At 34.9% G+C, this 53,539-nt stretch overlaps 4 protein-coding genes and 2 long non-coding RNA genes across 6 annotated transcripts; 1 reads left to right on the forward strand and 5 right to left on the reverse strand.

The window, feature by feature from the left end:
- Positions 1-13,398: 13,398 nt before the first annotated feature.
- LOC108225898 (uncharacterized) lies at positions 13,399-13,932 on the reverse strand. The gene has a single exon (XM_017400853.1). It carries the CDS (start codon positions 13,930-13,932, stop codon positions 13,399-13,401), a length of 534 nt encoding a protein of 177 aa, XP_017256342.1.
- A 45-nt stretch (positions 13,933-13,977) lies between these two features.
- On the reverse strand, positions 13,978-17,079 carry LOC108225899 (uncharacterized). The gene is made up of 7 exons (XM_017400854.2): positions 16,704-17,079; positions 16,542-16,623; positions 16,163-16,473; positions 15,785-16,037; positions 15,364-15,675; positions 14,730-15,294; positions 13,978-14,481 (listed from the first exon to the last, which is right to left on the reverse strand). The coding sequence occupies exons 1-7, from the start codon at positions 17,077-17,079 to the stop codon at positions 13,978-13,980; spliced, it is 2,403 nt and encodes an 800-aa protein (XP_017256343.1).
- A 4,814-nt stretch (positions 17,080-21,893) lies between these two features.
- Positions 21,894-22,628, reverse strand: LOC135147125 (uncharacterized; the record flags this gene model as incomplete). Its single annotated transcript, XM_064079851.1, has 1 exon — positions 21,894-22,628. A coding segment is annotated over exon 1 (735 nt), but the record flags the coding sequence as incomplete, so codon positions are not given.
- An 18,446-nt stretch (positions 22,629-41,074) lies between these two features.
- LOC108226890 (uncharacterized) lies at positions 41,075-42,279 on the reverse strand. The gene is made up of 2 exons (XR_001807752.2): positions 41,390-42,279; positions 41,075-41,310 (listed from the first exon to the last, which is right to left on the reverse strand). It is a non-coding gene; the product is annotated as an uncharacterized LOC108226890 (long non-coding RNA).
- Positions 42,280-44,329: 2,050 nt separating this feature from the next.
- LOC108225526 (uncharacterized) lies at positions 44,330-45,529 on the forward strand. The gene is made up of 3 exons (XR_010284044.1): positions 44,330-44,474; positions 44,692-44,775; positions 44,901-45,529. It is a non-coding gene; the product is annotated as an uncharacterized LOC108225526 (long non-coding RNA).
- Positions 45,530-45,738: 209 nt separating this feature from the next.
- On the reverse strand, positions 45,739-46,909 carry LOC108225525 (RING-H2 finger protein ATL3). The gene has a single exon (XM_017400413.2). The coding sequence runs from the start codon at positions 46,769-46,771 to the stop codon at positions 45,881-45,883; it is 891 nt and encodes a 296-aa protein (XP_017255902.1). The 5' UTR covers positions 46,772-46,909; the 3' UTR covers positions 45,739-45,880.
- Between the last annotated feature and the right edge of the window lie 6,630 nt (positions 46,910-53,539).

Genomic DNA, 53,539 nt, shown 5'->3' on the forward strand with positions numbered 1-53,539 from the left:
TTCATTCCCGCACCGTAAGGGGTATAGCTATCTTTATTCTAGGTAGTAGACCAAAATTATAATATCTATCTATATAAGATATTTAAACTATCCTTCAATATATAGACTATTTTCTGAATTATGTTTTCCTATTTTCGAATTATGTACTCCTATTTTCGAATTAAACGCAAAAGTTTTTTAATATAATTTTAGAATTAAAATAAAATAACCAAGACTCTGACTCAAATAACTCATGTTAGAATAATAATCATTATTTATAGTGCATATAAAAATTAAAAAAAAGGAGCGAGTATATGTATATTTAGAAAAATTTGCATTAGCTGTGCTAAATTTCATAAAAATATTGATTTAAAATACACAATGTTGTCATTTTTTTCTTATATAATATAAAGCTAATTGCAACACTTTGTAAATGGGACTATCTAATCTGTACTATATTCGAAGTTTTTTAAAATCACAACTTGCCACTAAATTTTTTGTTTCGAGTTTAAATATTTGAAAAGAATTTTTTGAATTTATATTTGTATTTTGACTAAACTCGAATTTTTTTTGCTTGTACTTGACTTATAGACCACAATATAAAAATTTTAAAAATGCTTTTAATATCTACTTGACATCCATAACAAAGTAAACCAAATAAGAACACGTTAACAAAGTAAAATCTATCAAACCAGTCTATTACAATTCCAACATTCAAATCAGGCCAATAGAAGAACACATTCCTACAAATGAGTAACCTTTGGTTCTGAGTAATCAAAACATGCAATACTTTTAAATATCCTTAAAGAAAATGTTGTTGAACTCTTTCAAAAAGACATAAATTTTGGAATTATATGCACGCTTTCATCATCTCTACCACTGGTCAAGTAACCTGCAAGCAAAAAATTTAAATTATAATTAACATTAAACTTGACAAATATGATTTTAATCATTTAGTGTCTTACTTACCTGAGTCGCACACGTCTCATTTCCTCATAATCTGGGTTAACATATATACATGTAGAACCTGTAGAGATTAATTCAAGTCTTCCTGTAGAATATTTGATTAGATTCAAAATCGTACATGGATGAAAGGAGTGAACGAAACGTTCCACAATTTTGATGTTACCTTAGATAAACATGGATCTCATAGAGGCTAATATCAGAATAGGCTCCACTGAAAAATTATTCTGAAACAAAGGTTCCATATCTTGTATCTTATCATCGAACACGATCACCTTAGCATAATTTCTAATTAAGGCCAAAACATCAGAATATTAATTTGATACCATAAGTATTAAGAATTACAATTATACCAACAAAAGTATTTCACACAATCTTCCATCATATAGTGCAAATCGCATGTGAAAATTGGAACCAAATCTTGATTCAGAGCATCTAACATATTCAACATCCATGGCTACTCCAATAACATCTGGATGTGTGTAAGAAAATGAGCATTTTATCGACTCTGTTTACATAGAAACTTAACAACATTGTCTGATAAGAGCAATTACCTATTGCATGGGATGGAATCACATCGAGAGGATAAGATCTAGTGAGGCTATACAACTGGCTCAGCTTGGTTATCTCAAACTTGTGCCTTGGAATGGTAGATACTTCATTCGGAGCAGGAAGTACAACTGTCTGGGACGTCAACACAATTGATATGTTTGATGACACATGCCCCAGCTTCCCAGAACAATCACAGCAAACGAAAGAATAAATATCATATATTTTGCCTTCAAACATCATATCTTGCAAGACATCCCAGGCTTCAGGTACAACAAATGCCTTAACATGACAATCCTGGGAATTACACAAAGAAATCATATACATAAATTCCATAAAACACTACTGTTATACTGTTTGTTGGCATTATATAATGTTTTTTTGATTGAACCTCACGGTCAAGAAGAATTAGATTCTTGCTGAATGGATTGTTTGTAGTTCCTTTTGTTGTCCACATCCTAGTTACACGCACATGAACTTTCCAGTCTGATCTGGTATGGTCGAGATCTCGAAGGAAGTTAAACATGGTTACTCTGTTGTTTCTTCTATATCCTCTGTTTTGTCTTAGACTCACGAGTGATTTTAACACTAAAAAGAACCTAATAAATAAAATGAAGAGATCACGATTGACAAATTATTCTGTGCAATTACCATAAAATCAGGAGTATGATAACATTTCCATATGCATTATGGAGGAAAAAACTGCAATGAAACCGAATCAGATGAGAATACCTGCAGTCATGGTTGCATAAAAATATAAAGTGCAAATTTATACTTAACCAAGAAATATCTTAAATGGAATCAAATTTTAGAAAAAAAATAATGGGAGACAGTAAGCTGAATATATATAAAATACAACTTTGTAAAGGTTAACCATCCATATAATACCGCATTGTCTTAAATTTCCTCAAAGCATACTATATATAATTGTAAGACAAACTTCCCTGAGAAATAAAAAAATAAATTGTAATAATATAATCAACTTTAATAAAAGGTATTTTTTACCATACTCCTCAAAATCTTGACAAATATGTGTATCTTCATTCATCATATAACCAAATTGCTACAGTTTAATTCATACATAAAATGAATTATAAAATATTCATACTCGATGTTTGTTGACTGCGACAAATGTCATCGGGTAAATATTATCATTTTAAAAAACACTTTTATTACAAATAATCTTACATTTATTTCAAGAGATACAATATATTATATATATTATAGTCACCACTCATACCAATGTTAGACATCAACACTCGAAAGAGTTAAAATTGAATTTCTCATAATCTGAATATAAAATATTCACATTTAATGTTTGCTGACTGTGACAAATATCACTGGGTAAATATTATCATTTTTTAATACTAACATCTATTACCATGAATCATACGTATGTATCATGATATATAATATGTTATATATATTATAATCAACACTCGTATCAATGTTAAACATCAACACTTGTCAATGTAATGAAAATAATTATTTTTTTCATGACAAAATTATTATTGGTTAAGCATCATAATTTGAAAATATTTACTTGTAAGACTCTACAGTTCACCTAGGTGCAAAATTTTCTATGTCCAAAAATCACATAGAAATAGATTTAAATTAGGCTAACATTAAACTGAAATAATCAACACATGGAGACACCGAAACAAATCCACAAAATTAATAATTTATTTGATATATAATTCAAGTACGAAGAAATAATAATAAATCACCTTTCTACTCTCGATTGTATGTCTTAATAAAAAGAACAGTGGTAAATATTATTATTCTTTAATATTGGAAAGTAATGAAGATTATTTTTTTAAGATATTTTATATTTCATATTGAAAATCTATGTAAATAAAAAAAATATAAAAATCATATTGAAAATATTTTAGAATTTATTTTTTAAAAAATAATTGAGGAGTCAAATATATTTATTTTAAAATAAAATGCAAACCAATGTTTTGGGAAATACAACCTTTAAAATTTGTTTTCTTTGATAAAAAGAATAAGAATTTACTGTGTTTATTAAATCTCGAAGAATATCACGGTAGCGTGCAATTTACAGGTATATGTATTTTGCTTCATTTGATGTTGTTAATTGGATTTTGTCTATAACATAAAAAAAAAAATTGAACTGAACATTTAAATAATATACATATGACAAACTAATTTTTTTAAAAACTTTGAAGTCGAATAAAGCACCGTAAAATTTATGATTAGACAAAACTAATTGCAAATTTTTTGGAGAATACTCATTATAAAATATTCACTTTTTGAGAATTATATGTATTTACATCCATGGGCCATTAGAAATTTGGTTTAATTAAGGTATGAAAACTAAATAATATGGTATCTCATCAAACATCAGTAATATAAAATAATTTACGTTAAACATTGCCAAGTATGAAAATTATAAACAAATTAACATATTACGTGACTGTAGATAACCAAACGTCTAAACTGGCAAATCTCCCACAATCCATTTAGTGGCGCATGAGACATGTGTAGTGGGAGATCGTGCGCCTTGGGCAGTACAAATCAGTGCTATATAACCTATGAGGAGTATGATTTCCTATATACATCATCTGACAAACTCTCTCACAATTGTCATTCACTGCAAGCATGGAACCCGGGAGTTTAAAGAGGAAGCACTATGAGGTGATGAAGAATGATCTCAACGTTGAGTTAACAAAACTTAGAGCAGACTCGTCAAAATTGAACAGCTGTGCAAAACCCTGACAGATAGGCAGGCCGATTTTTTGACTCGTGGCTTGTTTCTGGAGGAGCAACACAAGTATATGTATAAATTTCAATTATTTAGAGTAGAAGAAATATAAACTGGTTACAGTAATGAATACATGTAAAACTGCAATATTGAGTTCATTTTATAAATTTTTGTGTAGGAGAGTGATCGATGTCCTAGATGGGAGACAACATGATGATGGAGGAGAAGCCACAGGAGAGAATGAAATTCTACCAGTCTCGTATGGAGAAGACATGAAGAGATTTGTAAGGGACTCGGAAGATTCGCTGAGGAATCACAGGATCTTCAGGGAAGTTGAAATGCAGGAGATGGAAAGGTTTTTGCAAAATATGAAGGAATCCTGAAACTGAACATGGTGGAAATGAGAGAGAAAGCATAGCAGATTGAAAAACAGAGAAGGGAGCTGTTACCAAAGCTATTCCAGTTCACGCGATACGTGGTAGAAGATTCTGGAGCGGCATGATGGACTACATTGCATTCGCTGTGTTATAGATTCTCGCTTGCATCTTTGTTTTAGTGATGATCAGTTTGTGTTGGTGTATTCAGTGTCTCTTGCTATTCCTGTAGGTTTTATTTCTTTGAATTAAGAATCTATTAATTGTGTTATTACTATTCAATACTTTATGTCTGCGTTTATGCACATTGAATCTAACCAAAACAGTTATATACCAATCCTAAAAAACCAAATGAAGTACAAAAAAGGTTGATGCAATGGTAAAAAATAAAACAACAGTTCTATGCAATACAACACATTAGGTAAAGTAATTAGCTGCAATGCTTTTACTACCTTGCTGGAACTAAAACATAATATCCTTAAGTTTCTATGACTGTTACATACAAACATGCCATTCGATTCTTGACAATGCAACGAAATGCAAGGGTGTAAAAGTGCTATTATGATCAATGTCTAAGTCATCTTTTGGTCCTTATGACCTCAATTTTTGCTGGCACTATTACATGTTGTACAATTTGTATGTTTTATAAGCTATATGTGATGTTTCAGGCAAAAGAAATAGCAGTTAAGGTAGTATATGTACATCTACTTGCCCTATAATCTAATCATACTGCGGTTAGTGTATAGATGCGCTTTGCAATTGTAACAGGTTTTAGTCGACTTGATTGCATTTTACAATTGGTATATTTTAGACAACATTCATGTACAATTTATCATAATAGTGTTTCATCAGGGCAAACGTGTATTTTATATCACATTTATTGTATTCCAAGAACAATGATCAAAACTTTAAGTGGTTTTTTGTCAAATGATGATTTATATCTACCCATTTATGGAATAAAATCAACACAACTAAAATACTAACATAGTGTTATACTATTTTAAGTAAATCTTTGACTGAAACGTCTGAATATTAAACGAAAACAATTTGGAAACTATCAGCAAATTAGATTTTTTTAGGACCTAAACTTGACAGAAATGTGAGATTTAGATAAATTTTCTTTAACATTTCCCATATAAATGCACATGTATAATTGTTCTCGTGGAAGCGTTTTTCCTGTTAGAATCAGAAGATGTAGTACATAATTCCGGAGCGTGTGTTAACAGGACTGCTATTGCCTTCTGAATTCATTAAAACTTCTAAAAAAGTACGATGTAAGGAAATGCATAGCACAATATTATCAACCCACATAGCAAGAATCAAATAGTTTTTAACACACAATATCATCAGCACACAATATTATTAACAAAAGCAGAACATCCAAATAGTTTTTAACACACATAGCAAGAATCAAATCTTGACTGAAATCAAGTTCTAATGAGTCAGCTGACTAAGCTGCATAAGAATGGGCCAGTTCAATTCTACGAAACAGAAGAAAGCTTCTAACATTGAAAAAACCAATGAAACAACTGCCAATCTAATTCCATGAGACGATGTAGCAGTCTTCTTTATTAGAAGTTGAACAGCAAGCTGGAGAAAAGTCTTAAACCTGTGGAGGAAAATTCATGACTACATCTTAGTAAATACAACAAATCTGACAACAATAATAATAACAGTCATGAGAATACTAACCTTCTCCTTTTTGACATGTTTGACGGTGACAGATTCTTTCTCCTTCACACCTTCAGCAGCAAGATCATTGTCGTCAGACAGGTTTGCAATTAACACAATATCATCACCACTGAGTCGTTTCAGACGGTTAGTGTTGGTTGATTTCTCCGTGTCCGGTGTCTTAAAATCAGCGATGGATATCGAAGCAGAATCAGAATACTGTAAAAATCACGAAGGAGACAACATACATATCATAACAAAATAATGGTGGGTCAAAATTTATATTTCATTTACAAATAAAAACTTACTTGAACATTCATTGGACCTGTACTAAAAGCGTCTTCGTCTGCACCACTGTTGTCCATTATTTCATAACCTTTAGAAATATCAGCAACAAGATATGTGTTGGATGCCATATCCAGGTTGTCACCATTGAGTCGAATTGTAAAGGTATATTGATTCCCTTCAAACAACTTGAGAACAGATGAAAATCCGGACACTTGTTTCTCCTGTAAAACATAATTATATAAATTTAAAGTAGAGATTTAAAAACGATAAGTGGATACAAAAATTCCAAAACAGTAGTCGTTATTGCTCTACCTGAGACTGATCAATAAGAACATCGAACACTGACTTTCCAATCATGTTTTCAACCTCTGGATCGACGACCACAAAGGCAGCTGCTCCTGATAAATCTTCAGCAATTAAGCAAATTCTAAACCTATTTAAAACACAAAAGAATCAAGTTACCATAACATATAAATTTGGACAGCGTGTCAGTAAACAGCCGAAGACATTGATGGAACTTGAAGAGCATCTGAAATAATATTAACCTTTTTTCCGGAAATGGGATATTTCTTTTACATTCTTCGCACCTGTATTTCCCATTTACCACCTCAATTTCCTTACTGCAGCTGCTACAGGCTTCAAAGTACCAAAGTTTTGTTTCTTCAACACTCCTGACAGTAACTTGACAAATGACTAATTCGTGTGAAATGAGATAATTAATAGTTAAACATAATTTGTTGGAGCACACTAAAATGTCCATAACAAAGTACACGTGTCCCAAGCATACCATGTTGAATTTAGAATCGAGTTTACGAATTTGAGCAACGGTCATTATCTGGGTTTTAGGGGGTTCAGCACGAATTACTGGCATATAGGTGAAATCTGGCATACTTGCTCTATTGAAACAAAAAATCAACGATAATCAAAATTAATATACGGGTAGAGAATATAAACTATAAAATAGAATGCAGATGACTTATATCTTGCCGTTGCTTCATTTGAAGCACACTACGATGGTTGTGGTTGATGTAGAACCGAGTGGCAGCAACATTGGACACATAAGGCTCCTCTGAAACAAATAAGAAATGAGACAGACATAAAGTCCTGTAGTATGATACATTCACCCATTAAGTTGACTTATATAGTTATTAGATTTTCACACCTTTGTACTCATTATGCTTACAACTTGCAATGATAACAATCAATGGTGTCTCATTTTCGTTCTCTAAAGCAGCTAAAACCTTTTCAGCCATGTCATCCCAAAAGCAACATTTAATGCTTGTGCTGCATATATAAGAAGGAGACAACATATTGATTTCTAACATGTGTATGGTACTCGTATAAATAAAATAACAACCATGCATCAGAAGTTACCAAGGATCTCACCAACATCTTAATGTTCTCTAATTTAAACAATTACCTTCCATTTGTTATAGTGAACCTAAAAGAACACTGTTCAATTTCTCTCTGATTCTTGAACCTTCTAATCAAAATTCCTATGACATCTATAGGTAAAAATAGAAAATTATGTCAGCTGGTTAAAACAATAACGACAAAGAATGTGTTGAATTATTTCCGAATACAAACATACAAATGAGGAAGTTATTATCTTCCTGCTTGACTAATTCTCCAATATCAGCGATATCAAAGAAATCAAATTCAACAGGCTGTATCGCTCTTTCCATCTTCTGTTCGTCTTCCACTAGAAACACTTTGGTATAGTTTGAAAGCCATATATGTTTGTCATATCTAGTGCAACGCATGGACTCCTTGCGATAATTCTTGACTGAGAAATTTCTTATAAAGTATACGTTTCCCTCCACAAACTTGTTCTTGAAATCGTCCAGGTAATTTGGCCATATGAATACATGCATTCTTTGATGCTACAAATAAATTTAATAACCATGTAAGAGCATGGTAAATATACACTTTAAATTTATGCTGAACAATTGTATTGGGGACTTCAGATAACTCTACAATTCAGCTATACGTACCTCGTCATCAAGGAGAAGCATGTTACGACCCTAGAATTCTTTTTGACCCTTGTTGCTGTAGCTATCCCAAATACGTATAACTCTCACCCTAATCTTCCATTCATACTTGTTGTCATCTAGAGAGTCGAGCGAATCATATTTCCCTCGACCAGACATCTTCTGAATATGAGCAACAACTGAAAACAAAATATATCGTCAATAACAAAATATGAAACGGCCGGGAATCTGATATTGTAACAAAAGATCACTATCATGTAAGGACCTGCCTTTGTGGTATGTTCGTGGCTTTAGAAATAACCAAGGATGAAGAGTAGCACATATGCTGTGCCAATATGTAGCTGTCTGTCAAGATTTGTACGCGTCAATCAAGACACATCACAATGCACCCACGAAATCACAACTTAACAGCTGCAGTTAAGATAGACGTGGATACCTGTCTATCTACACATCTATTCCTTATTAACTGCTTATCACATATCATCAATTAGAGTGATTTGTGTGTGAATTTAAAATAAAACATTTATTTACAGTCCTAGGTACCAAAGGAAAGTAGATATATAAATAGTATGTGTGGGCAAGTCAATTATAATCAAATCTACTTTTATTTCAGGGAATGTCCGGGAATAGATGCTTGGTGAAACACATGTACTGGTTTAATCTTTCGTTTTTCGTCGTAATTAGGATTCATATATTTTTAATATATTATACGATGTTTAAAATAAACATATTAACCATGCATTTAAATATTGTAACACCATATCATAGCGGAAGCAAAGTATGCATACAGTCTCTCGCATAAAAATAATAACTGAGAAATATTAGATTTGAGAAAATGATAATTCGAAAAAACTATAATGTTTGAAGTTGACAAAAAAAATGTAACGTATTCTAGATTAGTTAATTGATCTCAACACGCATGTAGCAAAATTTCTGCACATATTAAACGACGAAATTACAAATTTTATACAGAAGATATAATATTTATTCAAATATTAAATTTTTTATTATTTGCCAAATAATATCCAACTAATTGCCAGAGTCTAATTTAGCTGAATATAAATGTGTAATATCATCTGATAACTAATTCGGAATAAATGCCGAGAATAAGTATTTACTAAGTGTTTATTGGTTTATTAGCTGCTAGATGTTTTTTGAAATTCAATTCATGCCATTTGTCTTGAAAAACTTACCACAATTTGCAATTACCTTTACTTCTCAACATTGTAAATCAAGTAAATATGAAATAGTGGACATGGAAAAATTTCAATTTTGCATTTATTCTGGACTTGATTATGATATTTACTTAAATTATTAAATATGTTAATTAATATAAATTTAACAAAAGGTGCTTAAACATTCTTCGTGCCATAATGTACGTATAAATACTTTATTTAAATAATTTAACAACCAATAAATTTTTATATTCTTTGTCAAATATGGCCTTTGAGACATATATAAGATCCATCTAACTGGTGCATAATTTTGTCCTCTATTTAAATTTTTTGTCCTCTATTTAAATTTTTGGAGTTGATAGTACTTAATATGAAAATAACTATTCTCCATTTTCCTTTTCCTGAAGACGCTTTTAAATAGAGTAGAACAAATGGAATGTTAATGTCATAGTAATATATATGTTTTTTAAGTTCTAATTTTTTAACGTATTGTATTTTATCCAAATGAATTTATTGGGTTATTAGCTGCTAGATGTCTTCTGAAATTCAATTCAAGACATTTGTCTTGAAAAAGTTATGATAATTTGTAATTACTTATACTTCTCACCATTTCAAATATTACAACTATGGAATAGTGGACATGGAAAAGTTTCAATTTTGCATTTATTCTGGACTTAATTATGATATTTACTTAAAATATTAAATGTGATAATTAATATAAATTTAACAAAAGGTGCTTAATTCAGTTTTACACCATAATGCAAGTATAAATACTTGTATCTTTGGTTCAGTACATTTTAATTGTACTTTTGGAACACTTTTGATATGATACATGGAGAAAATAATCTAACAACCAATAAAATTTTAATATTCTTTGTCCAATATGGTCTTTGAGACAAAATAGAAAATCCATCTAACTGGTCCCTAATTTTGTCCTTCTTTTAAATCTTGAGACTTGATAGTTAGTATGAAAATAATTGTTTTCCGATTTCATATTGTTGACGATGCTTTTAAATAAAGGAGAGCACTAAAACAATTTGATTTTTTCGGTTATTCAAATATATACCTTTTTTAAGTTATAATTTTTTAATGTACCGTATTTTAAATGAAAATAACTAAGACATGAATTTACAGCATAGATATTTAAAAAATAGCCACGCATAGAACTTTGATAACAAGTAGATAAAAAAAACTAATAATATGAAAAATTCAACTTTGTCCTTTAACAATACCAAGGCATAAAAAGGAGTTTGACCAAAATAAAACCACTTGCTTTCTAGAAATGTTTAAGATGAACCACATAAATATAGTCTTTAGATATGCAAACACCAGCAATTCTAAACATCGAGCATGTCCTCATATCCATCACGGTCCAACCTGCCATCCAGACAAATTTTAAAACACCATAAAATATGTATCTTAGTTTATGAACATGTAGACAGTATTAAAATTACAGCAATACCTCTCTCTCATGTTAAATACGGCTTGGACTCCAAGATGTGTATAGACACTCGTGGCAGGAATATTCATGAGTACAACATTCCCTGCAACCATACAAATTTTTTCATAGCTAATTGGCCAACAGAAATTTTGAGTAACGAAATACTTATGGACAAATTTCGACGGAGCATTCTCTAACCTGAGTGATTCCGAACAATAACACTTGACAGGATCAATATGACTGGTCGTTCCAACACATCGTGGTGTATAGGAAGCACATCATTTGTGATATCTCCCCAAAGATGAATACTTATTGATTGACTTGTAAACACATATAGTAGGTAATTTAAGTTGTTAGATCAAACTATGTCTGTAATAGTGCGAAGCATATGTTACAGCGTAAACATGAATAGGGTAAGAATACATACAACCCATCGCCAAGAATAATTCTAATCAAACGAACAGTCCCGCGGGGTGTGTTGACAATCTGCAGAGGTTGAATATTCTCGACAACTCCTATAACATCTGCAATTATATTGATCACAGTTTAGACATTATGTCACGACAAATGCAAATTTGTCGAGCTACAATAAGGTTACCAAGTGCAAACGTCTGTTCGCTATTGTACTCCTCGGCACGCTGGATTATCTCGTCCATCTGCGCAAATTCAAATTTGTACCTCGGTATATCACAATATGCCTCGCTAGAGCGGCTGACAGTAGTCTGCATACAGAAGACGACGGAGACTGCAGATCGACTTGGCCTGAATCTACCAAATGCAGTCCTAACATAAAAGGTTGAAACTTCATATATGTTTCCTACACTGATGTGATTAGGGAACTGGTATTATATCTCAGCCTTGACATATGCATGGACATCAGTACTCTGATGCACAAAACAAATAAGTATATTTAGTGTACTCTAATCTACGGCAGGTGCTCAGGAAATGGAAGAAATAAAAAAAATTATTGTACACGATTTAGAATACAACCTGGTTGTCGATCATGATTAGGTTATAACCTGTTACATTCCCTTCTGTTGATATCCTGGGCCAAATCCTTGCTACTCGGACTCGGATTCTCCAATCAGTTCTTATGGTGTTAAGGGTTGACAGCAAGTTGAACATTTCCATAAGATGCAAATGTATAACAATGTTTATGCTCAAAAGATTTGTGTCGAATGTATGTTCCAGAGGTCAGTCTTATATCATACACAGGATGAGGTTAATAAAGGAGAATATCTTAAATAATCAAGAAAAATTCAACATTTAAGCATCTGTATTGAATGTTGACGTCACAATGCTATCACATCGTTCCCATCTTTACCTAAAATGCACGATTTTCTCCTGAAGATTGATATCAATCTTAACAACTCTTCGAATATGATAACAATATATGAGGTGTGATATCTTACAAAATATATATCTTCCTCAATCAGTAACGTTATCACAAAAAAATGATAACATCTCCTTCACAGCTGTACGCACCTAAATCTAATTTATACACACATTTACTTAGCTTTCGAGTTTGAATCCTAAATTCCAAATTCTCGTGGTAAAAATACATTAATCCGATTAACATCAGAACAGTAGAAAAAAATAAACTCGGTAATATCAAACTGTTTCAAACAATGAACTGTATAATATGTTTGCAAGTAGACCAAACTACAACTATTTAATTACATGTCATTAAACATCTAGAACCAGGTCATAAAAAATCTCTTCATAAACAATATTACTTGTGAGACTGCCTGTTCCTCCTTCCGGCTTTTCAATGAAACAGATAAGCCCTTCAGGGGATGTAACACGACTCACCGCAACATACAGCTGACCGTGACAGAAGACGGGCTCTGGTAAATACAAACCAACACGATCTAAAGATTGGCCCTGAGCCTTGTTAATGGTCATGGCAAAACACACTTGGATTGAATACTGCAAACATACCAGGTTGAACGGCAGACTTCTATCAGAAGGATATCTCAATTCGGGGAATAAGATGTCTGTCTCCGGCATGACTACCACCAACTATATCACAAATTACTGTATGTTTTAAACATTTTCTTACAATCAGACGTGTACCATTGCAAAGGCCAACAGTTTGATTAAGGTTTCTCAATAACATCACAACAACACCTTCTTTGAGGATGAGCTTGTGCGGAGGCATACCGGGAAGCTTGAATGAATTAAGGTATTCAACAGGAAAGGCAGAAGTTAAATTCTCGTGACATCCAACTGGGCATTGAACTCAATCAGCACTATGATACATGTGTGATTCACCACCTATCTTATCAAGAATAAGATTGTTAAGATGGTCCACAACTTTATTCGTCGGAGTGAGAATGGCTCGTTCGCGCAAATAATCAACATTAGTAAAACGCTGCTGCAAATCAGGAAACACCATATCAATCAGGACATTGACATCAGATGACTCAGATTGAATACAGTACTCGGATGGAATCTGTACAGTCGCGGTCACATCTTCACTAAATCCTCCATCCAGGTGTGGAATTATGCCATCTCCTACATCAAGTACCCACTTGGTGAATTCCTTTATTCGACGTTGCTCAGCAGCATTCTTTCCTCTACGTAATCTCATGTTCTCCTGAAGAATAAATAAATGACAGTCGGACCATAGGTGCGATCGAAAAATAGACGCTGCTATTATCTCTGCTCTTGAGCCTTTGCGTATAACAGGCAAGATCTGGTGGAAGTCACCACCATGTAAGACAGTTACGCCACCAAAGAGTTTGTCATATCTATCAGGACTGACAGATTTCATTATATCACGCAGTGTACGATCTAAGCATTCAAAAGCAAGCTTGTTCTACATTGGAGCCTCATCCCAAATAATAAGACTTGTCTTCTTAATGAGTTCGGCAATATCAAAATTATGAGGAATCGAGCACGATGATTCCTCATCCAGTTTTAATGGTATCTTGAACCTTGAGTGAGCAGTGCGACCACCTGGCAACAATGTAGCTGCAATTCCAGAAGATGCAACGGGCAAAACAATTTTTCTTTCAGATCGAAGCTTGGTTATTATGGTTTTCCATAAAAATGTTTTCCCACATCCTCCACTACCATAAACAAAAAAGAAGCCTCCAGCATCTTTTTTTACACTATCAATCACATTATCATACACCTTTTTCTGTTCACTGTTTAGTTGACGGACATATTCTTCATTTTGTCTGATCATTTCATCTACAGGATAGCTTGTTTCTTCCAACACCAACTTGTTTTCAGACCTGTCCAAGTACTTCTCGGCTGGCATACAAATGGTTGGATAATTCCTCAATGACCTCCCAATAGAATTTAACAAAAATTCAATCTATGAGACGGTGGATAAATTATTACATTAAGTTATAAGAAGTTAACAACTATGAGTACTATAACTCTACATACACAATATGGAGATTCAGGAAAAATAGCATGGTACATACGAGCAAGTGTGTAATTTTCCAATTCATAATCAGTCAGTATAAGATTTTTTCTGCGAGTTATCTTTCAGCGCTTGGCAAAAATATCATCCGACATTGTTCTCCAGTGGCTGTTCCAAAGCCTCAACACATCACTAACCTGGCAATTGACAATAATATGGACAAACAGGGCTCGTAACTGATGTGGCATAGCACTATCAACATTTTCGAGTATTGCTTCATGCCACTCATTATCATTGGTGAGTAAACCCATGGCTCCACAAGCTTCTTGGAAAGTTCCATAAGTTCTACCTTCAAACGTTTTTAGTTCTTCAAACGACCTGGGACCAGCAACACCACATAGTAACATACGAAGATACCACAATTCTCCAGCAGTATAGAGAGATGAATTCAATCGTCCGACCTTTTGGCCCTTTTTCCTTAATCTCCAAACACTCTGACCTGAGTCCCACACAAAATGCTCTGGTATTTCTTGATAGCTGTACTGTCTAGCAAATGCATTTTCACGACATAGTTTAAAAAAGGCTTCAAGCTTGCTGTCTTTGTAAGACGCCCTTTTACAGGCATTTTCCAGATTATCATTGTTTTTAAAAGTCACATACTTCTCATTTGGAAAGTGAAACGACAGACGTTCAACAGATATGCTACGATGATGTATATCAAATCCAAATATACGGTGAGCCGCCTCTGCTCCACATACATACCTACAATCGGAATTTATTCGGAAACACAAAAAAAAATTCACTTGTACAGTTGCATTCACATATTCATACCTTCCATCTAGATACATCTTGATTTCATTCCTGGCCTTGTCAGATTGATCACAAACATTATTCTTCCCTTGTACCATAACCGTGGCACGATCAAGGCCTTTCAGACAGTACTTGAAAAGATATTTTATACAACGACCATGGTTGCAGATTTCAAGATTTATATGACATTGGTACTGAACAATCGAATCTCTGTTATAAGGGACAACCCAACGGTTATCAAGGTCGGCTTTTCTGACATGAACAGTATGCATTGTTTTACGATGTTTATAAATGGGAAAGCCAAACTCGTCAAACATTGTATTCGAACAGTACCTGGACAGATTACAAAAAGCACCAATTATAATGTCATCAGTCCTACTAAACTGTAAAACAATAAATCTATATACGAAATTACATATAATTAGTTATATGTAAAACTTACGCCTTGGGAAGTCCACGTGTACATTTGCCTTCCTTCATACACGGAGAATTTTCATTATCAGCGCCACAAGGTCCGTGCATCATATACTGTTTTACAGCAGCATAGCCATTATGATCATGTTCCCCATCTGGTATCTCAGCGGAAACAAAGGAATCAATGTTTTTGTTAAGATTTATCTTGGCATTGCTTTCGAGCCATATCAACATGTGAGCATGTGGCAAACCACGCTTCTGATATTCTACCACGTACATAACTAACAAAAAATTAAAAAAGACTGTGATATACAAAGATGAAGTGTAAATATATTTTCTAAAATCACTACAAACAATCAGTCTTCTATAACAATTAACTCAATAGTCTGTATTAGCAAGACTTTACCTGACAAGCACTTCCCGAAACGGTTTTTATTTTTGATGTCATCATATAGTTGATCAAGTTTTAGCTTGAAGACCCTAGAAATTATATCTGGGCAATCCTCTGATCTACAGGATGGTAAGAGAGACATCATTTGCATTATTTCATCCCAATAAGGATTACATGTCATAGTAAGAAATAAATCAGGATAACCAATCTTCCTGCACACAGCCAGTGAATCTTGAATATTTTGTTGCATGTATCTGGCGAATCCAACAAAGGAGGATGGTAGAATAAATCCTTGGCCAACATTAGATGCATCAGGAGCATCAGTGCTGTATACCACATCACATAGATTGCGGTACAATTCTGCCCTCAACTTTTTTGATTTTTCCTAATATACCATAACCTTGATTGTTCAACAGCGGAGAATGCATCTACAATGAACTGATGATACAATCTGCCACCAAGACGAAGTGTTTGACCTATCATTCATTGCAAAAACAAATCGTTAAGGAACATAAAACATATAGACAACCAAAATATTATATGATAATTATATTACCTTGTTCTAATCGGACCATGAGCGTATGAGAATAATACTCTCTCATCGTGACCTTTTCACATTTTTTTTTACGACTGTCTGGGGTCACAATATACTTCAGTTCTTTGTGAAAACCATCCTCGCCACGGGGAAATAACAATGGATATTGCAAAGCCATCATTAATGGGTGCAACGTGGTGATGCGTTTAAGGCCATCAGATTTACTCGACACAACAATGTCCCGATCCTCACATTTAGGATCATCATCGCCAACCATTATTACTGCAATCTCATTCGATGGCATCAAATGATTCTCACGGCCAGACGTTGCTCTTGACACTTTCATCACAATCTTTAAATCAACAATATTGTCATCCCTGAAACGATCATGTGCCATTCTGAACTTTTTAACCAGGTGGTTGTTTTCATCCAACATTTTTATCAATGCTTCGAGAATAGATGGATCTATCTTATCAGAATCCTATACGTTGATCGACCACAATCTATTCTTGATTTCATTTTCAGTATCGTAAATATACAACTGACAAAATTTTGGAACATCGCCATGCTTAGGTAGAAGACTACCCATTTTGTGATGATTGATCCCAGTCATCCTGAAGACCTTTCGACCTCTACCTCTGTTGATTGAGTTGTCTATCTTGCCACCAATTGAGGAAAAGTTAAGCATAGCATTATATGTTTTAATACAGCTCTTAAGTCTAGGCCCTTTAACTTTGTCTTCGTATAAATTCAGCAAACTTCTTGGTGTTGCTGATGTAGGAACAATCGGACCTTGGCCCTGCGTTTTATGATATTAATTAAAAGTTCGAACAGAATATTAACCTTAATCGCTACGGCGCAAGCGATTCAAATCCACGTCTTCTACTGTATTCCTTGATTCTCCTTGGACGAAGTGTGGCCTTCGATCTCCCAAGGTGTGCCTCTCCTTAAAGCTCCGAAAACCCAAAACCCTAGCTGTCTCCTTGAGAAAAACGTCTGCCTCTCTCTGACTCTAGGATTGATTCGTTTTGGTGTGTCTTTCAGCTTTAGGAGAACGAGAATATATATAGGCTACAACAGGGATCATGGATCATTAGGTCAGGCCTTCCAATGACATTCTGGGCCAGGCCCAATGTCATTAAATATTAATTCTATCCACTAAAGAACTAATATTTGCACTACCTTTCCTAATTCCGTAAATTAATTATTTAATTCGGCTCCCATATTAATTGCTTATAAATTCCCCATGTTTAAGATATCGCATGTCCATTAATTAAATTAATTTCTGACAATTAATTTAATTAATATCTTTTATCCTTGATTATCCACTCAACCTTATAATTATGCAAGAACAAATCTGCCTGCAGGACTAAAGCATAATTATCTTTATGAGCTTTCAAGAGGACATCATCACCCGAATATATTTTTCGGACACGGTTTCCTTTTATAGTCAATATCCCACTCTGTATATAATGTCATTGCCCAATACATAAATTCGTAATTTAAAATAAATTACTTAATTTATGAGTCAAGGCATGTGCATTAAATACAAGTGTCAATCACTATATCCGGATTAAGAACTTAAGCATTAATAACATCATAGAATCTTAGTTCTTTATTGTCAGAATTAAAGAAACAATTATTCTACTACTTTGATCCCGTTCAATATACACAAAGTATATAAGTATTATTCAATAGTCAAGATAAACTATTTCCAAATAATACTTCAGCCGTTCTAGTGGTTTGTCTAACACCACCTCGACTGTGAACCTTTATTATATTATATAAGGAGTCTGACAATCTAATCTTCTGCTATCCCATTTGATACTAGATTGTCTACAATATATAATATACAGACAATGTGAAAACATGCATTCAAAATTCTCAAATAATTGTTATATACTTCAAACGAATATTTTAGTATAACACTAACAATCTCCCACTTATACTCAAGATATTCTTTAAGTATATCAGTGTCTATTACAAGCAATCCACCACCAACTACAATAACTATGTGACCAAGTATCTGACTCCTATCGCTTCCACGTGCTCCTGAAAAGCCTTAGCTGGTAAGCTCTTTGTGAAAGGATCTGCCCGGTTATCCTTCGATGCTATGTCAGCCACAATGATATCTCCTCGCTTAACGAACTGTCGTATGAGGTGATACTTACGCTCTATGTGTTTCGCTGCCTTATGGGCCCGTGGTTCCTTGGTATTCGCCACAGCACCAGTGTTATCACAATAAATCGTGATTTGCTGTGGCAGATTAGGAACCACACCCAAATCCAGCAGGAAGTTTCGGAACCATATAGCCTCTTTGGCTGCCTCCGAGGCTGCCACATATTCGGCTTCCATGGTTGAGTCCGCGATGCATTTCTGCTTCACACTCCTCCATATTACGGCTCCACCTCCCAAAGTAAAAACACATCCCGAGGTGGACTTTCTCTTATCCTTATCTGTCTGGAAATCCGAATCAGTATATCCCAGAGGCAATAAATCAGAGGACTTGTAAACCAGCATATACTCCTTAGTCCTTCGCAGGTACTTGAGTATTGCTTTTATAACACTCCAATGTTCTTGTCCTGGGTTCGACTGGTATCTGCTAACCATGCCCACGGCAAAACAGATATCAGGCCTCGTACATAACATTGCATACATTAGGCTACCACATGCCGAAGCATAAGCAACTGCCTTCATGTTCTCTATCTCCTTAGGTGTCGAAGGACACTGCCTCTTTGATAGAGTAACTCCATGTCTGAAGGGTAAATTACCCTTCTTGGAGTCCTGCATGTTAAAACGAGCTAATACGTCATCTATGTAGGGCTCCTGAGATGAAGCCAACATCCTTTTCTTGCGATCCCTTATAAGTTTGATCCCAAGGATGTATGCTGCTTCACCTAAGTCCTTCATTTCAAATTGTTTGAACAACCATGCCTTTATTGAAGACAACATCTTAACATTGTTTCCAATGAGTAAAATGTCATCAACATAAAGCACTAGAAAAACCACTGCATTTCCCTCACATCTCTTATACACGCATGCTTCGCTTGGACAATGATCAAATCCATATGACTGGACTGCCTGATCAAAGTGAATGTTCCAATACCTAGAAGCTTTTTTAAGTCCATAAATAGACCTCTTCAGCTTACAAACAAGATGCTCTTGGCCTTCTTTAATGAATCCCTCTGGTTGCTGCATATAGATGGTTTCCTCAAGATTTCCTTTAAGGAAAGCTGTCTTGACATCCATTTGCCAAATCTCATAATCGAGATGAGCTGCTATAGATAAAAGAATACGGATTGACTTAAGCATGACTACTGGCGAAAAGGTTTCCTCATAATCGATACCTACTTTCTGAGTATACCCTTTCGCAACAAGTCTTGCTTTCCAGGCTTTCACCTTTTTGTCTGATCCCCTCTTTTTCTTGTAGACCCACTTACATCCAATAGGTTTTACACCTTTGGGTGGTTCCACGAGCTCCCAGACCTGATTAGAATACATTGATTCCATCTCAGAATCCATTGCCTTTTGCCAAAGACTTGCATCTTTGTCCTGTATTGCCTCTTCGTATGTCCGGGGATCATCATCATGTTCACTAGAGACCAAGTCCGAAGACTCTCCCAAAAACATGAATCTGTCGGGCTGTCGAACAACCCTCCCACTACGACGAGGAACTGGTGCGGTATTAGTGACCGGTTGCACAGTCTGCTGTGGTTGTTCTACTTGTACTACAGGTTCATTATTCGTCCCTCCCACTAGTTCCTCTAAAACGATACTACTCTTGGGTTTGTGATTCATTATATAGTCTTCCTCTAAGAATCTTGCCTTGGTGCTAACAGTGACATCCCGATCCTTAGGACTATAAAATAAATAACCTTTTGTTCCCATGGGGTAGCCTACAAACAGCTTTACTTCTGTACGAGGTTCTAGCTTAGTCGCGTTCTTGTTCAGCACATGTGCTGGACAACCCCATATCCGAATGTGTCTCAGACTCGGTTTTTCCCTGGTCCACAATTCTAAAGGGGTTTTAGGAACCGACTTAGAAGGTACTAAGTTCAGAAGATAAGCTGCTGTCTCTAAGGCATGTCCCCAAAAGGACTTGGGTAAATCCGAATAACTCATCATCGATCTAACACTCTCTAAAAGAGTCCGGTTCCTTCTCTCCGCTACACCGTTCTGCTGGGGTGTGCCTGGTGCAGTCAACTAGGATTCTATCCCATTCTCTGATAAATATTCCCTGAATTCCCCAAGCAAGTATTCGCCACCACGATCAGATCGTAGTGACTTGATACTTTTATTATGTCGCTTCTCCGTTTTAGCTTTGTACTCTTTGAATTTCTCAAAGCACTCAGACTTACGGCGCAACAAATAAATGTATCCATATCTAGAATAATCGTCAATAAAAGTGACGAAATACTCATAACCACCTCTTGCTTGGATATTCATAGGTCCACATAAATCAGAGTGAACCAATCCTAACACTTCTTTGGCTCTATTCCCCTTTGCCTTAAAAGGCCTATTGGTCATTTTACCTTCCAAGCAGGATTTACAAACTGGAAATGGCTCCACTGCCAATGAGCCTAAAGGCCCGTCTACTACCAGTCTTTGAATCCTCCTCAAGTTAATATGACTTAATCTCAAGTGCCAAAGATATGTTTGGTTCAAACTAGAAGGTTCCTTTCTTTTATTAGAGGTAGAAGATGTGTTATTCAATACCCTATGTTGTAGTTGCAGTGCGGGTTGACTAGGATTAATTATATACAAATTGTCTTGCAATGTACCAGAACATATAATCCGTTTATTCATCATAATAGAAACATTACGATCCAAACAAACATTATAACCATCCATAGCAAGTTTAGAAACCGAAATCAAATTCCTTCTAAAAGAAGGTACATAAAGACAATTGTTCAAAACCAAAATCCTATCAGAACCAAAAGATAAATTAATAACTCCTACTGCAACTACTGCTCCTCTCGTAGCATCTCCCATGAACACGTAAATCTCGCCATCTCTAAGCATTCTGGATTACTGGAACCCCTGCATAGAGTTACAAACATGATCAGTGGCTCCAGTATCTACACACCAAGTGCTCGTAGATATAGCCGCTATAAATGTTTCTGTAACTAGAGAAAGAGACATACCAGTATCGTTTGTCTTCTTAGGAAGAGGACAATCCTTTTTCCAGTGACCCGACTGCTTGCACCGGTAGCACTTCCCCTTAGGCTTTTTCACACCACCTTGAACTCCCACTGCCTTCACAGCTTTCTGTGTCTGAGCCTTTTTCTTCTTCTTATTGCCTTTCGGCTTAGAGGAAGAACCTTTCTCAGCCACATTCACTTGAACACTCTGGCGAAATAATCCTTCAGCTGCCTGAAGTTCTGTCAGCAGTTCCGCAAGACTATACTGCCTCTTGTTCATGTTGTAATTCAAGCGGAACTGCTCAAAACTCTTGGGCAAGCTCATAAGGATAATGTCAATCTGGGTTTCCCCGTCAAGCTCTGAACCAAGGATCTCTATCTCATTCAGATGTGACATCATCTTGAGAACATGATCCCTTACAGGTGTACCTTCAGCCATCTGAGTGTTCATTAAAGCCTTCATGGCTACTTGCCTAGCAGCCCTATTCTGATCTCCAAAAAGTTCTTTGAGATTAAAGAGCATATCCGAAGCAGTGGCCATAGCCTGATGCTGATGCTGCAAAACACCCGACATTGCTGCCAGAATGTAACATCGCGACATCTCATCAGCCTTTGTCCACCGCTTATAATACTCTTTCTCCTCATCAGGAGCATCAGCAGCGGGCTGCTCAGGCTTGGGTTCATAAGTGCAAAACTTGTACTCCTCAGCAGTCAACACAATGTCCAAATTACGTTTCCATTCAATATAGTTAGGTCCGGTAAGTTTGTTATCCTTAAGTATGGTGAACAGTGGGTTAAACCCCATTATATCCTGAGAATCATGCATGAAAAAATCACATTACACATAAAGAAGGGTGCATAAAAAATTAAGTCCTATTGGTTCCTCTAACAATTATTAAAATTAAATGCACTAACGTTTAAACACCATAAGTTTCTGGTACGTCACGATGGGTGACATGTATACCACCTAAATTTGTTTAAACGTTACTTCGGTCCTATTACTAAACAATAAGCCACGTTGGGGTGGTCTATATTATTTTTCATAGCTAAGTGTATACCATCATCAAATCTTAAATTACCCGAAACCTATGGAACTTGGTACGCCACGATGAGCGGCATGTATACCTTCCAATATTTCTCGAATAGAATACTTCAATTCAATATTCGTGTCTGGTTTGACTTCTAGGCAGTGGAGGAGTCACATCGGTCTCACTTAATACCCATAAGCGTTAGAAATCGCCCCAAATCAGAGATAAAGAAAATCCGTATCTATTCGTATTAATTTAAGAAGTTTGTTCCAGTAATATCTATAACATTCTAGACACCATAAATTACATGCCACGATGGGTGACGTATACATAATTTATATTCGCCTTTATGTTAAATTACATACAAACAACGATGGAGACCATGGGATTTAATACCATATTAACTCCCTCTCCCACTTAGAATTTACTTTGAGGATTTTAATCTAGATGCATCGCCCTATGTTATTTCTTCGAAGTCCACATGCATACTATCATGGTTATAGCAACATAAAGAACACATAACATGGCAGCATACTAGCATGATTAAAGCATTAATTAAAAACATCCCTATGTACATGTCATTCTAGCATGCGAAGGGTTAGTATCACATGGCATAACAACACAAACAAGAAACACATAATAACAATAATCAATAATCATAATAAAGCACATCCACTATTATGGCCCCGGAAAAATCAGCTTCGAATTCATCCTTCATCAGAATCCAGATCTGTCCAGAAAACTTCGAGAGCCCGTTTGGAGGCCTAAACGGCCTCAGAATGCCTCGAAAAACTCCGAAAAACACCTTCGAAATCACCTCAAACGGGGTTCCCCAGGTTGAGGCTAGCTCCGTCTCGTTCTGCCGTCTCCGAAAAGTGCTCATTCGCCCAAATCGGACATCGTATGCAAAAGTTACGCCCAAAACAGTGCAGCACCCCCGAAACCCTAATCGCAGCAGCGGAAGATCCTTGTTTCTTGCAGCCCCGTTGATCAAACAATTACATACTAATTGTACAGACGAACCAGCCTATTCTATTACATCCGATCATAATCTAAAACAATTACAAATTGAATTACAAGATTAAACTATCACGATCAACCCTCGTGATTTACAACAGCCACGATAAACCACGTGGAATCCAAACATAACAGAATAATTAAAACACGGCCATAATAGTGGACAACGACCTGCATCACAGAATCACTATATACATGCATATATAATCATGACATGGACTACATATCATAAATCGCAGAACCGCAACCTGGCTCTGATACCATTGTAGGAACAATCGGACCTTGGCCCTGCGTTTTATGATATTAATTAAAAGTTCGAACAGAATATTAACCTTAATTGCTACGGCGCAAGCGATTCAAATCCACGTCTTCTACTGTAATTAAAAAAACACACTATGAATACAAGCTACTATTTATTTCTTAGATTATAATGTAGAGCATAACCAAACTGTGATTGAGAAATCAAACTAAAATTTATTTCTTTGATGTCTTCAATTATAGTATAATGGTAGAGTATATGTCAACTTTACTCGCGAGATCAAACATCAAAAGAATGTGACCATCCGATTAAAAATTTCATAGTCATAAAAGTATCTTGATCATATGCTGGACAATTCATAATGGAACCAATGAACTAAGTTGGGTTGAGGTAAATTGACTCTTTCCCTATTTTGTTTTATTATCTTTGTAAACCTCGATGTATGTTTTTGCGATATCAGTTAAGTTATATGACAATCATTTATGGACTACTGTTTCATTTGTATTCTCCATCTTACTATTTATTTACAAATCGGATATGTGTGTATATGTGTATAGTGTGATCTTTAGTATGTGATGTTTATCTCAATGTTATTTAAACCTTTAAAGAGTCTTATGGCTTATTCAAAGGATCGGTATGGTAAATGCAGTATCGTGCTCATTGACCTAATAAATTAGAAATGTAGATCATATTCTATTAAAATGGTTATTCCATTCCATATTTAATTTTAGATTGGGTTTTATATCGAATCTGTCACTCGTTCTACTCAAAAATCTCACCTGTACCACCCATTAAAAAACCATATCATTTAAACCACTAAATTGAGTATATATCATTTTGTTTGATGACGTCATGGTAATTGACGGAGAACTTAAAGTTTTTAAATTTTCCCTCCCAATTCAAACTTGAGGGGTTAAATTTAAGACCTCACAAATTCTATTCATGTCAAATCTGTTTTCATACAGTCAGTACACAACCAAGTTTCCAATCCTGTGATATGTTTCAAAGACTATTGAGGTTACAGTCTACATTAAGTGCATTATACGTTTAAATGGTTACATCTTGTATTAATTAAGTTCCTAGATCGCTAATAAAATAGAATAGTCTAGCTCTGCAGTCTCTATACACTTGGAGGCATATAAAGATCCCTTCATGATGAGGTGTAACTAGGGCTTAATCAGGGCTTGAGTCTTTATATGCCGGTTTAAGTGGGGGTCATATGAAGGCTTATGGTTATATTAATTTTAACAATATATGTCTAGATGAGTTCCTAGAAGGTGCCCTAGATTTGGCGTAATTGTGCCTACCATTGCTTAATGGAAAGTCATGGGACTATTGTACATGTAATGATCAATTCGGTGCTTTTATGAAATTTGATCATGGGATATTTCGCAAGTCCATGGGATACTTAAGACGATCACTAATTCCATAGGTTGTGGCTAGCTCCGTCTCGTTCTGCCGTCTCCGAAAAGTGCTCATTCACCCAAATCGGACATCGTATGCAAAAGTTACGCCCAAAACAGTGCAGCACCCCCGAAACCCTAATCGCAGCAGCGGAAGATCCTTGTTTCTTGCAGCCCCGTTGATCAAACAATTACATACTAATTGTACAGACGAACCAGCCTATTCTATTACATCATATCATAATCTAAAACAATTACAAATTGAATTACAAGATTAAACTATCACGATCAACCCTCGTGATTTACAACAGCCACGATAAACCACGTGGAATCCAAACATAACAGAATAATTAAAACACGGCCATAATAGTGGACAACGACCTGCATCACAATATCACTATATACATGCATATATAATCATGACATGGACTACATATCATAAATCGCAGAACCGCAACCTGGCTCTGATACCATTGTAGGAACAATCGGACCTTGGCCCTGCGTTTTATGATATTAGTTAAAAGTTCGAACAGAATATTAACCTTAATCGCTACGGCGCAAGCGATTCAAATCCACGTCTTCTACTGTAATTAAAAAAACACACTATGAATACAAGCTACTATTTATTTCTTAGATTATAATGTAGAGCATAACCAAACTGTGATTGAGAAATCAAACTAAAATTTATTTCTTTGATGTCTTCAATTATAGTATAATGGTAGAGTATATGTCAACTTTACTCTCGAGATCAAACATCAAAAGAATGTGACCATCCGATTAAAAATTTCATAGTCATAAAAGTATCTTGATCATATGCTGGACAATTCATAATGGAACCAATGAACTAAGTTGGGTTGAGGTAAATTGACTCTTTCCCTATTTTGTTTTATTATCTTTGTAAACCTCGATGTATGTTTTTACGATATCAGTTAAGTTATATGACAATCATTTATGGACTACTGTTTCATTTGTATTCTCCATCTTACTATTTATTTACAAATCGGATATGTGTGTATATGTGTATAGTGATCTTTAGTATGTGATGCTTATCTCAATGTTATTTAAACCTTTAAAGAGTCTTATGGCTTATTCAAAGGATCGGTATGGTAAATGCAGTATCGTGCTCATTGACCTAATAAATTAGAAATGTAGATCATATTCTATTAAAATGGTTATTCCATTCCATATTTAATTTTAGATTGGGTTTTATATCGAATCTGTCACTCGTTCTACTCAAAAATCTCACCTGTACCACCCATTAAAAAACCATATCATTTAAACCACTAAATTGAGTATATATCATTTTGTTTGATGACGTCATGGTAATTGACGGAGAACTTAAAGTTTTTAAATTTTCCCTCCCAATTCAAACTTGAGGGGTTAAATTTAAGACCTCAAAAATTCTATTCATGTCAAATCTGTTTTCATACAGTCAGTACACAACCAAGTTTCCAATCCTGTGATATGTTTCAAAGACTATTGAGGTTACAGTCTACATTAAGTGCATTATACGTTTAAATGGTTACATCTTGTATTAATTAAGTTCCTAGATCGCTAATAAAATAGAATAGTCTAGCTCTGCAGTCTCTATACAGTTGGAGGCATATAAAGATCCCTTCATGATGAGGTGTAACTAGGGCTTAATCAGGGCTTGAGTCTTTATATGCCGGTTTAAGTGGGGGTCATATGAAGGCTTATGGTTATATTAATTTTAACAATATATGTCTAGATGAGTTCCTAGAAGGTGCCCTAGATTTGGCGTAATTGTGCCTACCATTGCTTAATGGAAAGTCAAGGGACTATTGTACATGTAATGATCAATTCGGTGCTTTTATGAAATTTGATCATGGGATATTTCGCAAGTCCATGGGATACTTAAGACGATCACTAATTCCATAGGTTGTGGCTAGCTCCGTCTCGTTCTGCCGTCTCCGAAAAGTGCTCATTCGCCCAAATCGGACATCGTATGCAAAAGTTACGCCCAAAACAGTGCAGCACCCCCGAAACCCTAATCGCAGCAGCGGAAGATCCTTGTTTCTTGCAGCCCCGTTGATCAAACAATTACATACTAATTGTACAGACGAACCAGCCTATTCTATTACATCAGATCATAATCTAAAACAATTACAAATTGAATTACAAGATTAAACTATCACGATCAACCCTCGTGATTTACAACAGCCACGATAAACCACGTGGAATCCAAACATAACAGAATAATTAAAACACGGCCATAATAGTGGACAACGACCTGCATCACAGAATCACTATATACATGCATATATAATCATGACATGGACTACATATCATAAATCGCAGAACCGCAACCTGGCTCTGATACCATTGTAGGAACAATCGGACCTTGGCCCTGCGTTTTATGATATTAATTAAAAGTTCGAACAGAATATTAACCTTAATCGCTACGGCGCAAGCGATTCAAATCCACGTCTTCTACTGTAATTAAAAAAACACACTATGAATACAAGCTACTATTTATTTCTTAGATTATAATGTAGAGCATAACCAAACTGTGATTGAGAAATCAAACTAAAATTTATTTCTTTGATGTCTTCAATTATAGTATAATGGTAGAGTATATGTCAACTTTACTCGCGAGATCAAACATCAAAAGAATGTGACCATCCGATTAAAAATTTCATAGTCATAAAAGTATCTTGATCATATGCTGGACAATTCATAATGGAACCAATGAACTAAGTTGGGTTGAGGTAAATTGACTCTTTCCCTATTTTGTTTTATTATCTTTGTAAACCTCGATGTATGTTTTTGCGATATCAGTTAAGTTATATGACAATCATTTATGGACTACTGTTTCATTTGTATTCTCCATCTTACTATTTATTTACAAATCGGATATGTGTGTATATGTGTATAGTGTGATCTTTAGTATGTGATGCTTATCTCAATGTTATTTAAACCTTTAAAGAGTCTTATGGCTTATTCAAAGGATCGGTATGGTAAATGCAGTATCGTGCTCATTGACCTAATAAATTAGAAATGTAGATCATATTCTATTAAAATGGTTATTCCATTCCATATTTAATTTTAGATTGGGTTTTATATCGAATCTGTCACTCGTTCTACTCAAAAATCTCACCTGTACCACCCATTAAAAAACCATATCATTTAAACCACTAAATTGAGTATATATCATTTTGTTTGATGACGTCATGGTAATTGACGGAGAACTTAAAGTTTTTAAATTTTCCCTCCCAATTCAAACTTGAGGGGTTAAATTTAAGACCTCACAAATTCTATTCATGTCAAATTTGTTTTCATACAGTCAGTACACAACCAAGTTTCCAATCCTGTGATATGTTTAAAAGACTATTGAGGTTACAGTCTACATTAAGTGCATTATACGTTTAAATGGTTACATCTTGTATTAATTAAGTTCCTAGATCGCTAATAAAATAGAATAGTCTAGCTCTGCAGTCTCTATATAGTTGGAGGCATATAAAGATCCCTTCATGATGAGGTGTAACTAGGGCTTAATCAGGGCTTGAGTCTTTATATGCCGGTTTAAGTGGGGGTCATATGAAGGCTTATGGTTATATTAATTTTAACAATATATGTCTAGATGAGTTCCTAGAAGGTGCCCTAGATTTGGCGTAATTGTGCCTACCATTGCTTAATGGAAAGTCAAGGGACTATTGTACATGTAATGATCAATTTGGTGCTTTTATGAAATTTGATCATGGGATATTTCGCAAGTCCATGGGATACTTAAGACGTTCACTAATTCCATAGGTTGTGGCTAGCTCCGTCTCGTTCTGCCGTCTCCGAAAAGTGCTCATTCGCCCAAATCGGACATCGTATGCAAAAGTTACGCCCAAAACAGTGCAGCACCCCCGAAACCCTAATCGCAGCAGCGGAAGATCCTTGTTTCTTGCAGCCCCGTTGATCAAACAATTACATACTAATTGTACAGACGAACCAGCCTATTCTATTACATCAGATCATAATCTAAAACAATTACAAATTGAATTACAAGATTAAACTATCACGATCAACCCTCGTGATTTACAACAGCCACGATAAACCACGTGGAATCCAAACATAACAGAATAATTAAAACACGGCCATAATAGTGGACAACGACCTGCATCACAGAATCACTATATACATGCATATATAATCATGACATGGACTACATATCATAAATCGCAGAACCGCAACCTGGCTCTGATACCATTGTAGGAACAATCGGACCTTGGCCCTGCGTTTTATGATATTAATTAAAAGTTCGAACAGAATATTAACCTTAATCGCTACGGCGCAAGCGATTCAAATCCACGTCTTCTACTGTATTCCTTGATTCTCCTTGGACGAAGTGTGGCCTTCGATCTCCCAAGGTGTGCCTCTCCTTAAAGCTCCGAAAACCCAAAACCCTAGCTGTCTCCTTGAGAAAAACGCCTGCCTCTCTCTGACTCTAGGATTGATTCGTTTTGGTGTGTATTTCAGCTTTAGGAGAACGAGAATATATATAGGCTACAGCAGGGATCATGGATCATTAGGTCAGGCCTTCCAATGACATTCCGGGCCAGGCCCAATGTCATTAAATATTAATTCTATCCACTAAAGAACTAATATTTGCACTACCTTTCCTAATTCCGTAAATTAATTATTTAATTCGGCTCCCATATTAATTGCTTATAAATTCCCCATGTTTAAGATATCGCATGTCCATTAATTAAATTAATTTCTGACAATTAATTTAATTAATATCTTTTATCCTTGATCATCCACTCAACCTTATAATTATGCAAGAACAAATCTGCCTGCAGGACTAAAGCATAATTATCTTTATGAGCTTTCAAGAGGACATCATCACCCGAATATATTTTTCGGACACGGTTTCCTTTTATAGTCAATATCCCACTCTGTATATAATGTCATTGCCCAATACATAAATTCGTAATTTAAAATAAATTACTTAATTTATGAGTCAAGGCATGTGCATTAAATACAAGTGTCAATCACTATATCCGGATTAAGAACTTAAGCATTAATAACATCATAGAATCTTATTTCTTTATTGTCAGAATTAAAGAAACAATTATTCTACTATTTTGATCCCGTTCAATATACACAAAGTATATAAGTATTATTCAATAGTCAAGATAAACTATTTCCAAATAATACTTCAGCCGTTCTAGTGGTTTGTCTAACACCACCTCGACTGTGAACCTTTATTATATTATATAAGGAGTCTGACAATCTAATCTTCTGCTATCCCATTTGATACTAGATTGTCTACAATATATAATATACAGACAATGTGAAAACATGCATTCAAAATTCTCAAATAATTGTTATATACTTCAAACGAATATTTTAGTATAACCCTAACAGCTGACACGGGTGGCAATGAAATCTGACCTCGAACATAGCATAAGGAAAACATAGGAGCTTTTTTCTTAGACCCCTTGTTCACACGATCCTGACTCCACATCTGAGCATTGCAGTAATTGCACCTCGAGGTTGGACCACCAAGACTTCTGTATTCAGCACACACGGGCAAATGTCTGTTTCCAACAAATACATTTGATCTACGGCTGCTGCTCTCTGGAATCTCATCCTGGTTTGTATCCTTATAATGCGCGGCACCGCGCGGAAATTCAGATTGAACTTCCTCATCAGACTGAGATTCACTCTCAGAACCGCATGAATAAAACGAACCAGCCTAACCATCACTACTGAAACCATCAAATTCAGAAGAGTATTGATCATCAGCGGGATCCGTTTCACCTGAAAATAGAATATATGTGCAATCATTACCACAATAACAGTGTTTGTTCTGAACATAATGAATTAATTATGGAATAACAAACCATCTGAGCCAATGCCTAACATGTCCATTTCCATTTCTGAAACTTGCGAAAGAATGTGATCTTTGTTAGGATTTGTACGTGTAAATTCAGAGATGTCGGAATCAGAGGAGGATTCAACATCGGAAGGTTTTTCAAGTATATAATGAAAATTGTCATCAAATTCACTATCAAGCATCAGATAATCCGGGATGAGTGCATCTATGAAATAAAATAACAAAGACGCGTGAGAGCTATCAAGATATGGTTTGCACACTTTGAAATATTCTGTACCATTAATAGATAGAACTTAACGATTAATGTACCATTATTTTCAAAATCAGCATCACTATAACAGTATGAAAGTGGGTCTGCGTCAAAGAACGATGCTCCAAGGTTTTTACAAAGACCATCAGATGGTTCAAATGGTTTTCGTCCTGATGAAATTATTACATTGGTTAATAAAACGAATCAAGCTTAATAAACCTGAAATTACCAAAATACAATACCAAATCATTCCAGGTGTTAGCTATTAACCTTTAAGTCCTGGCGCTGATGGTGTGCAATGAACTCCAACTTTTTCTTTCCCAAGATTGGGACTCCGCAACGGTGCACCTTGCATTAAGGAAGAATAAAACAATTCACAAAGTCATATGAGGCAAACAAAGTTATTTTGCAACTGGTGTATTGAGTTTAAGACACGTTTGATAACAGAGCCAATTAGATGCCTCACTGTTGTTAATGCTCTGTGCTGTTTGTATAATGTTCTCTTTGCCAAGATTAGACCGTCGCGACAATGACACTGTAGACATATACAGCAATATTAAAAATATACGTTATACAAACCAGGAGTACGTTATACAAACCAGGAGATGAATCTTTAATAGTAAGTAATACATTTCTTTTCTTTTTTTTTATAATGAGAATGAATCTCAACAAAAATGATCCGGCAATTCACCGTGATAATTCTTTCATTCAAGAAAGCTTATCATCTAACCATCGGACATGCAAGATGACCGGGGAAATTTAGATAATAAAACTTTAATGTCCGGAAAAAAAAACCCGTCTTCTTCCAAGCATTCTGAAAATATAAACAAAGGAAACAAGGAGAAATATAAGTCTCTATATATATAACTGATTATATATATTATTAAAAATAAAGGATAAAAATCCAATAACTAATAATAATTGACATCATGTGATTATCATTCAACTAGTAGAAAAGAAAATTAAATAAAGTCTCAACCAAAGATGGATCTTTGGTGAGACACTAACGAAAAAGATAATATACCGAAAATATAATATAACAATTATTAACAAGCCAACAAAGTGGCACATAATTGCAGCCAACAAAATGGCACATAATTACAGCCAACAAAGTGGCACATAAATGCCTCTTATAAGCCAAAAATATGCCATCAATCATGGCCACCCATAAATGGTACAAAATTAACCATCAATAGATGCACAATTAACGTACTAACTCATTAAATGACAATCAAGACAATTTCAAAAATATTCAAATAATTTCCATATATACAAAAGAATCAACCTTAAAGTGATAAAGGAAATTTTAATTAAGAAAATTAAATTTTTAATAAAGTCGTTAGAAAATTTAAGTAAAACTCAATCAATATCTAAATTTAAAAATATATATGAAAATAAGTCAATCATTATTTAAGGAAATATCGCATAATACAAATTCCGTCTATTACAACCAAAAACATTGAATCATTAAAAGCAGACAATTAAAAACCGAAAATTAAATACAATTCTACAAAACTGAAATCATAAATTATGCCATAATTTTAGTCAAAATTATTATGGCTCCAAACCACCATCACAAACCACCATTAGACCACCATCATCTCGAAAATTCAACATGTTAACACTAAATCAAAACCTATATCTGATTGTGGTTGCATAGAATTCAATCTTATGCGAGCAATATCAAATTGCGCAGGATCTATTTTATGAATAACGATATTAAGATTAGATGCACATATCTAAATTATCAACGGATCACATAAACAAGTAGGATTGTGAATTAGAAAAAATACACCTTAATTTTGTGGAGTATATTCACACAAAATGAGTCATTTTCAAATATGATCCGTCCTTTAAAATTGTCCTTTGAAGAGATTATCTGCCGGAGACAACGGAGGATGGAGAAGGAAGGCGAAGAATACAGATTCTCACTAGGAGGTCGATGATGAGGCGGCCATTGGAGCATCGACCGGTGGGCGTATGAAATGTAACATGGGGTACATGTACCTTTGACAACCCTGGCGGAAGGGATTTTTTAGATTTTAAACGGATTTTGGGTGGGATTTTTATAAGTAAGTAATACATTTCTGATTAGTCATAACGGACAACGGAGTCCTGGCAAACGGTGAAAATTCAGTTGCTGCATCCGAAACTTCCATATGACGCATATCTCTTCCTGGCATATTTCCTGGTATTTTGTCACGATGATCTACAGTATATAGAAATAAATATAAGACACGTACCACAAATGCAAACTGTTAGATAAAATAACTAATATAGAAAGACCAGCACAACACACAAAATAATCTTTTATTAATTAAAGGCTTATCATACAATTCAAATTAGTTATCTCGGAAAAAGGGGTCCTGGGATAGGTCGGACACTGCTCCTGTCGACCAGACAAACTTGAATGACACGTTTGTTCTTTAGATGATGATCTCGGTGGTCTACAAGTAGTACGCAATGTCATGTCACATAATTGAAAGAACACCAAAACATAATACCATACTCTGAGCAAGTCAATTTATACAAATCAATTAAAAAAATTGTCTCCATATATGAGTGTTTAAAAAGCACACCAATACTTAGTTCATTATGTCGTGGTCGACCTCTCTTCCGCAAATCCGTCAAGCCAACAACATCAGATCCAGAACCTAAACAAAAAACGGACAAAGACATCATGAATCATCAACAAAAAAGTCAGACTAATGCATACGCATAACCTCCTAAATTAGCTATTTGATTGTCTTTAATTTAAACATGAGAACAATTTAAAGTGGTAAGAAGGCTGACTATGGGACAGTGCATGGAGACTTGGTAATTAGTCAGAACAGACGCTGGCAAACACACAAACATAGATATCGCCGAAGAACATAATGCAATGAAAACTCTACAGTAAAATACAAAGTAATGCCACCTGAATTGTCAGGATTTCCCTTTGGACGGCCTCTTTTGCCCTTCATGTTTCCCATATCATGTGTTTGACCAGCATTGCTGTTGATCGACGCATGACACTTCAATGGCCTACCTCTTTTTCTCGCCGTAACATGCGGCATGTTTTCTAATACAAAAACGACCCAAATTAAGATAAAAATTGCGAAGACAGCACACGAACGAAAGCAGATTATGGATTATGGTATAAAATATTGGTTGAATTTCATGGAATACCATTGTTCTTCACTGTTTCCTGAGATTTTTCCGTAACTTTACGTGGTCGTCCTCGTGGTCTACCTCGTCGTGGCGGGACGACGTCTGAAACAGCAGACGTCTGTGTTCCAAATATGTCATCATTTTGATCCGTTTCATTCTGATTTGCATCGATCATCGCTCTCTCTACGATGTCGATGCGCTTGGAATTACTGTTGTCCATGTTAGAGTACTAACCCTAACCTAAAATCAGATAGAATAACATGTACCATAGATGATCAACACGATTTCGATACCATATTCGTAGATCGGTGGATGAGGCGTGATCAGCGGCTGATTGCAGAGATCGAATAAGATTTGAGGTTAATCATGATCAGTGAAGAGGATGTTTGAAATTTGAATTGGTAGTTGAGATGACTTGGAATATTGTGTGATTATGTGGTATTGACGTGGCATTGGTGACGTGGACACATTCAGGAATTATTATATACATAGATTGGTAAACTAAATAGATGATGACATTCATATTGTCATATCACTTATCGTATTTTTAAAAGAGATCGAATCTCATGGTCTTTCATAATATTAAATTGAATGAATTAAATAGGTGATGACACTTTATATTGTCATGTCACTTATCCCGCATAAAATAATCTTTTGTACCAAATTTTATATTCATAGTACTACTCATCATAAAAATCAATTAAAAAATTAATTACCGAAGTGCTTAGTCATTTTAATAGATTATAGTAGTTACCCAGAAAATAAAATTGAACGGCCACAACCATCAAATTAGTGACTAAATTGTTAATGTGATTTTTATTTGTGGATTTTTGTTTCAATTTTGTACGAATTTTGTTAGCATTTTTTAGTTTGACAATGTTTTCAGACTGAGTAAATATGATAATAAAAATCTATCAAATACACATTTAAACATGTAATTAAAAAAACACACTATGAATACAAGCTACTATTTATTTCTTAGATTATAATGTAGAGCATAACCAAACTGTGATTGAGAAATCAAACTAAAATTTATTTCTTTGATGTCTTCAATTATAGTATAATGGTAGAGTATATGTCAACTTTACTCGCGAGATCAAACATCAAAAGAATGTGACCATCCGATTAAAAATTTCATAGTCATAAAAGTATCTTGATCATATGCTGGACAATTCATAATGGAACCAATGAACTAAGTTGGGTTGAGGTAAATTGACTCTTTCCATATTTTGTTTTATTATCTTTGTAAACCTCGATGTATGTTTTTGCGATATCAGTTAAGTTATATGACAATCATTTATGGACTACTGTTTCATTTGTATTCTCCATCTTACTATTTATTTACAAATCGGATATGTGTGTATATGTGTATAGTGTGATCTTTAGTATGTGATGCTTATCTCAATGTTATTTAAACCTTTAAAGAGTCTTATGGCTTATTCAAAGGATCGGTATGGTAAATGCAGTATCGTGCTCATATACCTAATAAATTAGAAATGTAGATCATATTCTATTAAAATGGTTATTCCATTCCATATTTAATTTCAGATTGGGTTTTATATCGAATCTGTCACTCGTTCTACTCAAAAATCTCACCTGTACCACCCATTAAAAAACCATATCATTTAAACCACTAAATTGAGTATATATCATTTTGTTTGATGACGTCATGGTAATTGACGGAGAACTTAAAGTTTTTAAATTTTCCCTCCTAATTCAAACTTGAGGGGTTAAATTTAAGACCTCACAAATTCTATTCATGTCAAATCTGTTTTCATACAGTCAGTACACAACCAAGTTTCCAATCCTGTGATATGTTTAAAAGACTATTGAGGTTACAGTCTACATTAAGTGCATTATACGTTTAAATGGTTACATCTTGTATTAATTAAGTTCCTAGATCGCTAATAAAATAGAATAGTCTAGCTCTGCAGTCTCTATACAGTTGGAGGCATATAAAGATCCCTTCATGATGAGGTGTAACTAGGGCTTAATCAGGGCTTGAGTCTTTATATGCCGGTTTAAGTGGGGGTCATATGAAGGCTTATGGTTATATTAATTTTAACAATATATGTCTAGATGAGTTCCTAGAAGGTGCCCTAGATTTGGCGTAATTGTGCCTACCATTGCTTAATGGAAAGTCAAGGGACTATTGTACATGTAATGATCAATTCGGTGCTTTTATGAAATTTGATCATGGGATATTTCGCAAGTCCATGGGATACTTAAGACGATCACTAATTCCATAGGTTGTGGCTAGCTCCGTCTCGTTCTTCCGTCTCCGAAAAGTGCTCATTCGCCCAAATCGGACATCGTATGCAAAAGTTACGCCCAAAACAGTGCAGCACCCCCGAAACCCTAATCGCAGCAGCGGAAGATCCTTGTTTCTTGCAGCCCCGTTGATCAAACAATTACATACTAATTGTACAGACGAACCAGCCTATTCTATTACATCAGATCATAATCTAAAACAATTACAAATTGAATTACAAGATTAAACTATCACGATCAACCCTCGTGATTTACAACAGCCACGATAAACCACGTGGAATCCAAACATAACAGAATAATTAAAACACGGCCATAATAGTGGACAACGACCTGCATCACAGAATCACTATATACATGCATATATAATCATGATATGGACTACATATCATAAATCGCAGAACCGCAACCTGGCTCTGATACCATTGTAGGAACAATCGGACCTTGGCCCTGCGTTTTATGATATTAATTAAAAGTTCGAACAGAATATTAACCTTAATCGCTACGGCGCAAGCGATTCAAATCCACGTCTTCTACTGTATTCCTTGATTCTCCTTGGACGAAGTGTGGCCTTCGATCTCCCAAGGTGTGCCTCTCCTTAAAGCTCCGAAAACCCAAAACCCTAGCTGTCTCCTTGAGAAAAACGTCTGCCTCTCTCTGACTCTAGGATTGATTCGTTTTGGTGTGTCTTTCAGCTTTAGGAGAACGAGAATATATATAGGCTACAGCATGGATCATGGATCATTAGGTCAGGCCTTCCAATGACATTCCGGGCCAGGCCCAATGTCATTAAATATTAATTTTATCCACTAAAGAACTAATATTTGCACAATTGGTTTTGGAGGTATCGAGTAATCACACCTATCCCACTAGACAAGAGATCAAACAAAAAACCAATTGCACAATTTGCTTTGGATGTATCGAGTAATCACACAAACACATTGTCATGTGACCATAACTCAAAGCGATTGAGAATGGAGAGCACAAGTAAGGCTAATGGGTTTAAACCTCAGTATTCTTTTCATTATTTTGTTTTTGGTAGTAAAATACAGTACCTATTTTTTTGTGATATATTACAGGAAAAGAAAAATGATGGGAAGGCAAAAGAGGAAAGCCATAAGAGCTTGTTAAATATGACAAAAGCAATTCCATGAGTAAAAGGCGAATACAGAGCAGAAAATAGCAAAGGGGGGTCGGACCGAGTCAACATCGAATTAAAAGCGGAGGATATCTTATGTGGAGGACAAAAGGAGAAGGAACAAATAGAAATTACACAATAAAATTTATCTTAGAATAGGTCATATTCTACACCTCGTCAACCACTTCATAAGGGAGATGGAGCTTCTTTCTGGGTAAAGCCCCAACCAAACATAGTTAGGGTTTCAGTTGATGCTGCAGTTTTCGAAGACAAAGAAGATATTGGTTTTGGTGGTTGCAAGAGACTCAGATAGAGGCCTCATTGAAGCAAAAGGAGTAGCCCATATTCAACTGTCTAATCCTGTTGTAGCAGAAGCTGAAATGGTTGAGTGTCACGTTGGAGTTGTATTGCCCGGTAGTGGTTCAGGCAATCAGAAGTAATGCTCCGATGCGGTCTCGTTTTCGTATAATCATTTTGGAATGCCGAAATATTATACGTCGTCTAAATAATATGGAATTGTTATTTGTGAAGAGGTTTACAAATATAAATATGGTGGCCCATCAGCTTGCTAGGGAATCATATTTATTATGAGGTCGTAGGATGGATAGGTGGTCTGTGCCTATCAGCGTTAAAGAATGTATTGAGAAGGATTTATTGAATTAATAAAATCTCCAGCTTTCCGTGAAAAAAACGGTAAAATAAGGATGTGGATGTGTTTCAAAATCATATAAAATACTTTCTGATTTAAAGTTCTATTATTGTGTAAGTTGAACAATTTGAATTATGTGGAATAAAAAAGACCATTGTATGCATCTAAGACGATTTTTTGAAATTATGAAAGATTGTTTCATTTCTTCCTCTGTGGAATAGTGACTTCCTTATCTCTATCTAAAGAAGTCACTATTCCACAGAGAAAGAAATGAAACGCAACACATTAATGCATTTTATGCATCTAAGACAGTTATTTCAAAAGGGAAAGGTTCTGGTAAAAGATAAAAATAACAAAAATTAAGAGATTCCTAATTATTACACTAGTCAGTGCACAAAATGCGTAATGTTTGTACACGAAATGATAAAACAAAATCAAGGAAATTACAATAATAAAGGAAGTAGTATCTTCCCTAATTGACAAAGATGAATAAAATCACGCATGTTGAGCGAGGCAGATAAAAATATACTCAAAGTAAATTAAAAGGAGGTGACCTCTTGACAAATTAAAAAAAAAAAAGAAAAGGAAAAAAAAAGCAGATGACCTCTACTAAAAAAACTCATTTACATGAGAAATCTGTAAATGCTCTAGGAATTGAATATATTCATATGAGAATAAAATAAAATGTCTATTGTGAGCTAGAATGCGAGAGGTTTAAATAGGAAGGAAGCAATGAGACAAGCAAAGCTAGTGATTAAAGCACATAAGCCAGACCGAATTTTCCTAATGGAAACAAAATTAGCAGAATGTAAAGCTAATACAATGTGTCATAGACTTGGGATTGATCATGGTTTTGAAATCCCAAGGATTGGACTTGGTGGGGGGTTTAAAGATCAAGTGGAAGTCACCTGTTTAACATCACCGAATCACTTGAGCTCTTTTTTACAAATGGCTAATGAACAAATATCATGGCATTTTTGCGGATTTTATGGGGACCCTAGGGTAGCTAATAGACAATATGCATGGGACAATATGTATGGGACTTATTACAAAAACTCAAAAATGCAGCTACTGGATTACAAAGGTAACCATTTTACGTGGATTAGAAATCAATTAGTGAATTAGTTGGTGGTATTACAAGAGCATCTCCAACGTGGTTGGCTATAATGATTGGCTAAATTGGACCGGTATAAAATCATGTAAAATTTACTGAAGCTGTAAGACATTTTGCTTCGATGGTATTGACTATATTGATTGGCTATAATTTAAAAATAGTATATTATTAATATATTAAATTGTTATATATATAGAATCTATCATTTTGATATGGTAAAAAGTGATGTGTAATATTCTTACAAATTTCTTACAAAATTGTAGTGGATCGATAAGTATAATCATCAACAGGAGGTTGACTTTAATTATAGATAAAAGATGACTATGATTGGAGTGTTGTTTTTTGAAGGCGTTGGGTATATTTTTTATATTCGGTATGCCAATTAAGCTGAGTTAAGGCTTTCTCATGATTGGAGATGCTCTAACACACATTAAGGGTGAGTTATTGACTTATCGCTAAATCGAGATTTCAGCTTACAGGTCTATGATTTTCTTCGACTTCGGATGTTATCGTTAAAGTGAGGGAGGAAGTATCCTGGCTTGCATATATAGGGGAAAATGGAATTGGAGAAAGCATTCTTAAATGATTGACCCAGTCTGAGATGATGGGCTTTCTTTTAAAAGTGAGTAGAGTGTTAAATAGCCCTCCCAATTTTGTTAAAATTCTTGTTAAGCTTTCTCAAGGTAATCAAAGTCTATGATGATATACTTCTTCATTATTTGTAAGAAAGCCCGGCCCATTTAGCAAATTGCGTTAATATGGAGACCAGAATCTAGATCTTGATACAACTCTTGTCGAGTTGAAATTTTGTTGGTCCCAAACCACTATGACTCGCTATGTTCCCAATCAAAGTGTACTTAGTGGATTGTTTTTGCTTATTAATTTTGCCGTCATAAATCATGGCCTTCAGCCTTGTAAATAAGTATATGTTCTAAGAAATTTTTGGGATGAGCAGGATCGACAAATGATAAGCTATTGACCACCTGAGTTATCCAAACGTGCTCGCGCGTTCTTTTCGTAAGTTTAGTTATAGTGTATGATGATCATATCACTTTATCAAGATTTATTCCAGCTAATTTTTTGTGTGTATGATATTTGCCTTGGTCTCTTAATAGAAAAGAAAAAAGTCTAGGCTGGAAGAGGTTATTATATTTACCACATGTCAAAGCCTGAGCTGCATTACATAAAGTACTAAGAAGAATGAACTAAAAGACAAGAACAAAATCGAGTGCTTCATAACTAGCACTTACACAGTTACACTAAACAAAAGAAAAAAAATTAAATAATCACCCTGCATCTGAAGAACTATCTTTCTCGATCATTTGTTACTTGCTAGCTTGTGAAGTTTTATGGAGGCTTAGACCTGGCAAGCACAAGAGCATCATGATATGAGAGACCTGAAACCTGCCTATTTTCGAAAAAAGTTGGTTATAAGAAGTTACTTGTTCTGCGTAGGATTTGATCTGCTTGGTGGAATCCTTCTAAAGCTCGAATCCACTCTCTTGAATGGCTCATGAGAACCCTTGATCACGGCATTCTGTGAAGACAAAGGCAACGCCGACGCAGTAGCTGAGTGTGCTTTCGTCCCAAGGCCTCGTGCTGCCTCGGTTCCATTAGGCCAACCATGCAGAATGAGTAAGAAGGCTAACACAATAGCTTGTACTATTTTACACTGAGAATTCATAATTGATTTTTTCGAAACTGTGGTAGGCTACAATAGAGGCTTCTAAACTTGATCTGTTAGCTTGGATTATATAGACCCGGACAGCTAATAAGATGAGATTTATACTAAGTTTGAACCAAGATCTGCAGAGGATGTGATGCAAGTGGGATCATGTGATTCTGCTTTGACTGTTGCATCTTAATCAGCTCTTACTGATTAAAATTGTAATTTAGTATCAGGCTATCATGTGATGAGCCACGTGATTACATTAGTTTTATGGTGCAGCTCAACAAACTGATATGCTCAAACCTGTGTTTCTGAGGGGCGTTGGTCGATAAAAAACTAGTATAAAGCATAGTTTGAAAAATATGCTCTCTAGCAATCCGTTTCTGAATTATAAAATGGATGTATGAACAGAAGAGCACAAGCCTTTTCAAATACTGCTTGTTTTGCATGTTTGTTTTTTCGCTCCACTTTTGCGTTGGCACCCAAGGATCAGCGTGTCAGATGGAGAAGAGAGTCATACAGAGCTGGTGGAGATGCACAGACGACGCGGTATCTTTGAATGCCTTTCGGTTTTTAAAAAAATAATGGCAACTAGTTAGGTGGTTGTAGAAAATTTGTATTCCTTTCCAGAATCAGAACTCAAATACGCTACACCTAACTTTCGCGGCACATTCAAGAATCATTGTTATCTATGTTATATGTTTTGTGTTCCATGTTCACATGTCTGTGCATTGCTTTTGCTTAAATGTGCTTAATTGTATATGGTCACAGCCTCACAGGGCACATAAAAGGAAGAACAAAAGACTTGTTATTACAGTACTTATTACTACCAAAGAAAATATATGCAGTTGACAACACAGCCCTGCCCTTGTACATTTGGCCTTAGTTTCAGATGCGTAGAGTCCCCCGTGCCTTCTTAGATCAGCACAGTATACCTGCATAAAGTGAAAAGTTTAACCACTTTTTGGCCCTGATCGCAGTAAGAGCAAGTGCACTCTCGTGTAATTTCACTAAAACCAAGTCTTTATTTCTTAACGCCCATTAAAACGATCAAAAAACAATATAAAGCGACGAACATGTATGATGTAATAATTATTTGCCAGAAATTCGTGATGGCCGGTATAATCATAGGCTCTCAAACACTGCTTACAACCAACATTCTCGCAAGCCTACAGCTTCTTTAGAGATCTCCAATAAGAGATTGCCAAAATAATTGCAACCTTGCCAAATCATCATATATAATATTTAAATTTCACTATATTTTTTATCAACTTGGCAACATCCAACTCCAATAATTAGTAACCTTTGAAAGTTGCCTATATGGTCTGCATAATTAAATTGTAAATGACTCATGAACTAAAAAAAATATTAGTAATATACACTTTTGCACTTGTACATGTATATTAACTAATTTAGGAAGTTGCCAAGTTCTGGAAACCTCTTGACAATCATACAACTTCAATAGGTTGGCAAACAAGATTGTGCCACATAAGATTTGATAACTCCGTGATAACTGTTATGTTACTCTTAGGGACATGCCTCCGATGGTCCGAACGACTAAAGGCCTCTCTCAAATGACCGAAGGCTTTACATAACATGTGACAAAGCAGCTTGTAAGCTTTCTTCTAGCCACCCTCAAGCAGCTGGACACGTGGCAGCTTTCCCGCACCAAGTCATACCCGAAAATCGGGATTAGACTCCACCTATCTAAAGTAGACTAGCCATCTCAGCACGGGAGTCCCCTTCCTTGCAAGTATAAATAGAAAAGAGGAAACATAAAAGGTTTTTTTAAGCATGATACACATACACCACAAAATTAATCATATGCCGGCTACGGACCTCTCTTGAAATCCCTACGGCCATCAATCTAGACCTGCAACATGAACAATAATGTTTTAAGGTTGCCATTGGTCAGTTAAGTCGTGGAGATTCTAAAACTAAACAAATTACAGAAACATATATGCCGTTAGTTTTTTTTTTTTTTTTCCTTTTTGCTAAGTATATGCCGTTAGTTGAAAGTATTGGAAATGTTGGTCAGGGTCATTTGGCTCGGTTTAAAACTAAGTAATTGTCATTCCCTCCTTCTATACATATGAATTGCATGGAGGCCAAGTATAAAATAATATAAATAATGAAAAATTTTATGAAAATGGGTTCAACGATGGAATCTATCAATTAAAATAGATTTGAAAAAGTACAGCATATGAATGTAGTGGATGATATTTATTTTAATATTATAATAATTTATAATTTTTAAAAGGTTCTAACATATATAGAATTGAGTGTACATCCAAAAAAGAATTATATAAAACACCGTTTCACTTTTAAAGCATAATTTAAAGATCATACAGGTATATGATGTTAGAATTTATATTAATTTTTTGTCTCATTTTATGATATATAAAACTAATAAATTTATAATTTTAACTTAATACCAAATGTCCAACACAGCTGGAGAAGAAATCAGCTTAATGCTGCCTATATGATACGACTTAACCTGATTAACGGGGATGCGATTCCCATAAAAAAACATCGCAATGATGAACGAAAAACACAGCAAATTATTAGCTTGGTGGTTGGGGCATGATCATGGTCTCTCTCGAGTAGTTATAATTCATTCACACCACGCATGCTACACGACTATTTGTCATCCACCATGGGCACCTAGTTTTGAAAAGCTCCTTAAAATCGGACCCTCCGCAACATGCGGAGTAAACTACGCCATCAATTTTCTTAACTCTTCTAATTATACTCTCCAATTCCAAGCACAAAACCCTCGTTTACTAGTCCCAACTTTCTCCAGTACGGCACCGGATATTATGGTCTTGACTTAGCTGCAAATTTTACAGTGCATTCAGGTAAGTCACAGTCTTAAATTAATCTTTACGTTAATCTTGCTTTAGTGTATTAAGTAAGATCATTTCTACTTTCTAGAGATACTTTTACTACTCAATCAACTGTCCAACCACCAAATGTTGCTATAAACTCTCAAACACCAGGACAATGCTTCATGTGATGCACTTATATTAAACACCTACATTTCATAGCTCATTGCGTGGTCTCTGTCTCGTCCAGGCATCGATGAGGAACACTCCGTTGTATCCGAAATACGGGACGGAGGACAGTCATGACTTCGATCCTCAACTGGATTTCGCTGTGGTAGGTATTCTGTACCTGTCAACTTATGTCTATTAGTGAACAATTTTATCGCGATATTGTTTTTTTTTTTTTTTTGAATTTAACTGATTAATGTGAATTTGAATTTTCGGTTGGTCATGGATCAGTTCCTGATGGAAGCCAGAAATTACGAGTTCAAAGTGAACAACATTATGGTAGACCAACTGTCGGCTTTAGGGAATGCTGGGCAGTCGGATGAAGGACTGAAACACAAGAAGTCTTGGAGGAATTCATTTTTGTTTTCGTGGCTCAAAGCTGAGAAGAAGGGCAACAAATGTAGTCGCATGGAGACAGAGCCGTCCGAAAAGTCTTGCTCTGTTCCCACATTGCGTCGTGGACATTCTGGTCCGATGTTTGGGAAGAGAGGTAGGACGGGTAGTAACACGCTTTGGCGACAGAACTCTGGGCCGCTAACCTCGCTATTTAAAAGGACCGAGGAGCAGATGCCGTATATATGTCTTGACAAGCTCAACAGCAATTTTCATGCTGCTGAATCTTATGGACCTGTTTACTTGGTAACATAGTAGTTCTTACACTTGACACTTGAGTTCAGATCAATGTAACCTTTCAGAATTACTATCTTGGTTATAAACAAATGCAACCAAGATTTTCGTTTGTTATTTGTATTGTAATAAGATAAGCAAATTGAAGGTCTGAGTCCTGGATGTATGAACACAACAGAATTTTCAAGTCCTGAATATAAATAGACGTATGGGAAAAGAGTTTCTGAAGATCACCGTAGATGACTCTCTTTACACGCCTAAGGTTGTCGTGGAGAACTAACTCTATGTGCATGTTATCATAATCTAATTAACTTCTATTGCATATACAATTTATTTCAGAACACTCCTCTGCAAGAGGGAGGACAATTAGCTAAGCTCTCTCAAACAGAGACGACTGTCTCAAGCTAAACGGTTTAAAAGAAATTTGCCTCCATGCCACCGCACAAAAACAAATCACTTATTGGGAAAGTATACAAAACGCAGATAATGTTATCAGACTCTTGATGGTCCTAAAATCAAAGAAATTGAACAAAGAAAAGTATGGAGATTGAGGAATAAGATATCCTTGATGGAAAATCTGATGACTATGTATGACTTGTTCTGGCAGCTTGTTCTACATCAATAGTACTGCTGGGACTGGAAGGGTTAACCTTTCTATCTCTGTTCAAAAGCTTCTTAAGTGACCTCAACCGTGTTTGCAGAGGCGACTTCTGATCTTCCTCTTCATTTATCTGCCTCGGTATCTCAATTACCAAATGTGCATCATTAGTATCATCACCGCCATTCCTGAACGCAAGGGATGACGAAGAAACGTGTTGAGAAGAAGTAACACCGCCATCATCTTCCAAACAAGAAGCCAGAGTTCGGACCTGAGCCTCATTTCCCCAGTACAATACATTTGTTGGGAAGCTCAGGGCTTCTGTAGAAACCCTACCAGCATCAGATGGAAACTCTACTTCTGGTGTATTATGCATAATCCCCTGTGGTAATTCAGGACTCGTGGGATTAGAATTGAGAACTGAATTTCTGCAAATCGGACAAGTAGAATGAGATTGAAACCACATGTCAATGCACTCTACATGAAAACCATGATTACATTTAGGCAAAAGCCTGGTACGCTCCCCTTCCAACACCTCCGACAGACAAACAGAACATTCCAGTCCGTCTTTAAAGTCTCGCGGAGAGAACAGAACAACTGGAATTGTTTTCAGGAATGAAGGGTCCAGACCATTGCGCAGGTCAGTGGAAGAAGCCACTTCATTGTGGCCTGCAGCGAAATCCATTCGTCTTCGACGAGTGATGTTAGTACCATCTTGTGTTACACGGCGCCAATACCATTTGGCATAGAGGTGAAGAATGACTACAAAAGCGGAGACTAGAAAGAGAACTATAATTGCGACCACCATGATCCTGCCTGTTAGGTCCATAGCGCCTGATTCTTCCAGCTTCTGAGCCGTCGTGTTGGAACTACTCATTTTCTGATTGAAAATTTAAGATTCTGAACAAAAAACTTCAGAAAGCTTTTTTTGTATGATAAGTTTTGGGAGGTTGAACGAGAACCGATTGAATGAGAATCGAGAAGAGGCTCGTGAGATTGAATAAACTTGTAGGAGAGGAAGAACGGATGAAGTTGGGAGGGAACTGAAAATCAAACTTGAGGAACAGGGGTTTTATAAAAAGAAATGGACAAGAGATGAACGTGAGAGTTGAAATAAGCATGAAAATTAAGAGTCAACAAGTAGGAGAATCTTCTCAAAACAAGGGCTGTTCACGAACCGAGCCGAGCCGAGTTTTGACCGAACCGAGCCGAGCTTTAATTTTTTTTCTGACGAGTCGAGCCGAGCCGAGCTTTTTTATCGAACAAAATTTGTGTTCAAGCTCGGCTCGTTAGTTAACGAGCCGAACACGAGCTTGTTCGCGAACAAATACAAGCCGAGCCGAGTCGAGTCGAGTCGAGCCGAGCCAGAAAAAAAAATAAAGACAAACCGCTAGTTGACTCTTAAAATAGCTAACCAAATAATTTTAATTTTTTTGAAACTTTGTTTATATCACTAAAATGTATATATGTTAACATCCATACGGTTGGATCGGTAAGAAATATTTTTTTAAATATTAAAACACTAAATTAGGATTAAACAGTAGTTAGCGGTACTAGTTAATCTTCTACTTGACTGTTAAAATAACAAACCATAAAAAATTATTATTTTCCGAAATTTTGATTACATCACTAAAATATATATATATATTAATTATATGTTGAATTTTGAGTTCAATAACATATATAAATTATAAAAAAAACCCCAAAAATATTACATTTTTTCGAGTTTTAACGAGCCGAGCTCGAGCCGAGCGAGCTCGAGTCGAGCTCGAGCCGAGCTCGAGCCGAACATACTAAAAGCTCGGCTCAAGCTCGTTTACTTAACGAACAATTTTTTGTGTTCGAGCTCGAGCTCGTTAACTTAACGAGCCGAGCCGAACGAGCTCTTAACGAGCCGAGCTCGAGCTTGTTCGCGAACAGCTCGGTTCGTTAAACAGCCCTACAAAACATGACCAGGGCTCCAGGAGTCCGCAGACTATTCTAAAATCTAAACAAAAGACGACACAAAAACGATTCTACTTGGGCGTATAATTACAAGTCATATAATTCATTTTTTATTCTGATTTTAAATTGATCATATTTGATCATTTTATTGGATTTAAAAGTACGGATGAAAGTACCATCAAAATAAGTAAATTTATAAATTTTAATATAACTTAATAACTTGTATCATCATTCATTCGTTCTCGAGAAAACTTAGAAGAAACTTCAGAGTTGTGTTCAAAATTTACACCGATTTTCAAAAAATTTGTCAGAATCTCATCAGAATTTTGGCCCTGTTTTTTAAAAGTGTGGCTTCCTTTACATCAATTTTCAGAAAATGGGAGTCACACTTTTAAAAAGCGTGGCCAAAATTTGACCCCCATTCTGAGAATTTGGAACTCGTTTTTATCTTTTGTTCGTTACTCCCGTTAATGACATTTAACTGAAGCTGCACTTTTAAAAAGCGGAGCCAAGATTTGGCCACCTTTCTGAGAATTTGGAACTCTAACCAAATTTTTCAAAATCAGTATAAACTTTGGCCACGATTTTGAAGTTTACTCTGAAAATATTTATACTGATATAAATTATAACTACATTTTATATAATTTGGATATACATTTAAGAATGTCGACCGAGAGAAAGTTCAAAGGATACGGTTCAGCTGGTGGTCTCTTTCTTGTGAGAGAGACTGCCGAACAAACAATGATCTTCTTCTTTGTTTGTTTCATGAAAGGGTTGCAATGAGAGCAAGGGCAAGAGCATGATAGTCCAGTCAATTTACCACCTAATTTGAAATTATTAATCAAAGTTCTAAATGCCAACTACCGTCCTTTGGAGAAAGAAAAAGAATTAGAATGCTCATTGATGTGATTTATTCCTCAGCCGTATTGATATTGACTCGTGTGTGTTAATTGGAGTCAAACTTATGATTAAGCTCAACTCACCTTTCTATTATTGCAACAACCTTAATTATTGTTCCACCTGGTTCTAGTGGTGCTCTATTTTGTTGCAGAGATGTTTTTTCCTCAGGTATTTGCTGCAGCTTAATGAAACCTTAAAGAGATTGAAGAGGTGTTGTCCTAATTGTTTTTTTTTTCCTCTAAATGATTACACACGCACACGTGGGGAGTTCGTAGAACTCCCGACCTCCCGCAAGGGGTACAAAAGCTCTACCACCACACCAACACCTTGTTGGTTATTGTCCTAATTGTTTACATATCAATTAGTTTAGAGAGAGAAAAATGCAAATCACTTGAAATTATTGTTGCAAAATTACAGAACTAAAGCAGGGAGATAATTATGTTGCGTTTGGTTGGGGTGAATGATTCCGGAAGGAATGGAATGAAAAATGAACTATCTTATGAATGATTTTTAAGAAATTTCAATCCTTCCTCCATTCCATTCCCTACATCATATGCTAGATATCACCCCTTCCATTTGAGATGGAATGCTCCATTCTCTCCCATCCTCAATTTCTTCTCAAATCTCATCATAGCAATTTTGCACTTCTTCAAAGTTTTTTCAAAACTCTCTTACTATCTCTATTAGTTTCAAGTATTTTTTACTCATTTCATTCCATTCCATTCCATTCCATTATCCCCAACCAAACACAACATTAGAGAACTACATTTCTTAGATGTCTGTTTATAGTGACTGACTACATCAGCTTTCTGTACAGATGTTTCAAACAACAGATCAATACCTTTTATTTATTAATAAGCGAAACCACGTTTCGATGGAACATATTTAATTATTATTATTATTATTATTAAACTCCTATTAAAAATATTATACTCCTATTAAAAAATATAAGACTATATTGATCAGGACTTTTTTACATAACAATTATTCATGATATAGAATTCTATCCCAATATAACTAAATATTTTAATTTTAAAAATCGAAATAATTTAACTTAAAAATTAACTCTATAAAATCCTTATCACATAAATATGAATTCTCTATAAAATTTCTATCAAGTAAAAATAAGGAGTCAAAAGAGCTTTTGTGCGGATCTGAGAACATAAAATAAATTAAAATTTTAAATAATGAATTTTATTTATAAAATATATTTAAGTTATTTAACTTAATAATTCCTTCAAACTTCTATATTAGTTTGTCATACAAACAACTAATACTCTTACGTCTAAAAGAAATCCAACGTACATTAGAATCACTTATCCTAACTCTAAAAAAATTACGGATCAAATATACGTAACACATATCTATCATAACTCTAAATTAATTATAAATTATAGATTTATCGAAAAATTTAACATAAGAATTAACCGTATAAAATTTCTATCAATTAAATATGAATCAACTCAATAAAATTCATATCAAATAAATATAAGGAGTCGGCAGAGTTTTTTTGTGGATATGATAACATAAAATAAAACACAAGCTAAAAAACACTATTATTGTTTTGTTTTATTGTTGTTTCATTATTAATTGCGAATTTTATTCAATAAAATATATTTAAGTTATATAACTTAAAATTTTCTTTGGACTTCTATATTAATTTGTCATACAAACAATTACCACTTATATATGTGCAAGAACTCCAACCAACCAACATTACACATATCTATTATAAGTCTAAAACAATTACAAATTAAATAACATTACACATACCTATTATAAATTTAAAACAATTACAAATTATTAATATAAATTTTAATTCATTCCGTGCTTTTCAGAAGTTTGCGATAAAGATGAATAAGGCGGTGGTAACTGTTATGCTGGTTTTTAGTTAGGAACAGGAGGACGGGCGCGCCCTCTCCGGGCACATTCGGGAGGCGCGGCCCTTGTCTCGAGGTGATGATATGAGGTCGAAGAGGACTAAAGATATGGGTAAGGGCGCGTCCCTTGGCTTGGTAAGGTCACAGTTGTAGATGAATTATTTGAGAGAGAATGAGTGAGTCTCAGTGACGACCCTTCCGGGGATATGAAGACTAGTTACCAAGCTCATTTGGTAGTTATCAGGCTCATCTGATAGTTCCCGGGCTCATCCGGGCATGATCTACAACCCTCAATCCTGCTATCTGCCGAGTTAACCCTCGTGTGGGGGCTTGAGGTGATCATGGCTCTTGAAGGCCCTCCGGGGTAGCACGAAGGCCGATCAAATGTCTGAATCCTGTATTCTGGGGAGTTAGTCCTCATCAGGGGATTGAGACGATCGTGTAATTTGGCTCCTTATTTGATGAAGACCTCACCGGGAGGTGAGGACGCGTCCTTACACATCAAGGGATTGGTCATGGCTCTCCCAGATGACTTCTCCATAAGAGTCATGGTAGATGCTATCTCTCGTAATGGAGGTATTGTCGAATCCGTGATCTACTTGCATTAGGAGTCTGAAGTAGTTAGCCTCAAGACTAATTCTAACTGGAGTAGGACTCTCCGAGATAAGACACTGGCTTAAAACTGATCTTATCGCCAAGAGGCCTAGTCCTGATCAAACTAGGACTCTTGGTTCAGTAGAACTACATACGGCTTGATCCCCTATATAAAGGGGTACGTAGGCACATTGAGGGGATATATCGAGAGTTGTGAGAACGAGAGCAGAAATATATTCCCTTGATCTCAGCCACCCTCAAAACACTTAAAACCACCACCCACGGCAGATCTCCGTCATATAATCACCGTGAAACACCTAATTCCGGCAACGAACCTCACGTTTGTTGATTCACCAAATTCCTCTATCAACAGTAACATTGACTTGACAAACAGAAACTCGAAGAGAATGAAGTCATTGTCCATATTGCAATATATAATAAAAGAATCGAAACAATATCAAATTAGTTTTGAAAAGTTAATTAACTTTGTCAAACTACAATATTAGTTTGTCAAACAACTACAACACCATTATTATATTTACAAGAACTCCAAATAAAATTATATATAACATTTACCTATTAGATTGAATATAACAATTACGACTTAAAATTTTGAATTTTATTCGAGATTAAAGACGCTATAAATGAACTTATATGTGTTGATCTTTAACATTATTTTCACAATTTAAAAATCATCAAACAATATAATGATTTTACTAAAATAATATATTTTTTTAGAATTAAGTTTCATAAAATCCACATTTAAGCTGTAGTAAGTATCGATCATAATCTTTTAGTTTAGTCGTAAATATTATTTTTAATTATTCAAATTTATATATAATTTATCATCTTTAAGTAGTTTTAAATATAATTATTAATTAATTATTAACATCTTTCAACTCCAACAATATCTTATGAGTTATATTTTAGAACATATATAGTGTTTAGTGATTTATAAAATAATTTTTTTTATTGCAACGATTATATCATAGAATATAATCTGCAGATTGTCGGGTGTTTACAAATATTGCAGACTAAACAAATTTAAATTAAAACGAATAGATTATTTTCAAATAATTTTGAACTCCAATACTCCTTATTTTGTGAACTTAATATATCGAAAGTCTTATTTTTAAATAACAATAATTTAAATATCATTTAAAAATAATAATTTAAATAATTATAATAAAAATATGATAATGTAATTAAAAAAACATTATCCTTCCAATAGATAATAAATTAAAAAAATTTATTTAAACCCGTGTTTTGCCCGAGTTATCAACTAGTATATATAACAATAACGATATCTCCACTACCGTTTCAATCTCTCTAAAATTTCTCTGTCCTTGATTTCTACATTCTCTGCATACATAGAAAATTGACATATTTTTAGTTTGTCCGGTTCAGTCTTAATATAAAGACGTATCATTAACATCAATGAGTATTAGTTACTGATTCGGACTCAATATGTCTTTTCTATAGTGATGAACTATTGATGTATGTCTACGTTTTATATTTGTGGACTAAGGTGAAAGGAGGATTGGCAGGAATAGTATTGCACCGTGAGAGAAGGAGATTAACCTCTTTTAAATATATAAATGGATTCTCAAAATGTAATGCAGTTGTTCAATCTGAATGAATCAATCTTTCCATATTGATAAATCTTTGCTTGATAGGGAGGAGAATAACAAGTTTAAAATTCTGTCTCGGTAGGACATGTTTCATATGAACATGAAATTAATAAATAAAGGGGTTACGGTTATTCTTTATGTGACTATCTTGTATATGTATCTATGGAAAGAAATTTATCCATTTTATGGGTCTCAAAGGGGCTTGAAAACATATCTATAATATCTATACTATACTATAATAAGCCAACATGAATATAATTAAGTACAAGTTTAAAATAAACACTAAAACTCTATCTCATAATAAATACAAGTTTTAAACCGATCCAAAATAGCATAGGCACTTTCGAGCCTTTGCCTTGCTTTATTATAAGACTTAATTACCAAAAAAAAACTATTACACTTATGTAATTTTTTCATTTTAACCATAAAACTAATTTTGTTGCAGAATAATGCAACTAACTAATATAACATCTATTCGAGGGAACCCCATTTTAATGAATCTCTAACCATGGTTAATTCAAAGTTGACATGAATCCATTATACATACATCAAAAGTCAGCTATATTTACATTATTAATATTTATAACAATAAAATTTCAAATTATTTTCAATTAAAAAATTAATTTAATTTAATTTATAATATGTTTTGACTTGTAAGAGCTTACTGTCATTTTAATATATATATATATATATTAG

This window comes from Daucus carota, chromosome 6, assembly GCF_001625215.2.
Source record: "Daucus carota subsp. sativus chromosome 6, DH1 v3.0, whole genome shotgun sequence".
Taxonomy (NCBI): domain Eukaryota; kingdom Viridiplantae; phylum Streptophyta; class Magnoliopsida; order Apiales; family Apiaceae; genus Daucus; species Daucus carota.

What these genes read in the sequence shown, in the direction of transcription:
- LOC108225898 (XM_017400853.1), bottom strand. Translation starts at nt 13,932, where the DNA reads ATGAAATCTGTCAGTCCTGATAGATATGACAAACTCTTTGGTGGCGTA.
- LOC108225899 (XM_017400854.2), bottom strand. Translation starts at nt 17,079, where the DNA reads ATGGCACATGATCGTTTCAGGGATGACAATATTGTTGATTTAAAGATT. An exon ending in CATGGTCCGATTAGAACAAG is followed by an intron (nt 16,624 to 16,703) that starts GTAATATAATTA and finishes AATGAATGATAG; the next exon opens with GTCAAACACTTCGTCTTGGT. An exon ending in GTTGAACAATCAAGGTTATG is followed by an intron (nt 16,474 to 16,541) that starts GTATATTAGGAA and finishes TGTGGTATACAG; the next exon opens with CACTGATGCTCCTGATGCAT.
- LOC108225525 (XM_017400413.2), bottom strand. Translation starts at nt 46,771, where the DNA reads ATGAGTAGTTCCAACACGACGGCTCAGAAGCTGGAAGAATCAGGCGCT.